The 72,089-nt window shown below is 34.1% G+C and overlaps 1 protein-coding gene and 1 pseudogene across 3 annotated transcripts; one reads left to right on the forward strand and one right to left on the reverse strand.

The window, feature by feature from the left end:
* Positions 1–22,890: 22,890 nt before the first annotated feature.
* LOC120215465 (RNA polymerase II C-terminal domain phosphatase-like 2) lies at positions 22,891–31,514 on the reverse strand. Of its 3 annotated transcripts, XM_039213149.1 has the most exons (17): positions 31,117–31,513; positions 30,568–31,038; positions 29,967–30,177; positions 29,638–29,795; positions 29,471–29,541; positions 29,275–29,380; positions 29,095–29,184; positions 28,413–28,545; positions 28,046–28,318; positions 27,915–27,967; positions 27,784–27,841; positions 27,223–27,353; positions 26,904–26,957; positions 26,562–26,658; positions 25,983–26,140; positions 23,566–23,642; positions 22,891–23,239 (listed from the first exon to the last, which is right to left on the reverse strand). In XM_039213149.1, exons 1-17 carry the CDS (start codon positions 31,384–31,386, stop codon positions 23,143–23,145), a joined length of 2,508 nt encoding a protein of 835 aa, XP_039069080.1. In that variant the 5' UTR covers positions 31,387–31,513; the 3' UTR covers positions 22,891–23,142. The 3 variants fall into 3 exon arrangements, with proteins under 3 accessions (XP_039069080.1, XP_039069079.1, XP_039069081.1); XM_039213148.1 differs by having other exon boundaries at positions 27,915–28,318; positions 31,117–31,514; XM_039213150.1 differs by lacking the exons at positions 22,891–23,239; positions 23,566–23,642 and adding an exon at positions 25,744–25,897 and having other exon boundaries at positions 27,915–28,318.
* Positions 31,515–44,610: 13,096 nt separating this feature from the next.
* On the forward strand, positions 44,611–54,259 carry LOC120215466 (annotated as a pseudogene).
* The last annotated feature ends 17,830 nt before the right edge of the window (positions 54,260–72,089 follow it).

Genomic DNA, 72,089 nt, shown 5'->3' on the forward strand with positions numbered 1-72,089 from the left:
ATTCCTAATGAATTAACTTACCGTGCATAATTGTTAATGTTTTCTTCTTTGGTATTTACATGAAAATTGTTCCCACCATTAACCAAAATTTTCCCCTTTGGTAATCACACGCTTATGTATTTATATTATGTATTTTTGACACTTTCTGATTATAATAATATACGCATAATCCGTTTTTATGGAGAATTATAATCATAAATATTATTTTATTGGGTGCTTCGACGATATCTGCTAAAGTTTTAACATTATGTTATTCACTGCTTGATGTAGTTAGTGTGGAAATTGTGTCCACAATTATGTTTCCTTATTTTTGAAAATTTTATTAATGGACATTGATCTCATATATTGGAACTTAGCATGATTATTCTGTTGAAGAAAATCTCATAGATGCGTATTTATTTTTAATTTTACGCTAATACTATGAGTTATGGATTTCTTATGTTATGTTTTAATTCAATGGATTGTATTCTGTTTTAATTTAATTAGATGAATTCATGGTTAAGAAATTCTTGAGGAATGATCAAAGATTTATGTTTTTGGTTTTCAATAATGTTTTCTAGACAATTTTATTATGAGTTACTTCGGAAATCATGACGTGATTAGAAATCTCAGTTTTGGTTTTTTACTGTTACGAATTATAGAATAATATTTGGCATTGATGTATTCGGTTCAGTTTGATTAAAAGAAATTATTTTTTCTAATCTTTGGAAAAGTTTTAATTCACTAGTATGTACATGAGATCGTTTAATTGAAATAATAAGCCATTAAAGTGACCTAAGTTATGAAAATTATTTTATTCTCAAATATAAAGGTTTATGTACATGTAACTTAGGATATGTAAGTATTTATCGGCCCAAATGAAGATTAATAGTTGACACAATCGCATGTACAACTTTGATTATAAACATGTGATAATTATTTGGTTTGATATGTAAGTAATAAATCAGTCCAAAAGAAGATTTTTGCTTGACATATTCTTATTATCAATGTTTGATTACCGCACAAGATATCAGTTAAGGTGAATATTTTATCTAAATATAAATATTAATGGAGCATTTGATATCTTGACATAAGGTTCAACTGTATTCAAATTTATCATTATTTTTTAGTTATCTTTTAATTTAATTAAAAGATAAATGAAGAGAAGTTGATTGGTTGATAATATTTCTATGGTTTTATTTATATTGTTAATGTAAGATGTAAATATTTAATTCAGTTTTTCAGTTTTGATTAATGGTTAATAAGATATATATATATGCTTAAATGCCACCATTGCCCCCTGAACAATATCATTTGTACCGAGTTACCCCTTAAAATATTTTTCGGGACGTTTTGCCCCCTCTTCTAAAACTTATTTTAGAAATTCTGACAGCCACCAACAAGCTTCTCGCCGCCGTTGTCCCTGCCTCGGCTTTCTCTTCCGCCTATCTCATCCGTCTCCTCCACCATAGTGCAACTCAGCTCCGCTCTTTCCTCCAAGCTTCTGACATACTAGGAAATTAAATAAGGTAAATTTTTGAAACCCTAAGCATAACTTGAAAATTGATTTTTACTTGATTTACGAGATAGATTTTGAGTTATATACTCTCTGCCTTGACATTATTCTGCTCTATTGCACATTTTTTTTCCGTTACACTGTTATTTGCGGCAACGATCCACTCCTATTGATGTGAAATTTGTTCACACTGCTACTGACGCCTTTTTCAATGATGGATGGTGCCACTACTGCGAAATAGCAGCTGTGCCACCATTACACATTGCTATCGGAACCCTACACTTAACTTGAACATTGATTTCTACTTAATTCCTTAGAGATTTTGAATTATCTACTTTCTGAATATGCATCATTCTGTTATATAAGAAGAAATCAGCAAATTCCTTTATTGTTAGCAAAAACCCTAAACCCCAAATTGTTAACAACATTAAAAAAATATTTAAACCAATCAGAACACACCAAGTCACCTCTTAATTATTATTTTATTTATCTAAATAAATAAAAATTAAATAATAAAATAAAATAGGTAAACTAACGAAACTACCCTTCTTTTCTATCTCCACCATCATCATCATCCTCCTTCCCCCACCCTTCTTCAGCTCCGAAATAACACCAGGCACAGTCATCGCCTACAGCAGTCGCTTATGTTCATTAGGTTGAACAAGGAAATTTCCCCATATTTTATAAACCCTAATCTCCAATTTTCCATGTCAAATTTCAACCCAATTTCAAAGTTTCATACTTTCTCTGGTTCGATTATCTCAAAGTTTCATACTTTCCCCTCAAATTTTTCATTTTTGGATCCAAAAGTTTCCATTAAAGGCATAAAATTGTGCTTTGAAAGGAAATGTTAGTTTCAAAGTTTCATATTTTATTGTTTGAAATTTGAATACTTGCTCCCATGGATTACAATAGCGTTCGCGGCCGCGTTTTCAACCGTGTTGTTTTTATCGCGATTGATGACATAACGGATGATATTGTGGTCACCGCGGGTGTCGCAATCATAAATTTTTTTAAATTTCACACAGCTTATTCTAAAACAGAATAATTTGACACAACTTTCTTTAAGACACAATTAAATATAATTAAAATAAAATGGTGAAATTTTAAAAAAAAATTAAAGAACACAAAATGACTAAATTAAATATAACTAAACAACTAAACATCAAAATTAGGGACTAAATTAGATATTTGGAAAACTAAAAGGCAAAATCTATAATTATCCCAATAATTATTATAACATCTTCTTATATTTCTTTTTATTCTCTTTCTCTCAAAACTCTCTTCATTCTCTAAAATATCTCATAAACCATTATTTCACCGCCAACCATCACAACAAGCACCATGTTGGACGTTTATTGTAACACCCCAATTTAGGGGATAAATTTAAGAAATTATAAAGTGGTGGATTTAATTTGGTATTTTGAAAGAAACAGTGTGTTAAATTGCAAAATTTTAAAGTTGGCAGACCGTTTTATGAAGTGCAGGAAGTTCAGTGGCTAAACTCTTGGTTTAGCCATTTTTAATTATGAGATGATATATACCCCCAATCTCCCGTATGTTTCTGGAAATTTTTCCAGTTTTCCCTCTCCCGTCAACCCTCCTTCCAACTCCGATCTACTCGTCGTCCGACCTCCGATCGACGAGTCGAAACCACCATCGTGTTCGTTGTCAACCGAGGAACCAAACCCCTCAAACATTTCGTCGTGAATCATCACCGTTCGTCGTGAATTTCATTCAGAAGTATTGTCGGTAATAACTCGGTTTTAGTTGGTTTTTCATCGATTCACGACGATCGGGTAATCCGTTTACGACACCTCCCGCACCATCGTGTTCCTTGAGCCGTTCCGAGTCCACCGGTGTCCTCCCTTTTCTCCGGCGGCGGCGGCGCGTGTGGAGGTGAAGCGGTCAAAGTTTTCGATTCGTTGAAATCGAGCTCTCCACCGTTCAAAAAATTGAACCGAGCTTTGTAAGTATCTCGAAATCGATTAAAATAATTTTTAGGAATTTTTCGGGAATTTTCGATATCAGTGCACTGTTCACGCGCCCCACGCGCCGCCACTACGTGGGGAAGGAAAAATGACCGGTTTGACCGGTTTTGTACCCATTTGATCGTTTGACCGGTCACAACCCGACCCGACCTGTTGACCGACCCGTTGACCCCACCCGTTGACCCGTTGACTGTTGACCGGCGTTGACAACTATTGACCAAAACTTTGGCTGGCTTTGACCGGGCATTAAACGACCTTTGACTTTGACCGAGTATACCTATCCTGACATTTTTCGACGTTCCAAATCCGATTCCGCAGTCTGTTTCTCGAAATTTGAACCCGAAAGCCTCGAAATTGCCGGTCAAACCCGTTGACTTTGATTTTGACCGAAGATTCCAAATTTTCGAAAAGCCATATTTTATGCTTTCGACGTCCTGAATCCGAATCCGAAGTCGGTTTTTCCAAATTCGAACCCGGTAAGCTATTTTTGGCTGATTTATCATCCGATTCGATCCGTTTTTCAGAATTAAGCTCCGTTTTTTATGTAATTTCTGTTTATATGGATCCAAGGAAATATTGAAGTTGAATTGAAGATCAAATGTGTTCGAATGGAATTTTTATGGTCGATCAGTATTGCACAGAAATCGAGGTAATACTTTACTACCTCTTTATGCTTTATGGAACATGTTTATATTGATAATGCATGAACAAGATAATGTTGGTCACTTTGGTGGAGTTGAATAATTTATACACTTGATATGATGTGGTAGAAATTCTGTAACTGATTACGGATCGAATGACTAATATAAGAGATTGAGAAATTGTTAGATTAAATTACAAGTTTGTGATTAGTGATAAAGAAATCAGCCCTGTATCTGCAACTTATAATTTATTTCATCAAAGGTTAAATGTTAAAGGTACTTGGATAAGAAATTATGAGAATACTCTGGTAGGGTAAAATTACAAAAATACCCTTATGTTATAAAAAGACAAGATTTGAATATGGAAGTTAGATAAGAGGATTTTACAGACATATTGATCTGATAAAATATTGATGTGCATAAGAAATGTTAGTTTTATTTGTAAATTATGGATAACCGGTTTTTAATCCTATGAGAGTTTGTGAAGAATACTAGAAGTTTGTTAAGAGAACCGTTTCAAGATCAGAGAGTATTCAAGAAAGCAATTAATCATAGGATCTCTAAATTATATTATTTTCGTTAAGAGCTAATATCGAAATTATCTGGTTAAGAAATTATGGAAATGCCCTTAAGAGGTAGAATAGTCTGAGTTGACTCTGAATGAGAAAATACTTAGGGGATTCATACTTAACTCGATTAAGTACGGATTTAATTGTTAAGATCCTGACTTAGTGCAGGAAATTCCTGATATTCCGTTTGTAAAATCTGAGAAGACACTTGACCCGTAAATATTCAAATAATGAGTAAATACTTGAAGAATAATTTATCGGGGGTATTCTGCTGTCAGAATTGTTCAAAAGGACTGAAGTAAATGATAAGATTGAATTAAATAATAAGACCGGATGGCAGAAAAAATTGAAATACAGTAGATCTGTAAAATGACCAAAATACCCCTATAATGGAAATGACCCAAGAATATCACCAAGCTCAGGAATGATTGGATATCCTCGAGCTCTGAAATAAATGGAATAAAACTAAACACCAAAATAACCTTATGACCTAAACTAAGTAAATACCTTGGATTAATTAAGGAATCCAAATAAGCATGGTATTGGACTACCTTTAAAAGTTATGGAACATACTTAAGTGAGCCGATCAACCTTAATAATATGTCAGTACCTGAACGACATAGATACTTGAATGCATATTCGTCTACTCAAGTTTAGCTCAATGATAATTTTGGAAGTATTCAGCTCAGCTCAACTCTAGATTGCATTTGGTACTAAGAATTGGATATTTGTTCGACAAATCAACCACGAAGACCAAACTGAACTGAACAGAAGTACAATATGTATCTGAAATTCAGAAACGTACGGAATTACTCTGGAAAATCCCGAAGTAACTGGAATAAACTTGAATGCTAAATGAACTAAGCAACCTCAAGCACTAAGGATTAAGTAATGTGTGAATGAGTCTGGAAATGTTAATGAACATACACAATGTACTGTTCTTCTAGATCATGAACTACAAATCAAGCACGTCAGTATTTCATGATATATTGGAAGCGTAAAAATAAAATAAAGACATTGGAAGATCTATTCAGTGATGATTCTGAAAATGATCTATGGACAAGAGTTTGTGGTATTAAAGAGTAAATACCCTGGAAGAACAATGAATTGATCAATCGACAAGCATTAATTTTGGGAGCTATTCATTTAAGAGTTGTTTGATAATCCGATCAATCGACATAGATTGTAAATGTCCTGAATCTTCATTTCTTCCTTACAGCTCAAGTCATATTCTGAATAATTGATGATTTTGTCAGTTATTGAACTCTTCCAATAGTGATTCTGAATTTCGATATTCTATCGGCATACTGAATAACTGTGTTTCTCTGCCTGATACAGTACCTCTAAATAATACCTGTAAACTCGGTGTGTTCCCTAATTATATAAATATTTTATCTGATTTCCGAATTGAATTCTGTTCTGATACGTTACCTGAATTCTGATCTGGATTCTGTTCTGATATCTGATATGAATTCTGTTTTGATTTCTGATATCTCCGTTTACCGACGGAGAAATGTTTTATCTGGAGGGTTTATTGTTGGAGGAAGATTATTGCAGGCTCCTCGGCTGTGTGTCAGGGCCTTACTGTTACTGGTTGTGCGGGTGTATGGTTCCGGGGAACCTACACAAACAGATTGAAAGGATGGGGTGTATATATATATATATCTTTTTACTGGTTTTATGGGAACACACTAGATAACCTATTCTGATCTCCTGAACTCATCCGAAATATTTCTGAACTGAAAGCTCATTGTCCGTTACCATCTGAAATATCAGTAGAATCTCTGCTCAAAATCTATAAATGTTCGGAAATAATAAGGATATGTATGTTTATCTGTATCTGCACGTTCTTCAACATTATCTGGTAGTTCTGTATTACTGAGCTTTTCAAAGCTCACTCTATTACTCACCTTTTCAGGTTAAAAGAATTGTACCAGTGCATCTATCGACTTCAGTATGGGAGTTTTTTGCGTTGTTACAAGTATGGTACATGTGATTAGGGGGCATGTAATTGTATTTTGATTTATATACGAGTCTGGAAATCTGTTTTATTTTTAAATAGTGACAACTGATTTTATTAGTTTACATGTAATTTAAAAAGTTTTAAATTTTCCACTATTTTTACAGTGGGTCACTCCGGTGGCCCAAATGTGACACCCCGGATCGGATCTGGTTACCCTTATCGGTCTGTGGGGGTTACATTTATTATCACCATACTAAATTTAAAATGCAAAAGCATATTCTCTTTGCCCTCCTAAGTACAAATACAGCCTTGGTATCAACAACAAACATCTCAAAATTTCCAAATCAATCACAAATCTTTTGGGATCTTCGTTCTTGCCCTCCGAGCTCCATCTTTCACCGTCGAATCGAGCCTCTTTTCACATATGTTAGTCTTTTCACCAAATGAAAACTCCCCACTATTGGGATAAGTTGTTCATTGCTTTAATCACCCAGAAATGGCAAGGACATAATGTAAGCATTTGGTTTTCTTCAATTTCTCTTTTTTCCACTATTTTTTATCTTTAATTTTGTTTTTGTCCGTGCTTCTTTTTCTTCTTGTTGCAAATTTGGTTTTAGGGTATGAGTGAAAATTAAGGTATCTTTTTATTCTTTAATTTTCTCTTCCTTATTTTAATTTTAGGATTTTGATTCTTAAAGGTTGCATGCTTTTTGTCATTCGTTTCTTCTCTTACTGATTTATTCTTTATTTAATTTTATTTTTTTGCTTCATTGTAGCGGTTGATAACAATAATAGTGTCCAGTTATCGACGCTATTCATCGTTATCCATTAAATTACAGGCGCAACAGGCCGTTATATGCGTGAATTTGCCACCCACCGCTAATTTCATCAATCTCAGGTTTCGACGGCGGTGCTCTCGCTAAATAACGCCCGCAATAGCATTTTCGGTCCGCTATTTGAATCTCTGCTTGCTCCCATTAATTTGAATTGATTTAGCTTCAGAAAGCTATTGTCCTTTTAGATTTGTTTTGATTGAATTATGATATAATATTCAATTGGGTTGTTCTATATTTTTTATAGAATTTATTCATGGGGGTTTTTTTTTGTGATTCCCTTTTAAAATGATGTTTTTTGTTGATAATATTCATAGGTTTTTGAGATCTTTGTGATTGATTCTTGTTGTGGATGATAACTTAAAATGTAACAGCCTCAATATCGGGTTAGTGACTAAATTGTAAAACTTCAGAGTTTGGTAATTGAATAGTATTGTAATTTGGTATGGGTTAAATTGCAAGGAAGATGAAATTGAAGGATAGAATGGTCATTTGCAAGGAAATAATTAAAAAATGGATATATATATATATATTAGCTACACGTGGAAAAGAATGAAGCAAAACACAAGGTTCCAGAGTTATCTTCTTCTCTTCTTTCTCCACACGTGAAGAGGTTAAAACAAAGGTGAGATTTCTTATGAGCTAATTGTTTGCTGAAATTTAAGCTTGGTTATACTCCTTAGATGTTAATTAAGCTTAAGGAAAGCTTAATTTGCTTTAAAGCAACAAGATGAAGGGTGTAGGAAGAATTAAAGATTAGGAGTTCTTGAATGGAATTTTGAAATAGAGTTCATATTTGAAATCAGAGGTTGAATTTGACTTGTCATCGACTTAATTAAGACATACGAAGTGTTAGAATTAGATTTAGAACATGTTGAAAATTGAGGGAGATTCTTGAAATCTATGTGGAGGATTGGATTTTTAAGTTTAAGAGGTATTGAATGGGTATTAATTAGTTTAAGTAGGTGTATGCAAGTTAAGGATATAAAAAGAGGGGAAATATAAAGTGTTAAGAAGATTATGAAGAGATTTTCGTGCTAAAATAACATTTATGGGCTATGTGCATCGATGCACATTCAATGTGTACCGATGCATCTAGGGTAAAATCCCAGAAATTGTTCAAGGTGTATCGATGCACATGAAGTGTATCGATGCACTCCTTTAAAATAAAAACATTGAATGCCATCAGTGTATCGATGCACAAGTAGTGCATCAATGCACTCGCTTAAAATATAAACATCGAATGGGATTTATGTACCGATGCATAGATAGTGCATCGATGCACCCGTCAAGGGATGCATCGATACATGGTGTAGAGCATCGATGCATACCTTCATTAAAAGATGTAAATAGCTTTCTTTTAGCCTAAGGAGTGATAGTTTAGAATATATCAATTAGTATATTGATATGTATCAATGTATTACTATGTAGATTTAGAACGTAATCTCGTTCCGGAACAATCAAAGGATTAGAATCGAGACAAAGCAAGGCTAAGGTGAGTGCATATCCTAGATGAAATATAATTGAGAAAAGACTTGTGATAAGTCTATCTCTTATCATTGAATTTATGATTCCATATTCATGTACATGCATACATATATATATGTGTGTTAACGTTATAGTGATTCCATGCATTTTTCATTCATGATTTAACATGATATTATATGAATGAATGTCATTATCAGAGAATCCTTCCAGGTATGTGAAATAATGGAAATGATCATATGAAGTGACTTATGTGTTTACATGGACAGTGATGAAAGAGATATTAAATGAGAAATATAATTATAATTAAACCCATGTTATTTAATATGAGAGATGTAGGTATAATTGGCATGCCAAGAGTCGAGGGATTATCAGTGGTCCTTCGGGACATAGTGGTCATTCGGGACAAATATTCAGTGCCCTAGTGGGATTTTATTCGAGCTGTGGTGATAACATTGTGCACAACCTCAGTGTACTCGCGTACCTTCTTTTCTCATTAATGTACATGGACAATCCAAAGATAAATTAAAGTGAAATTAGCATGAGAATGTATGTGTTATGTGTACATGTTATCATCATATATGTTATAGTGTAATATATACATGAAAGTTGAAATGTCCTGATCAATGATAAGAATGCAAGTTCATAAATTCATTGTTATACATATGTATACATATATTTATGTTATGCCTCACTAAGTCTATGACTTAGCGTATAAGTGATTTACACGTAGGTACCAAGAAATAAGAAGAGCAGTAATAGAAGTGGCAAGGACAGCATCCTACTAAAAGATCAGATCAGAAGGAATTGACAAAGTAGGTATTTTGGTTGTGTATAGAGTGTTGGCATGTAATAATTTGTTAATTACGAATGCTCTGATCAATTTTGTATTTTGTGGTCTCTTTTATGTAAATTAACGTATTTTGTTTTTATGAAAGTTTAAAATTTCCCTATTTTTCTTTTAGTGTCAAAGTTTTAAAAGTCAATGTGACACTTCAGACTCGTATCCGGGTATAGTACGGGTTGGGGGTGTTACATTTAATGGTATCAGAGCTATGGTTTAGTCGATTCTCGGTATAAACTAGAGTCTAAAGTGTCGTATAATGTATACATGCCAACAAAATAGTGAAAACTTCTGATCTGATAGAATAGTAAGTATGTTGGTTTGCTAATAAGAATGATATGGATATGTTTTTATAGATTTTTGGACATGGTAGCTCTAGGAGTGAAGCGGAAGACGATAGGCCCGCTGAAAGCAGTAATTCACTTGCCCGGGCTAGGAAAAGTGAAGATTAGTCACCCTCTGGAATGCCTGTAAGTGATCAAGATATCTTCTTTAGAACACTGGACGCGGTATTGGCGCGTTTCCAACCTTCTGTTACATCAACTCCGAGGATGAATGTTGTGAATGAGTTGAAGGGTTTAGGAGCACCAGAGTTTAGAGGTGAAGCTGAAGAAGGTCTTGTTGTTGCGGACCTTTGGCTTAATGACGTGAAAATCATGCTAGAGGGACTTCATTGTTCCGATGATGATAAGCTTGATGGAGTGGTTTCCTTGCTGAGAGAGCAAGCAAGGATTTGGTGGACCAACGTTACATTGAGAATGTCTGATGATCAAGTAACTTGGTCCTTGTTCTTAGAGGAGTTCAAACATAAATATATCATAGATCAGTTCATCCGACAAATGAAGCAAGTGTTTATGAACTTGAAGCAATGGAATCGTACATTGTATGAGTACGAATGTGAATTCAACAAGTTGATATGCTTCGCTGCTGAGTTAATTCCTACAGAGAATGATGCTTGCAAGTGGTTTGTAGAGGGATTACATCATCGTTTGAAAGAGATGCTTATTGTGTTGAACTTATCTTCATTTCAAGAAGTGGTGAATCGTGTTAAAGCTCTGGAAAGAGCTCATAATGAGAGGTTCAGAGATTCTCGAGCTCAGACTTCGAAAAGATTGGGCGCATTATCGAGTGTTGCACCATCAAAAAAGGGCAGAGATGTAAGTTCTCGACCCCAAGCGAGATCAGAGTCAGTTACATCTTCTGCAATGGAATCAAATCAGATGAGGGGTCGACAGACATAGTCAGTGGGATCTGGATTTGGGAGATCTAACCCGAGCCAAGTCAGACAATGTCCACAATGTGGAGGGAACCATTCGGGGATATGTAGAATGATTTCTGATTTCTGGAGCCTGTTTTAAATGTGGGGACACCTGGCATTTTGTTCAGGATTATCCTATGATAGCTGGTGAATCGGTACAGCCAGAGAGGCCTGCCTCGGTTATTCCGAGGGGAAGAGGTAGAGGTAAAGGAAGAAATCAGTCAGAGTCCTCGACTCCACAAGAGATACGCTCCACAGCTCGGGTGTATAATCTCAAGACTAGCGAGGATAGAGATGACCCAGAGATTATAGCAGGTACCTTTCAACTGTACAACAAGAATGTTTTTGTATTGATTGATTCAGGGTCTACTTATTCTTACATTTATAGTAAATTAGTGAGAGAATTAAATATTCAGTTAGAAGCTACTAGCAACGAGGTGATAGTGACTAATCCGTTAGGGCATAGTGCTTGGGTCAATATGGTATGTCGAGGGTGTCCCATACGGATTCAGGGAATTGAATTCCCTGCTAATCTGATGGAATTACCTTTTGATGAATTCGAGGTGAAACTGGGAATGGACTGGTTATATCATCATTATGCTAATGTTGACTGTAGACTGAAAAGAGTAACGTTGAGAAGTTCAGAAGGTATAGAAGTTATTGTATTTAGTGAATGATGAAACCATTGGCTAATGTAATATCAGTGATGGCGGCAAAGAAGTTATTGTTGCAGATATGTCAAGGGTTTATTGCTAGTGTGCTGGATATGAGAGCTAAAGAGAAGGGGATTGAAGAAATTCCTATAGCAGAGAGTTTCTTGACGTTTTTCCTGTAGAGTTACCGGGTTTGCCTCCAGACATAGAGGTAGAATTTCAGATTGAGGTAATGTCAGGAACTGCACCTATCGCCATGGCACCATACAGAATGGCCCCAAAAGAATTACAAGAATTAAAGATCTAATTACAAGAATTATTGGACAAAGGGTTTATCAGACCAAGTGTCTCACCGTGGGGAGCTCCAGTTTTGTTCGTCAAAAAGAAGGATGTATCCATACGTCTTTGCATTGATTATAGGAAACTCAATAAAGTGACCATCAAGAACAAGTATCCACTCTCCCGAATTAACGATTTATTTGATCAGTTAAAGGGAGCTTCAGTGTTTTCGAAAATTGATTTATGTTCTGATTATCATCAATTGAAGATTCAAGATAAAGATATTCCAAAGACAGCATTTAGAACGAGATATGGTCACTATGAGTTTATTGTAATGACGTTTGGAGTTAAAAATGTTCCAGCTGCTTTCATGGATTTAATGAACTGAATATTTCAACCTTATTTGGATCAATTTGTAGTGGTGTTTATCGATGACATTTTAGTGTATTCAAAGTCGGAAGAAGAGCATAGTTGGAATTTAAAAATTGTTTTACAGACTTTGAGAGAAAAGAATCTTTATGATAAACTCTCTAAATGTGAATTTTGGTTGAAGGAAGTGACGCTCCTTGGACATGTAATTTCTGCAGAAGGAATTCGAGTGGATCCTCAAAATATCAAAGCCATTTTAGAGTGGGAGGTTCCAAAGAATATGTCAGAAGTATGGAGTTTTCTAGGGTTAGCTGGTTATTACTGAAGGTTTGTTAAAAACTTTTCGATAATAGCATTACCCCTAACTAAATTATTGAAGAAAGGGGTAAAATTTGTGTGGACTCCGGAGTGCCAAGAGAGTTTTGAAAAGCTAAAGAGGATTTTAACAAACCAGTGTTGATTCAACTCGAATCTGGCAAGAACTATGTAGTGTACAGTGATGCGTCTCATAACGATTTGGGATGCGTGTTAATGCAAGAGGGAAAAGTGGTAGCGTATGCATCAAGACAATTAAAACCGCACGAAAAGAATTATCCAACGTATGATCTAAAGATGGTTGCAGTAGTGTTTGCACTTAAGATCTGACATCACTATTTGTATGGTGAAAAGTGCTACTTGTATACAGATCACAAGAGTTTAAAGTACTTGATGGCTCAGAAAGAGTTGAATTTAAGACAAAGGAGATGGGTGGAATTCTTAAAAGATTATGATGTAGTGATTGATTCCCATCCAGGAAAAGAAAATGTGGTAGCAGATGCCTTAAGTCGGAAGTCGTTTGCAGCCTTACGAGCTATGGAGGCCAAACTATCGTTAAGCGGAGACAGTGCAATATGTGCAAAGTTAACTCTCAAGCCATCATGGCTAGATCGAATTAAAGAATTGCAAGCTAGAGATGAAAAGTGTTCAAAGAAGCTACAACCGATAAGGAATGAAGAGGTTACGGATTATGAAATGAAAGCTGATGGGAACCTATATTATCAAGGGAGGCTAGTGATTCCAGATGATGATGAGTTAAAGAAAGACTTGTTAACGGAAGCTCATTGTAGTCTATTGATCATGCATCCTGGAGGAAACAAAATGTATATGGATCTCAAAAGTTGATATTGGTGGCCTAGAATGAAGAGAGATATTACGGAATTCGTATCCAAATGTTTAACGTGTCAGCAAGTTAAAGCTGAGCATCAAGTTCCGTCAGGATTATTGCAACCAATGTCTATTCCTCAGTGGAAATGGGAGAATGTAACAATGGATTTTGTAACGGGGTTACCTTTGACTCCGAATAAAAAGAGATTCCATCAGGGTGATTGTAGATAGATTGACTAAGTCAGCTCATTTTATTCCGGTATGAGTTGACTTTACAATGGACAAGTATGTCGAGTTGTATATCAGGGAGATTATACTTCTACATGGAGTACCTGTTTCTATTGTTTTGGAATCGAGATCCTAGATTTACTTCACGATTTTGGAAATCATTACATAAAGCATTGGGAACTTGGTTGAACTTTAGTACAACATTTCATCCTCAAACCGATGGGCAATCCGAGAGAACAATCCAATTTTTTGAGGATATGTTGAGAGCTTGTGTTATCGAGTTCAAATGATCATGGGAAAGGTATTTGCCTCTTGCTGAATTCGCGTACAACAATAGTTATCAATCAAGCATCAAAATGGCACCTTATGAAGCTCTTTATGGAAGAAGATGTCGTACGCCCCTAAATTGGTTCGAGCTTAAAGATAAAGAAATTCTTGGTCCTGAGTTGATACAGGAAGTGGAAGAAAAGGTCCAAGTAATTCAAAGTAATCTCAAAGCAATAACTGATAGACAGAAATCATACGCAGATTTAAAGAGAAAATAGATAGAATATCAAGTTGGAGATAAAGTGTTTCTTAAAGTGTCTCCATGAAAGAAAGTTTTGAGGTTTGGATGTAAGGGAAAACTTAGTTTTAGATTCATCGAACCGTATGAGATCGTAAAGAGAGTTGGACCAGTGGCATATCAGCTGGCGTTACCACTTGAAATGGAGAAAATTCACAATGTCTTTCATGTCTCAATGCTTCGGAAGTATCGATCTGATCCCTCCCACAGCGTGACTCTAGAAGAGGTTGAGGTTCAACCGGATTTGACTTATGAAGAGTAACCAGTTAAAATCTTAACTCACGAGATTAAGCAACTAAGAAACAATACTATTTCATTAGTTAAAGTATTATGGAGGAATCAAAAAATAGAGGAAGCAATATGGGAACGTGAAGAGGATATGAGGATTCAATACCCTCATCTCTTCATATAATGAAAATTCGAGGACGAATTTTCTTAAGGGGGAGATTTGTAACAGCCTCAATACCGGGTTAGGGACTAAATTGTAAAACTTCATAATTTGGTAATTAAAACAGAATAATTGAATAGTATTGTAATTTGGTATAGGTTAAATTGTAAGGAAGATGGAATTGAAGGATAGAATGATCATTTGCAAGGAAATAATTAAAGAATAGATATATATATTAGCTACACGTGGAAAAGAAGGAAGCAAAACACAAGGTTCCAGAGTTCTCTTCTTTTCTTCTTTCTCCACACGTGAAGAGGTCAAAACAAATGTGAGATTTCTTATGAGCTAATTGTTTGCTGAAATTTAAGTTTGGTTTTTCTCCTTAGATGCTAATTAAGCTTAAGGAAAGCTTAATTTACTTTAAAGCAACAAGATGAAGGGTGTAGGAAGAATTAAAGATTAGGAGTTCTTGAATGGATTATTGAAATAGAGTTTATATTTGAAATCGGAGGTTGAATTTGACTAGTTATCGACTTAATTAAGACATACGAAGTGTTAGAATTAGATTTAGAACATGTTGGAAATTGAGGGAGATTCTTGAAATCTATGTGGAGGATTGGATTTTTAAGTTTAAGAGGTATTCAATGGGTATTAATTAGTTTAAGTAGGTGTATGCAAGTTAAGGATATAAAAAGAGGGGAAATATAAAGTGTTGAGAAGATTATGAAGAGATTTTCGTGCTAAAATAACATTTTTGGGCTATGTGCATCGATGCACATTCAATGTGTACCGATGCATCAAGGGTAAAATCCCAGAAATTGTTCAAGTTGTATCGATGCACATGAAGTGTATCGATGCACTCCTTTAAATAAAAACATCGAATGCCATCAGTGTATCGATGCACAAGTAGTGCATCGATGCACCTGCTTAAATACAAACATCAAATGGGATTTATGTATGCACCCGTCAAGGGATGCATCGATACATGGTGTAGTGCATCGATGCATACCTTCATTAAAAGATAAAAATAGCTTTCTTTTAGCCTAAGGAGTGATAGTTTAGAATATATCAATTAGTATAATGATATGTATCAATGTATTACTATGTAGATTTATAACGTAATCTCATTTCGAACAATCGAAGGATTAGAATCGAGCCAAAGCAAGGCTAAGGTGAGTGCATATCCTAGATGAAATAGAATTGAGATAAGACTTGCGATAAGTCTATCTCTTATCATTGAATTTATGATTCCATATTCATGCACATGCATACATATTTATATGTGTTAACGTTATAGTAATTCCATGCATTTTCATTCATGATTTAACATGATATTATATGAATGAATGTCATTATCAGAGAATCCTTCCAGGTATGTGAAATAATGGAAATGATCATATGAAGTGACTCATGTGTTTACATGGACAGTGATGAAAGATATATGAAATGAGAAATGTAATTATAATTAAACCCATGTTATTTAATATAAGAGTTGTAGGTATAATTGGCATGCCAAGAGTCGAGGGATTATCAATGGTCCTTCAGGACATAGTGGTCCTTCTGGAAAAATATTCAGTGCCCCTAGTGGGATTTTATTCGAGCTGTGGTGACAGCATTGTGCACAACCTCAGTGTACTCGCGTACCTTCTGTTCTCAATAATGTACATGGACAATCCAAAGATAAATTAAAGTTAAATTAGCATGAGAATGTATGTGCTATATGTACATGTTATCATCATATATGTTATAGTGTAATAGATACATGAAAGTTGAAATGTCCTGATCAATGATAAGAATGCATGTTCATAAATTCATTGTTATACATGTGTATACATATATTTATGTTATGCCTCACTAAGTCTATGACTTAGAGTGTAAGTGATTTACACGTAGGTACCAAGAAACAAGAAGAGCAATAATAGAAGTGGCAAGGACAACATCACTACTAAAAGGTCATATCAGAAGTAATTGACAAAGTATGTATTTTGGTTGTGTATAGAGTGTTGGCATGTAATAATTTGTTAATTACAAATGCTCTGATCAATTTTGTATTTTGTGGTCTCTTTTATATAAATTAACGTATTTTGTTTTAATGAAAGTTTAAAATTTCCCTATTTTTCTTTAAGTGTCAAAATTTGAAAAGTCAATGTGACACTTCAGACTCGTATTCGGGTCAGGTACGGGTTGGGGTGTTACATAAAAGGAGGGTTAAAGATGATATCAAGATCATATACCAATCTCTTAGATCTAGCGTTTGGTAATTTCCTCGGTCAACCTAATGTACACAGACGCCTGCCACGGGTGATGAATATGGCCGGTGTTTTTGGAGCTGAAGAATGTAGGGGAAGGAGAAGATATAAAAGATGGGTAATTTTGGTAGTGTACTTATTTTATTTTATTATTTATTTTTATTTATTTAGATGATGATGATGATGATAATAATAATAATAATAATAATAATAATAATAATATATTAAGAGGTGATGTGGCGTGTTTTGATTGGTTCGAATATATTTTTAATGGTGTTAATGATTTGGGGCAAAAGGGATAACAATTTATAATTGAGGGGCAAAACGTCCTGAAAAACTTTAAGGGGTAACTCGATACAAATGATATAGTTTAGGGGGCAATGGGGCATTTAAGCCATATATATATATTAAACAAATTAATTCATATTTTGGCTAAGTCTGATATTTAATAGATTTGTTGAAACAAAATACCGCCAAAATGACCTCTTTTGTGTAGATCGATTTATTTGAAATATCAAGAATATTATATGTTTGTTGTGATTCATGTGTTTATTAATTGGCCAAAGGAAAGTTAAGATTTGGTCATAATTCTAGCGACACATGTGGTAATAATATGTGACAATTATAATGTACTTTATGTGAGCATTACATTAGTCCAAAGATTAGTCTATTTTTCGACATAACTAATTGTCAATGTTTGATTACTATAGAAAAATTACCATTTACTCTTAATATTATAGTCTAAAGACTTGATATTGATGTAGTATTTGGTATCTTGAGATCATAATTAGCCATTATTTTTGAATTTATTTGTTTACTTAAGATGTAAGCTTCAACTTATTTATGTTTTGTTCTATACTAAGCTAATTATTAATTTATTTCTATCACATTATCTGCTATTATACTTTTTCTACTCATGCTTAATAAAACGAGTCTTAGGATATGAGAAAATGCACTTACATACGGTGTTGGTTGTATGAACATACACTTTGTATTAAGGAAAGAACAATTTCTTACTCTCATGGGGGACAAAATCATTAATTGGTATAAGAGATTTTGAGAGATGAAATTTGATCAAATGGCATGAGTCTAGTACTCATGAAACACAACATTTTAGAAGTCTTTAGGGGCACATAATCTAAAAAGCTTACTAAGGCTAATGGTTTCCATGAATAAATTGAGAAATATTTTCCCAAAAATATTAAGGTTTAAATGACATCACTTTTGACTTCTTTGATGTCTATAAAGTATAAAGGTCGAGGAAATGTGATGGAGTATATTATGGATATGTTACATATTGCTTCAAGACTTAAGGCACTTAAGATCGAGTTTTTCTAAAGAATTACTTGTTCTTATTAATTCAGCGTCGCTTCTTATAGAGCTTAATTACTCAAAGGGAGAAATGAATTCTAAATGAGCTCATTTTTCATTGTGTACAAGAGGAAGAAAGGTTGAAGCATAATATGTTTTAAAGTACTCATTTGAAAATTGAATATAAAGATAAGGACAAAATAAAATCAGAATGTAGTTGTTAAGGGTCCAGCTTAAAAGAGTTAACAATATGTTAGAAATGGTTGTTCTCTCTTGAGATAAATTAGGACATATGAGGAGAAATTAAATTCTACAACAATTAGTAATTACTTTGGTTATTCTGAGCAATTTAGGGGTTATAAGTTTTATGATCTCATAATTAAGAATAATTTAGGGTGAGATCTATAACATTATTTTTGAGGATGTTGAGTTTGGAGGGAGAAATAAGGTTTAAGGAATTGATTTTGAGGAGGAATTAGATTATAACTCAATTCTTATCACCACTTCTGATACCTATGTGTTCATATATGCTGTTAATCAAGAAGTGAATTTAGAATCTCAATAAGATATTTTGAACAATTATCCATTAAGATGAGAAATTGTTACAAAAGAACAAATTCAACAACTTCAAACAACAAGTGTCATTAGGAAGATCCACGAGCTGAGAGAAATAATATTTTAGATTATTGTATTTCTCCAAGAAATAAGGATCACATTGGAATTGATGAAGGGTAATATAGTTAAATTTCGTCATGTTATAAAAGTTATGACTCTCATAAGTGGATTAATGTCATGAAATAAGAGTATAAGTTTTATATAAGATAATAAAGTTTAAGAACTTGTCTTATTACCTAAAGGTGTAAAACTAATTGGTTGCAAATGGATATTTAAAACCAAAATGGATGTAAATGGTGATGTTGATAGGTATAAGGCGTGTCTTGTATCTAAAGAATATACTCATAAAGAAGGCATTGATTTTGTAAAGATTTTCTCTTTGGTTTAATTGAAAGACTCTTTTAAGATAATCATGATACTTGCTGCTAAAATTTAATCTTGAGTTACATAAGTTGGATTTCAAATGGTAACATTGATGAGATGTTTTATAAGGTACAATTAGAAAATTGTGGCTGATGATACAAAATTAATGATATGCAAATTAGGGAAATCCATTTATGTGTTTAAGTATGACTCTTGTTAATTGTATAACAAATTTCACCAAGTGATTATCTCGTTTGATTTTGAGATGAATTTGGTTGAAAATTATATATACTATAAGTTCAATGGAAGTAAACTAATAATATCCCTTATTTCTAAAAGAAACAAGTTTAGTCTTGATCAGCGCCCTGAGAATGATTTTGAAACTAAGAAATTCAAAAGATTCCTTATGCTTCAAAATAAATAAAGGATTTAATGTATACTCAAGTTTATACGCATTCAGACATAGCGAATAATTTTAGGATATTAAGCAATTTATGCATGAATTGTTGGATAGCAGCCAAACATATCCGAGGTTTAGTAAGTAAAAGATCATCATGTTTATGGACTCCAATTTATTGGAATATAGATGTAAAATTTTATCAAATAAACTACTAATTATAGATTAATAAGAAAGATCACTTGAATTATTTTATAACAACTAAGTTGCACACTTTTATTTCATATATAATAGAAACACCTTAAGTCTAAGCACATAGACATTATGTCTATGTTTTTAAAGAAAATTTAGAGTGTTTATGTGTTTATAGAGCATATCGGTACAAACTCATAATTGCGCGCTTACTAAGGAATTGTCACCCAAGGTCTTTCATGAGCACGTTACTCATGTGGGTGTAATATCATTTAAGGATATTCGGTTTTAGCAGAAATCTATAATTTTAATGCTCTTTTTTTATAGACACAATTTTAGTTATTTCAGTTTAAGGATATTTATGTAAAGTTATTTTCTGCATAAATAAGTTTATTTAGGTTTATATACTCTGGTTTTGGTAAAATTTGATCTCACTAATAGTTAAAGATGACCAATTGGAAATATACATGTGTGATTCACATTGCATGTAATTTTCATGCTACACTCCATGATTGATTTTTCATTTGATTGTATTTGTATATATGATCATTGATAGATCTAGTCATGATTGATATGAAAAAGACCGCTTTGATCCAATATGGATATAGTTGATGGACGAGATTGTTATAGAATACATGTTGTAAGATAACAAATTTTATATATTTATCAGGAAACATATGTTACCTAAGTGGGAGATTGTTGGATTAAAATCCATAATTATAGGCACATATTTATAATGTATATTGTTATCATAAAATATGGCATAAATTAAGTGACCAATTATATTATAAAGTCATAAGATATTAGAAGTTTCATGGAAATATTAAAGTTCCAATAGCACTTTAAAACCTTCAAAATCATATCATATCATCATTTCCTGACCTATTTTACAAAAATTCTAACTTGAAACTTAATTTAAGAAAAATTACCATCTCACCCCTCATACTTAATCTAGGGTGATTACAAGTGGTAGTATTTGTTCTAGATGTAGGAAAATAGAAACTGCAAAATGAAATCGTTAGCATTGTCTGGAAATTAATAAAATAATTAAACAGTAAATTCGAACAACTGTGTCGTAGTATAAACCAACCTTAGAAACGAATTTCGCCTCGATGTGTGTAATCGCTACTATAGGCGGTCGTCCCCCGAGGATAGCACGACTCTCTAAAAAATTCGTACACCCGAATTTTCATAATGGAAAATGTGGAATTGCACTTCTCGTCAAAAAGATGTAGAAACCTTTTTGAGATGATTTTTTAAAAGAGAGAAGTATTTGTAACTTGTTGGATGATGAAAATGAGAGGAAAAGTTCTATATTTATAAGCTTAAACAAGGGTTAAAAACGTAAAAATAAATTTAATAAATCACTAATTTAATTTCAAAAATTAAATGATGTAAATATTTTGTAATAGCTGGCTGAATCTAACCTCAAAACTATTTAGGTTCATTCACAAAAATAGATGTTGAAACAACTTTTAAATCAATAGACAGACTGTTGAAATCAAGCCCTGAAACTTATATTTTTTCCTTGTCATAATGATTTAAACTTATCCCCAAAATCATCTAGGTTCAGTCTGTGAAATCAAAATCAGAATTAACAACTAACACAACTGTTAGAAGGACAACAAATTAATTTTCGAATTTCCAGCAATCAAACAAATAATGTCCAGCAATTAATTTGACTTGTTTGAATTTATTTATTTTTTGCTATGTCTAGGTTTTAAAAATTCTCATTTTAGTTTTAATTTCAAAAAAATGTATTTTCTTTAAAAAAACACAATCATGACCCAACCAAACAAAAACACACGAGGGAATATCATATCCACATTCAACTAGGAGAGAAGATAAGTCTCTTTAAATACCCTTCACAAGGGATGTTTCCTCCTAATGTAGGATAATGAATACTTAAATATCATACAGTCGTTAGTGCTCGAACCCATGACATTTAAGAATAACAATCATTCATTTTACCACCGAGGTAGCTTTATTAGTGAAAACACAATCTTTTAAAACTAAACCTATCGAAAATCACTACTAATACAATTTTGAGTATTATAGAGAATGATATTATTACAGTGATCTCAATAGTGATACGAGCAGAGAACTTACTAGGATTAGAAATAAAATGGATTAGAATGACAACGACACGTGCTGATAAGATGAGGTTGGAGAATAAATATTAGCATGTTAAAGATCAATATTGGAGAAAGAAAATTTGGTCTAGATAATCTTCTTATGCCCATGCCATAATTGTGACATGAAGATTGTTAATTTTTTTGTTGCATATCTCTCGAATATCTTAGAACTGTGCAGTAAAAGCTTAACGCTTCTACCAGTTCATGAATGAAAGGTTCATTTGTTTTGTTGTGTGTTTTTACCTTGAATTGATGAGCTTTACGTTCAATCAAAAGGAATCATCGTGTCCTGAAGATTGATTATCAATCTAACCGTCATTACCTAGATAGTTTCCTGATTACACCTTTTTATGAATCTTGTGTCCATCAAATTCGTGAATTTCATAAATCTAATATTTTAATTATAATTCGATCAATTCTTTATAGTTTAGTCCAACAATGAAAAGCTCTCGGTTCTTAAAGCCAAGGATGATCCTCTCTATGTTGTTCTTTCCAACCCAAGTTAAATAATTTGGTTATATTTTCTCTGTTGAAAATGGTCAAGATGAATCCCATAAATTTCATCACAAGTCCCTTTCCTGAAATTTGAACCCGTACCAGCTCGAGATCTCGACTCGATCAATGCTTTTGTAATCTATCTTGATTGGTAGGCTTTGAATTCCTCTTGATTTCATACGCGTGAGATTTTAAAATCAAATTGGTTTTGAACCAAGTTGCATTAGAATGTTGTTTTTCAGATGTTTGTGAAAGAGAAGGTTTCTGAAATCTTTTTTTAGCGTCATATCTTCCAGTTGGAATTTGAAGGTCGAGTTTTACTCCATCCTTTTTATTCATTTTCATCTATGGGTCAGTACCAGGCTAAGATTTTCACTTCTGCTCTCTGTTTGAAACTTCCATCTTAAGAAAAAAAATTGAACTCGTTGATCATTGAAACACTGATGTTAACATAAAGTCGACTATCAGACCTGAGAATAAGCTGAGCCTTATGATCATACACGACACCTTGCAGGAAATGACGGGGCAAAATGATGAGACGGAAAAAAAGATTGAACATCTCCTCCATATTTCCTGATGAGAGAGACAGGTCTATTCACCTCAGACGATATCAAAAAATCAAAGGTCGGTTGTAATCTCTCCACGCCTGTTATGCTAAATTCATGTCAACTCAAAACCTTCTCATGGTTCATTTTTCGGTTGCCGTGATGACGATAGACTTCCTAATCGACGCAGGACTCCTTCCTTTGATCGTTTGCTTGGCATTGATTCAGACAATCTGCACATTGAGATAGGAAGGTGAGGGGTTAAAACATTCACTCCTTTACGAATGAAAGCTCCAACACAAATTTTCATCCTCCAATGTTATGAAAAGACTGAACTTTCTAATTTCAAAACATTCCTTTCAAATGTGAATCCAAGTTGGAGATTGATAGGCGAGAAACAAAGAAACTTTTCACAATATTACCAAGTCACAGACTGCGATGCTATGTTGCTCGGACTCTTCATTTTGTCTGAAATATTCGTGTCTAACATTTGTCTCATATATGCATATGGGGATATGACCTCTGAAGATCCACCAAAAGCAAACTAAGGAAAACATACCTTGGTGAATTGGCACGCTTTTCAACTGGTTGAGTTGCTATACTTGACAAATTACTCCCAGGTTCCACATCGGCAGCCTGAGATTTAGTCATAAAAGAAAAAGTGGGTTAACCCATACCAGTTTCAATCACTAATTGCAATGATTCCAGATCTTTCATTCAGGAAAAAGTGGGTTAATCCCTATCGTTGGCGGGAAGGGTTGTTTTGGTGAAATCAGTTTTGTGCTCTCTCCCCATTTACTTCTCATCTATTTTTCGGATACCAATAAGTGTTTTCAACAAGCCAAACTCGATCATGGCAGCTTTTTTATGGGGAAACTCGGCAGGAAAAAATAACATTCATTGGTTGAATTGGAAGTTGGTGTGTAAGCCAAAGAAATTGGGAGGTTTAGGGATTCCGAATTTGCTGATTTTGAACAGGGCTTTATTGGGGAAATGGGTTTGGAAATTTGCTTCGGAGAAGAGAACATGGTGGAAGATAGTAATGTGCAGTGTGAATAATTTGAACCCGAATTCTACGATGATTGGGAACAATTGCTCAGCCAGAGCTTCTTGGATATGGAAAGGTGTGGTTAATAATTTCTTTTCTTCTGACGATTTTGGGGATTGCTTAAGGAATAACATGTGTTTAAGAGCTGGTAATGGGGAATCAGTGGAGTTTTGGAATGATATATGGCTGGGTACGGTTCCTCTGAAGGAGATGTTTTCGAGACTTTTTGCTTTATCAAAAAATAAAATGGGAAAGGTGGCAGAATTCAGGTTGCACAGTATATCCGGTTGGGTTTGGGATATACAATTGAGAAGGAATTTGGTGGATTGGGAGGTTGAGCAATGGTTGCAGCTTATTTCCTTGTTAAACACCTCATCTCCTTCATTACTCGAGGAAGATTGTTGGATATGGCTAGGTAATGGAGAGGGCTGTTTTTCAGCTAAATCCTGCATCACAAATTTTTTCGATAAGGAGGGCATTAATGGAGAAGAGGGTTTTTGGTACAGCCACTTTTGGACAGGGGTTGCACCTCCTCGTGTAGAAGCTTTTGTTTGGCAAGTTGCACATCAAAGAGTAGCAGTTAAAGAGGAGCTGTTGAAGAGAGGTGTCGTTGGGATTGATCATCCTTTATGTCCGATTTGTGGGAAGTGTGAGGAATCAATTTCACATCTGTTTCTGCATTGTGAGGTGATTTGGTTTCTGTGGTCCAGATTTTTGAGGGACTGGAACATTTCATTTGTGGTTCCTAAGAATATGACGGATTTTTTTATTTTGTGGGATGATTTAGTTCCGAGATCGAATATTTGGAAATTCATTCCTAAGGCGGTGCTGTGGTTAGTTTGGAAATGCAGAAATGAGATTGTTTTTCAAAAAAAAGGTGGATTCTGCTATGCTGTTCTTTCTTGCTAGATACAGAACTGCTACTTGGTTCGGGGTGAATTTTAAGGATGTTTATATTCCTTTCGATTCCCTAGTTGGGAATCTAAAATTGGCAGATTCGAATGGTAATCAGAAAAAAGGGTGTTCTACTCCTTCAAAGTGGGTACCTCCTCCACAAGGCTTCCTTAAACTCAATGTTGATGGAGCAATGGCTAAGGGTTGGGACAAAGGTGGAATAGGTGGTTTGATTAGAGATGACAGGGGTTTATTACTGGGTTCATTCTCAGAAAATATTGGAGGTGGTCCTCCAATTCTTGCAGAACTAATGGCGATCAAAAGAGGCTTGACTCTCATCGAAGAAGTAGGTTTCTCTCCAAGTCGGAGGATTATTTTGGAAGCGGACTCCACCACAGCTCTGAAGTGGATTAAAAATCCTGACCTCTGTACCCCACTATTTCAGAACTTGGTTAGAGGTTTAGCTTCTAAGGTGGAAGGACAGGGCATCATTTCAAGACATATTGAGAGCCGCCAATTGGGAAGCGGATGAGTTAGCAAAGGCTGGTATTGGTTGATCAAGTGGTATTCTGTTGAGGTTTCTGTGTTCTTCTGTTTGTCCAGTTTTTTAGGTTCTGGTCTTACTGCTGCAGGTTGTTTTATGTTTTTAAGTTTTATGTCAAGCTGTCTATGACTAGGAATTGGTTGTACGTTATGTTTCAGGGTAATAAAATTCAGAGGTGCTCTTGTCCTCCTTCCTATGTCCTTCATGTTACTGATATAACATGAAAGACTGACACCAAGCCCATACCTCTTTAAAGATAGCCAGTTAAGGCAACAGTGGCAGACATGAAGCCAGCCCACTCTACTTTCAGAGTTTCAGCTCTTACATATTGGTGCATTCCAAAGAGGAGTGGTTTCTCTCCAGATAACCACAACCTCATGTCTGGAAACTTTTTGCCCAGATACCCTTTATCCAAGGGTCACTTTATTTCTTTTTTTTTTTAAACAAAGAAATCAAATCAAGTAGTGAAAGCATTGTCAGGAATGCCCACCTCAGAAGTATTATCTTTAGGTAACCCGTCCTCTTTTATTGCTTCATTTGATGCAGGGCTCGTGTCCCATAGAAATCCATTTTCAGTTCCAAGAGTGAGACTATTGAAATCACTATCCACAGCTCCCGAACGAGGTGCTATAAATGCTACATATTTTTCTGAGATACCATGTATAAAAAAAACTCAGTTCCTTCCAGCACTTTTTCTTGAAGCATGGCTGAGAAAAACACAAAACTAAAGAAGACAATATTTATAATCCAAAAATGCACTCATATTATACCAATATCATATTGTTTACCAAGTATGATGCATGAAAATATGTCCGTGTAGCCCCTATAAGGCTCCAAAAAAGCACTAAAAAGTTTAAAATCCTTCCATTGCATCTAAAGAGAAGTCAAATATAATGGAGATATGATTCATGGGACCTTTGGAAAAGTTAAGAAATTATAGCCCCATGGCAATTATTCATGTCTGAATCAATCCTATCAAAACCAAGGTGCATGGTTCCAGTCTTGGAACAAATAAAATAACTCCTATAATAAGTACAGCAAGAAAAATAGCATATAATAATAAACTCACCAGCTAAATTATGCAAGGCAAGCTCAGCAGCTTGCTGCTGAGCATCCCTCCTTGTCTTGCCCATTCCAACACCAATCTTCTCGCCAGTGAATAAAACCTAAAAAAAATAAGCCAGAAAAGTGAGCAGCTTTCTGAAAAGTCAAAACCAAGGTGCAAACTACAATCATAGGGAAAGGGAAATGAGAGAACAAAGAGCATTAGTGAAGCTGGTTTCAAGGAGAAATACATGTCAAAACCCCAAAACAAAGCATTTTCGCAGTATTACGAGACAAACACAATTGAAAACTCAGATCTATCCATAATAAATCTGTTTATTAGCAAGGAAATATAGGTTTCACCGACCTCAACAGAAAACTGCAAATCCTTACTGGTGCTAACAACAGACCTGAACTCGACCTGTAGAGTACAAATATGGAAGACAAAAATTGATTAAGCAAGGCAGTCAAGCTTAAATATAAATATGCCATGTAAGGGAAGAGCTGGTTTCCCTTCTATTATTTTTTTGTCCATTACTTCATAATACACTTGTCAGCACCGTTCAAATGTTCAGGAGCCTTATGCATACCGTGACAATAATACTTATGAATGGTGATTAAATATAATTGGATATAGCAAGGTAGAAAAATAATGGACAGGATCCTAATCCTGAAAGTAGCGGTACCTTTGAACCACATCTTCGTCCAATTTCTTGTAGAACACTTATTGACAAATGGGAGGGTAGAAGATTCATTTTTCCTTCAGATTGCAATTCTCTATTAATAGAGGGCACAGGATTCTGAGTTCCACCTGTCTCTGCAAGAGAATTCAAACAATCATCCACTGAAATTATGATCAAGTCTTCTAAATGCATGAGCAATAGCATTAGAAACCTCAGAACCTTGTTCTTCTCCCACAATATCTAAATTAATGCAATTATCTTGAGAAGGCTATTCAACTCTTTCATTCAATGTTCAACTCTTCTACAGCATCTTCCCTTCCTATACAGTTCTTCCTTTCCCTTTTTACTCGTACGTCTATTTATCAAGTACACTTTAACAAGCACATTTACCTTCAATATTGATACTCTAAAACTTATCCACCACTCATAGCAGCTCTCATTATTCCATATTCAAACTATTCTACCATGTATAGACTTGCAAGACTACAAAGCCTTCTTTAAACAGCATATCAATACCATGCAACAACTGGCTGACACAAAGAGAAGAGTAATAGCTTTACAAACCTAATACATGAACAGTACGCAGAACATTCTGTTTTGGTGTATCAAGTCTGGTACGTGCCTGAAGTATAGAAGATAAAAATTAGGATGCACGCAGGTTATATAAGATAAATCAGAAGGAATTTTGACCAAACCTCTTCCACCTTCACTTGGGATGCATGTAATGGTAAACCAGTAGATACGGATCCTGGTGCAGTATGAGAAAATGGATTCTGATAAGCTCGCAATTTATTAGATTTCATTGCATCAGATTCTTGTGCATTACCTGACGGTTGATCATTTAGATGTGCTTCATTGCTGTCTTCGTCAGTCAACCAACCTCCCTGTGAGACAACTGATGATGATGTTTGTACTGGAACTTTCAGTAGGAGTGGAGGTTGGACTGAGCTCTGATTCCTCAAGTCCAAATTCTGTCTTGTGCCAAGGGCTCTTCTCTTCATGTCATAATCACTATCACTACTGTTGTTATCTCGTCTCACAGAAGCTCCAAGTGGCATAGGATTTGAAAGCAGAAAAGGAGCTCCAAGTAAACTAGGTTCTAAGGTGCAGATAAGAGCAAAAAATAAGCTCAAATACAATCCAATCCAGTAAATCATGCATTCAAAATAAAATAACATTAATAGAAATCCTACTCTGGGAAGGCAATGGTGCCATTGAGGATGCAGGGCTAACAACTTCTGTAACAGATGGCTGAGAGGTTTCCATTCTCAACTCGGCGTTATTTGTAACTGGCCGAGTGGAAGAGTCCATAATATGTTTCTCCTCCTGAATAAACTATAGATATTATAATTATGAAAAAAATAAGGGGATTGGGGGGGGCATTCACTGGAACTAGGGCTGTAAATGTTATAAGACAAATCGCGAGCTACTTGAGATCGACTTAGTCAACTCTCAAATCAAATGAACTCGATTCAAATTCTTAAAGAGTCAAATTGAGCTACTTGATACCCGACTCGAAAACTCGCGAGCAACTCAAAAAAATAATATATTGAAATTTTATTTTTGAATTAAATTATTGATGATATTAACATTTATATGTTATTTTTAAAAAAAATACAATATAAGACTTTCATGTACTTAAAGTTCATGTTCGAGCTCGAGTTTGAGCTTCAATCGAGCTAAGTCTGAGAATATTTTGAGTTCAAGTTTTTTCAAGCTCAAATCGAGCTTCAATTTTTGATTTTGAGTCGAGCTTGACAATTTTAAGCTCGTTAGTTTTTTAGTTGAGTCGAGCTCAGTTTTACACTTTTCAAGTTTTATCACATACCAATGACAAATTGATATCCATTTACCGTGTAACTAATCAAGACTTACCGATTGGTTCATTCTCCGTTCAACATCAACTCCATCCATTCCTTCACAGATAGGAGCACCATTGTTCCCATTTGGAGCCAAACTAGCTTCCTGCAAATCTCTGGTGAGTAAATGCCTCAAGTACATTTGGAAATTCGGAGTTTCTCTCAATTAATTATCATTTATTGTCAATTTGTGTACCTCTGACATCAAATAGCTGCTCACATCAGGGGCATTTGGCAGATTTAACACCTCATCTTCATAAAAAACTTCAGATAATTTCCGCAATACATTCTCATCAAACTCTCTGGACAAAAGCAAAATAAGAAAATAAAAAGCAAACATAAGAGGATTAGAATGATGAATAGCCATCTACCAGACAAAATTAATGGCTTACTTGAAAAACAAACCCCTGGCATTGCATGCAACATTTCTTGCCACACAGAGAACTGGAACTGCATTTGCTGTCTAAGAAAGAGGGAGAAGATTAACCAAAAATATCAGAAAAAGAAAACCATATCTCAAATTCTCATTAAGTTAGCTGCAAACAAGCACAGTATTCACCTCTGCCTGAGGAGCATAATATGGAGCAAACGGGGGAACTACATGAACTCGAGGTTGATCCTTATCCTCCCAGACCTTTGAACGATCATCAATTACCATTGCCATCTGAGGATGGCACTTTCCGTCTCGGAACACATTTAGCAAAGATTTCCTAGAACCTGTAAAAATCATTTAAAAGCCAAAAGGGCTTACAAAGTTGCTAAAGTAGTTGCAAGGTGGGAGTAACAGCAAGAAAGAGAGGCTACCTACTACAAAATGTTCATTTTTTAAATGATCTCAAGAAGTCCACAGTACAAAATAAGATATATAAAATTGTTATATAGACTTGCCAGATTTGACACAAACAACTCGTTCCCGTAGTTGTTTTGAACCTATCAGGTGTGACCCAGGATCAAGGAGCCTCCACATCTCTAATGCATAATCCCTTTCAGCCATCGTACAGACATATACTTCAAATCGCTTTCGCCCTTTTGCAGTCAAATAGCTTCTCAAATCCTCCCATGCAGGACGCAACCTCACAAGCACACTAGTATCACGTATCTGGACAAAGGAAACAATTCATAAATGAGAAAACATACACAACTTCATAGTCCAAACCAAACAGAGCCTAACCATTCGTCCGAAGTCAGTATAAACCTGTTACATTAAGCACTTATCATAAATTCATAATGTATGTATCATGGAATGATTATCAGTCCAGTAAATTCCACATGACACTCTTAAATCTTAAGTTCAACGTGTTATATCATTAAAAGTGTCACATAAGAGATGAGCTTCTTTGATCTAACTTCTAAAACAACCAATAGAATCCATACATGGACATTATGTTTCGATGAACAATCTTTGTAGATTTCAAATCCACCAATAATAACCAACTAGATCAACAAAATGCGTCATGCCAATCATTGTTTCTCTAGTTGTTTCTCTAACCTCAGGATTGATACGAGTAAGGACAAGATTTCTGTCTTGCAACCTAATCACAGGCCGAACAACTTTGTCATGGCCATCAGACGAAGGTGGAATCTCTTCCATCTGAGCTTTAAATGTTTTTCCATTATCAACGACACAATCACTGTCCGTGTACTGCTTCAACAGAAAGCGATCATCCATATACCTTCTTAATTCAGCCGACATCCCCGAGAGACGAATCGGATCACTCTCCCTTGCCATCCAACCCCTAAGAGCCTCGATCCTATCCTCAAACGACTTCATTGTGTTGGCAACAATCAGCGTTTCATCAAGATCGAAAACAATTGCGAGACACCTTAAATTCAGCATCCCTAAGCAGGAATTGTACAGTCCCGTAGGAACGGAAAAGCACCAAAAGCACGGAAACTTCTTTTGTTTACTCGGCATTGCCACTAAGTGAACCTCCTCATCTCCAACCAAAACCACGGCCGTCTAAAACAAGGAAAAAGATCATGATTAAAAAAACTTAGTAATCAAGTAAATAAAAAAAAGGTGGGAATTGAAAGAAACCTTGAATTCATAAAAGCAAGAGGCGTGAAGATGAATCAAATGCGGTTGTTCGACTGGAGAAGAGGATTCGAGCTTGCAACGAAGGGGGAATGAGGAAATGGTGTGGAGAACGGAAAGAGGAATGCATCGTTCGCTGGTAGGGGAGATGTGGTGGATTCGGATTTCGTTATTCGGGAATTGGAAATTGGAGGGGGGAACAGGAATAGTGTTGAGTTCTCCCAAACAGAAGTCACCATGATACACCAAGGATTTAAACCCTAATCGACTCATTAAAAAACAAAAGCGGATTCGATGATATTAAGGAAGGAAGCTTTTGAGATGCTAAAACAGCAAATGCCAAGGGATTTTAGGCTTTAACAAGAATCCCTGAAACTGAACTCTTTTACCCGCCCCCTATATATTTTCCTTTCTCCCTCTTTGATTTTTCGCTGGGTTTCAGTATTTTTATAGCAGTTCAGAACCCATGTGTTGGCTTTAATAGTCATGAGGTTTACGCGAAATTACCAAAGTACCTTGGTGTACGGTCCAGTTCTCTGTCGGCCCACCCCACCCAAGATGCTAATTGTCATCGTGCCTCATTTATTTATTTATTGGCTTAAACTAAAAATAATCCTTAAACTAGTAATGTTTGGCAAAACTGGCCCATTAGACCATGGGCTTTATTTAATTGGCCCATTAGGCCAACCAGAATTTTTTTAGGGATCTACAACAAATGTTACTATGTAGGGTAAATCTGTCCTGCCGACTGACGAATTTGCTCGAAAATTATTTTTAAATAGTCTCAGATAAGTGGAATTTGTGGGGTCTAATATTATAATATATTTCTCATAACTCGTCAAGTCGATATGACTAGTCTAATAATTTTTAAAAAAATCAGTAATTAATTTTAAATTTATAATAAATTAAAAAAATCGTGAATCTCGTCACATCAAGGTGACATGTTCCTTTGGATTTTAAAATCAACTAACTGATTATAATCGTTGGGCAATGGACAGAAGCAACAGTCATATTGGAACTCGTCATGTCGAGGTGACGAGTTCCATGTGATTTTTGAAAATTATAATAGTTTATAGTCGTTGGGTTTGGGGTTATAAATAGGGGTTTGGGAGTAGGATTTTTATTGGGTATTGTTAAGGAGAAAATTTTGTTTTTTTTAAGAATTCATGAAAATGTATATCCGAGATGAAATGTTACGCTTAATGTTGTCCATATTTCCTCACGTGAACTCACTCCGAAAGAAGAATAGGGCATCCGTCAGCAAGGAATGACACTTAAAGATCCACATGAGTAGATTATTATATATCTACAACAATTCGGGTTGTATCTAGTTACATTTCTTCGTGGTTTTAAGGTGAAACCAATATTAATTTTGGTGTTGATTGAATGTTGGATGCCCAAAAAGCATACTTTTCATTTTTTGAGTGGTGAAGCGACGATTACATTGGAAGACGTCACTTACCAACTCGGTGTTTCGATTAGTGGTACGTGTTGGGATTTTCGTAAGCTCGAATCGACAACCGGAATGGTTTGCAAATAGGGATCAGAACGGTTTTGTGTTTAGGGAGTAAGGAGATTGAAAGATAGAGAATTGCACAGTGATTTATAGTTGTTCGACTTTCTCAACCAAAGTCTACATCCACTACCTTAGCTCCTCACCAAGGATTTTCCAACAAATTCACTAATTTGTTCTTTCTTTTGAGGACAAAGAGATAACCTTATAACTCCCTAGTTTTTCCGGGCTAAACTATAACCTTTCCCCTTTACAAAATGATAATAAATGTAAACAAGAAAACCTCTCTAAGGTAGGTGTTTACAAGAATTAAGCTCACAAGAACAAAATATTTACAAGAGAAAGATGAAATAAGAATGAAAAACTCTTCTCTTGTGTTTGATTGCTTGGATAATTGTTCTCTTACTTCTTCAAGTGTCCTTAGCTTGTATTTATAGCTTGGAATGTGTTTGATGTCGTATATAACCGTTGGGGATGTTTTGGAGCTGTTTGGGGATGATTTTTCTACTAAAAAAGGTTGGCCATAACATGGTGCATCGGCGCACTATCAAGGTGCGTCAATACCCCTTCATTAAATTCAAATAAACTAGCCGTTGTAGCCTTGGTGCATAGATGCACAACAGGGTGCATTGATGCACTAATTGCATTCGAAATGGAGTGCATGGATGCTGTTGCGTATTGTGAGTACTATAAAATTATACGCAAATAATGTGCAAGTATACACAATCGCAAAAGTAATAAAATGATGAGTGAGTATCGTCTCCAAAGGGATTGGAAGGATATTGAGTGAAGTTTATGCACTATTCTATCTAAGTATAGTTAGTCTTGATATATATTAAATGTCACGGCAAATGAAAAATGTATGATGGTGGATATGAATAAATGGGCTGATGGTGTAGTAAATGGAAATGCAGTGGCAAGAACAGATGTTTAATGCTGAGTATGGTGAAATGTCAAGGCAATGAAAATGGTAAAAACAGTAAATAAATAAAAAAATGAAATGAAAAGTAGATAATCCTCACGTGACAAGCTTCCAATGGAATGAATGATAGGGATTGATTTAAGGATGCTAAACTTATTCCTCATGCATATTTAAGCTATCTAATCCTTACTTGCTCGACAGGGTTTCCTAAAATATTCTCAAAGGAACCTAATAGAATAGGATGCCAAGGCATCTGCTCTCACTCAACGATGTTGGCCAGCCTACCCTATTGATAAAGACACCCTTTTTAGTCGTTGAAATCATATCCTAGTCTCTCTCGAGATCTAAGGGATTAGGTTATAATATCCCTAGGCCGATTCAAAGGCCCTTGAAAATACTATAACCCATTGCTTATGAGGATCCTGTCTTGCGGTTCTCTCGAATACTTACAAGTATTTTTAGCTTAGGTTTCTCTCGAATACCTAAACTTCATCTAAGAAATGGACATTTCCATGCCTCTTACAAGCCTAGATGGTGAAGCATTCATAAGCAAAGAAAATAAAAAATCAAAATAAACTTAAATATACCATTAAAATAAAGTCTAAACATTCATTAAACCAACCACCACCAAATAAGTTAGTTCATTGTGGGGTTCGAAATATCCAAACACAAAGTCATGCAAATATTCGTTCCAACAATCCTACAAATAAATAGAAAAATAGTAGCAAAAAGGGAAGTGAGAAGTAGCCTTTGATGCACGCCACTGGAGGTCTCCTCGGCCACCACAAACCACCTTAGCTCACTAGATCCTTTTGGCACCTAGCTAGCCACTCCTTGAAGCTTTATCAATGGAGGAAAACCCAATGAATAAGAAAGGAAAAGGGAAAATAAAAATGAGATTTTTCTGCTCTACTCTATCCGTCTCCTTTCTTTCACACTCTCTCCCTCTTGTGAGGTGTAATATATAATAAAAATATCTAAGGGTAATGATGAGGTTGTTGGGTGCAAAATACCCCTCATACCCCTAGAATACACATTGTGTGTGAACCTTATCCTCCAGGTGGCAGTAGTCCCATAGCAGGCTATTACAACCATCATTTCACGTGCAGAGCCGGCTGTCCTCGTACAGCTGTATCTTTTTGTCGATTTTTACGCAAAAAATGCCAAGACATTTCAATCTGCTTCAGCAACGTGTGATGCCACAACATTACTTCCCAGTTCGCCTATTTTGCTTGTTATTTCATGCACATCACTAAAAACCATACCTTTCTCTTCATATACACCTTAATAAAATAAAGTAACACAACCACCAAAAATGCAATTATATGCAGCTACATACAAATAAAATGACCTATATGTACCCTTGAACAAACAATAAATTTAGTGAAAAGGCCTTAAAATGGTCTTTTTACGGAGTTATCAGATGCACTACATAGTGCATCGATGCACTAGTGGCAGGGGTGCATGGATGCAGTTTGACACCCTTTAGCATTTTTGCTCAAATCCGAATTTAATGGACTTTGAATTATTTTTAAAACCTTTTTAAAACTTTGAATAAATTCAATTCAAGTCCAAAAACATTTTGCCTTTAAATTTGTTATATTGAAACATAATTCAACAATCTCCCCCTTTTTGATATAACAAAACATTTGAAAAATTGTTTTTGGCAAAACTCCCCCTTAATAAAATGTTTAATGAAAAAGATACCAATTGTTAACAAAATGATATCAATTGTTACCAATTGTTTGAAAATATATGAAAATGTTAAGCTCCCCCTTTTTCATTAAGAAAATGAATTTTTCAAACCAAAATTCTCCCCCTTTTTGTTATATAAAAAATAATTCAATCTTTGAAGTTCAAAATAACTTTGGAGAGTAAGTAGTAAATTTGACATTTTAAAACTTATTAGAAAAATCAAAGCTCCCCCTCAATAAATGCTTTCCAAACAAAATTTAGCTTTAAGAACTTGACACTTAAACAAAATTAAATTTCAACAAAGAATAACAAACATGTTAGTAGTACATGAAATTCAATATATCCAAGTCTAAAATACTTTATGCAATATTAATTATTGAAATTAAGTGCATATGCATAAAGTTTTCCAAAAATGTTATGCATTTGAAAATTTTGATATAAATTGTTATAGAGATATCATTTTCATTTAAATCACATGCATAAACATTTAAATTTAGGTCAAAAATTTAAAATTTATAAAATCAAGGTTTTTGAAAAATTGATATCAATTGTTAAAGAGATATCATTTGCATTAAAACCAATTTTGACCAAAATTTTATTATGATGAACTAAAAATAAAAAAAAATCATTAAAAATTAAAAATGTTCATCATAACCATTTTTTAACATACATGAGATTAAAAACAATGCATAATCATTTAAAATCAAAACTCATGCATGCATAAATCCTATGAGCAACCAAATAACTAAAATTAAAACATTAAGCTTAGAGGTTACCCATTCCTTTTCATTTGTGGCTAGAACATCTTGAATATCATCATTTTCATCACCATTGCTCCCACACACCTACAAGAGACATTTAAGTAGATTTTGGTATCCAAATTGCTTTGGATCATTGAACGTTAGTTTCAATGCCCCTTGTTCCTTTCGGAACCCATACTTGTCTAATTTTAAAACGTTTTCCTTTCTTCAAAGGACAAGTATGTTCCATATGACCATGATAATGTCAATGTGAGCATTTTGCCATATTTAAACATAATAGGTTGTTTTTAGAAATTAACTCTTTTTCTTTTATTAAGCTTTCAAGCTTAACTACTAACTCAAAATTTTCTTTTTCTAAATCATTTATTTTGATTTTTGAAAGCTATAAATTATTTTTCAAAATTTCATTTTGATTTTCAAAATAAGCTTTTGATTTCAAAATCAAATTATCTTTAATTTTGAGTTTTGAAATTAATTTCGTATATTTGGAATTCATGGTCTCAAATCCCAAATACAACCTATTATAAGCATCTTGTAACTCATCAAAAGTAAATGAATTAAATTAATTTGAGTTAGAAGATACCTCGAATTCTTCTTGAGTGGTCATTAGGCATATGTTTACTACTTCATCTTCATCGTTGGAATCATCTTCATCACTCCAAGATGCAACAAATGCCTTCTTCCCCTTTTTATTTAGAAGAGGACATTCTTACTTGACATGCCCCTTTCTTTGACAATTGAACATACTGGGGGACTCTTATTCTTGGTTGATTCATGTTTCACTTCCTTAGAAATCATGAATCTCTTGAGTTCCTTCAAGAGCTTGGCCATCTTTTCTTCTTGTTCATCTTCGTCTTCATCCACCTGATCACTTGAATCTTGATAGGTTTCATTGGTGGATTTGAAGGCAATGCCTACCTTCTTCTTCTTATTCTTCTTATTTTTCTTTCTCTTCTCTTTCTTCATATTCCTTCACCATTATCTCATGAGTAAGAAGGGAACCAATTAGCTCGTCGAGAGTGAGAGACTTTAGGTTTCTTGTTTCGATAATGGACGACTTCTTTGATTGTCACTCCTTTGGAAGAGAGTAGATCATATTCCTCACAAGCTTCTCATTTGAGATTACTTCTCCATATCCCTTGAGACCGTTGACAATCACGGAAAATCTATCCGTCATAGCTTTGATGTCTTCATCAGGTTTCATCTTGAAGTTCGCATAGCTATGGTTGAGAAGACTTTTCTTTGATTCCATCACTTCATCGGTTCCTTCATGAGTGACTTGGAGATTATCCCAAATCTCTTTGGCACTGGAACAAGATGAGATTATTCCATATTCATTTGGGCCTAAAGCACATAATAGAATATGTACAGCCTTAGAATTAAGCTGAAAAGTTTTTTGCTATTCTCTACTCTAATCGTTGTACTTACCGGGTGGAGAGGAGTAACCGTCCATGATTGAGTTCCAAGCTCCTAGATTGTAGGATTGAATAAAATACATGATCTTATTCTTCCAATGTGCATAATTTGCTCCATTGAAGAATGGTGGCTTGTTGACCGGTTGTGAATCCATAATAGGATATTCTTCAAGATAATAAGCACCGGAGGAAAAAGTCATTTCTTTTTCGGTTGCGTTGGAAATTGGTAGAGCTTCTTCGAGAATCGTCTCAAGGTGGTTAAACCTTCTTAACGAGTTAGGCTCTGATGCCAATTGTTGGGATTTTCGTAAGCTCAAATCGACAACCGGAACGGTTTGTAAAGAGGGGTCGGAATAGTTTTATGTTTAGGGAGTAAGGAGATTGAAAGATAGAGAATTGTACAACGATTTATAATGGTTCGACTTTCTTAACCAAAGTCTACGTCCACTATCTTAGCTCCTCACCAAGGATTTTCCAACAAATTCACTAATTTGTTCTTTCTTTTGAGGACAAAGAGATAACCTTACAACTCCCTAGTTTTCCGGGCTAAACTATAACCTTTCCCCTTTACAAAAGGATAAGAAATGTAAACAAGAAAACTTTTCTAAAGTAGGTGTTTACAAGAATTAAGCTCACAAGAACAAAATATTTACAAGAGAAAGATGAAATAAGAATGAAAAACTCTTCTCTTATGTTTGATTGCTTGGGTAGTTGTTCTCTTACTTTTTCAAGTGTCCTTAGCTTGTATTTATAGCTTGGAATGTGTTTGATGTCGTATATAACCGTTGGAGATGTTTTGGAGCCGTTTGGGGATGATTTTTATACTCAAAAAGGTTGCCCATAACATGGTGCATCGGTGCACTATCAAGGTGCATCGATACCCCTTCATTAAATTCAAATAAACTAGTCGTTGCAGCCTTGGTGCATGGATGCACAACAGGGTGCATCGATGCAGTAATTGCATTCGAAATAGAGTGCATGGATGCACTACATGGTGCATCGATGCACTAGTGGCATGTGCATGGATGCACTTTGACACCCTTTAGCATTTTTGCTCAAATCCGAATTTAATGGACTTTGAATTTGTAACACCCCAACCCATACCCGACCCGGATATGAGTCAGAGATACTACATTGACTTTGAAACACAACTCTTAACAAAAAAAAATAGCAAAATATTTCGACTTATATTAAGAAAATACGATAATATACATATTGTAATATAAATTTATCAAAATATTCAGAGCATACACAACTTAACCCTTTAATTACATGCCAACTGCCATTTACATAACAAAATGACCTACTGATTAAGTTGCTTCTGATCTGGTGGTTGCAGGAGTAATGCTGTCAAGCTGCTTCACCTGTCTCGTCTATTTCCTCGGATCCTACGTGTGAAACACTCACACGCTAAGTCATCGACTTAGTGAGGCAATAATAATAACAAGGCAATGTAATGTAATGAAAATGTCATGATCATATGAGATGAGATGCAAACATGTACTTAATCAATGTAGTATACATCATCAATATCCATACCTGTAAGCGTATGACTGTAACATTCATGAATCTGTATTAATAAGTTTATTGGCCCATGATAGCATATTGAGAACCTAAGGTATCGGAGTAATGTGAGGTTGTGCACTATGCTGTCACCACAGCTCGTATAAATGCACCGAAGTGCCCCGTAGAATTGCACCGTAGTGCCATATAATGATGTCCATAAGGACCACATAGAATTCCTTAAGAATCATATACATATACTATGGATCAAGTATGTGTCTTTCAAGACTTCACACATGTTCCAAAGAATATACATATGTCCCAAAGAACTGCGTAGAATTGCACCGTAGTGCCATATAATAATGTCCATAAGGACCACATAGAATTCCTTAAGAATCATATACATATACTAGGGATCAAGTATGTGTCTTTCAAGACTTCACACATGTTCCAAAGAATATACATATGTCCCAAAGAACCGCGTAGACCCTCTACCATTGGCATGCCAACTATACCTATAGTTCTCATCTACATAACATGGGCTTTTACATTTCACGTAGTCTATATCGCGTAGACATGTAATTTCTTACCTTTTCACATAGCTCATAATTTTTCCCACATATTCATGTCATATAATGCATTTTATATGAACTCATGTCATGTCTCATAATACAAAATATGCTCATGTATCAAGATATAAAATCTAGACTTATCACAAGTCTAGAATGCAGGATATTTCTATAATCATGCTATGCATATGCACTCACCTATACTTCTTTGCCTTTTCCTCGATCGATCCTACTTGTAGATTGTTCCCGAACTCGAGTAGGCTCGGTATCTACATAAACATAATTTTCAAGATGATCATCAGATGTCTATGTCTTGAAATTAAGCTTTAATAGCTTACTAATTTAAGGAATTTATAGCTTAGTCTTTCTTTCTTTTCTTTCTCTTTTTTTTTCTCATGGGGGAATTGGTTCCCCCCCTGGGGGTATCGATTCCCCCCTAGCATTCTGGAATTTCATATTCGTTGAGGGGGTATCGGTTCCCCCCTGGGGGTATCGATTCCCCTCTAGCATTCTGGAAATTCATATTCGTTGAGGGGGTATCGGTTCCCCTTGAATGGGTACCGATTCCCCTAACCCAGAAATCCTATTTTGAGCTCGAAATCATCTCATTTCAGCTCAAACATACATATTTCAATCCCTTTAATACTCTTAGCTCTCATACACTTACTTAAACTAATTATTATCCATTCAATACCTCTAAAACTAAGAAAACTACTCATCCATATAGAATTCAAGAATCTTACTCCAATTCCAACTTGTTCTAATTTCAATTCTATTACTTCATACTTCTTAATTAGCTTATTGACAAGTCAAAAATCTTATTCAAACATCAAAAACTCATCCATATCAAAATTTCATCTAAAAACTCATTTTCCAAATCTATCTCTAAAACACTTATCTTGTAGTTTTAATGTCATATAAGCTTTCCTTTAGCTTATATAACATCCAAACTTTCATTTTCAATCTTAAAAATCAAAGAAACTACCAAGGTTCAGCTTCTTACCTTTACTTGCAAGCTCCACGTTTGGAGAAGGAAGAGAAGAAGATAAGAAAGAAGGAAGAAGAAATGAGAGGATTCTGGAAACCTAATACCCACGTGGGTTCTAATATAATCCCCAAGGAATATTTAATTATTTCATTTACTCAATTACTCTTTTACCCTCTTAATTCCCCTTCTTTATAATTAAATCCTACACCAAATAACTCAAATAGATCATTACACTCTTCCATCATTTTACTTAAATCACCAAATGTTGAAATTTTGCAAATTAATCACTAACCCGGCATGGAGGATGTTACAGAATTATTTTTGAAACCTTTTTAAAACTTTGAATAAATTCAATTCAAGTCCAAATACATTTTGCCTTTAAATTTGTTATATCGAAACATAATTCAACAGTGCGACACTAGTGAGGCACAACAATTACAATATATTCGAAATTGTTGATGAAGTTTTGGGAAAGAGGTCACCAGCAGAAGTTTAGAAGGGATGCATATACGAATAACTTGGTTGAACTCCAAATTTCAAGTCAATGAAGACTCTACTAAGGAGTTAATGAAGACTCTACTAAGGATGAGGTCAAATATATAGCCCGATCGTATCTTCTTCAATTGATTGTAGGGATATTGTTACCGGATAAATTCGGGAATTTGGCGCACACTAAGTATTTTTCGATATTGAATAATTTCACTGAGTGTCGTAACACTACTTGGGGTTAAGCTATTTTGGCATTTTTATTAAGGGTGAGCATTTGATCGAGTCAAGTCAAAAAATTCCGAGTTATTCAAATTGGTGAGTTGCATTTTACAACTTGAACTTAACTTGATTTTTTTTAGTCAAGTTTAAGAAATTCAAGTTAAGTTATTCGAGTTTCTATACTAATTTATGACTTTTTCAACTTTTTATAGTAATTATTCATAATATTATGGCAAGGATTTCTTCCAATTTTCCGACTTTCTCTGCCATATAAGATATATATATATATATTATATTTTTCACATTATAATGTTATTTAATATAACGAATACAATCTAAAATTATAAAATATATTCATAATATTATATTTTAAAGAAAGTGTTTTGAGGGTAAAATATTGATGAGAGTACAAAGGAGTCAAGGAATTGACGAAAATAAATAATTTGCAAACAATTGTAGTCAAAAGACCAAATTAAGTAAAATGCAAAGTTAAGAGACCAAATAAAAAAGAGATAGTACATCTTTAGTAAAAAAGTAAGAATTAAAGTTACAGAGGTATTATATTATGATGTATGAGCATGTGATTCAAATTTGGTAAAAAAAACTCAAAATAAGAAGAAATAAAGAAATAATGAAAAATTGAGGAACTAAATTGAAAATAAAAAATATGTTATCAAAAAGACGAAATGAAAGTACATGTGTATTCTACGATGGTTTACGAGCACATGGTTCAAATTTGGTAAAAATAGACTTAAAATGAATGAGAAATTGAAGGAATAATGAAATCATGGATCAAATCATAAAACTATCAAAATATTTAGTTAAATTTTTTATTTTTCGAGTAACTCGAAATTTCAAAATTCATCTTGACTCAAACTCAAAAATTGAATTGATAATTCGAGTTGAGTCGAATAACTCAACTTGAATAACTCAAAATTAGGGGGAAAAACAAATTTTCGAGTCGAGTTTTGCTCACCCCTAACTTTTATACCGAGAACTTTGTAAGTGGGAATTTGAAGTAAATGGGAAACCATATTTAACAACATCAGAAGATAGGGCCGAATGAGAAGAAACGAAGGTCAAATATGCAATGGGTAAGAAATCATCAACAACAACATCTTCGACTTCAGGTTATGCTTCTGCAGAATATTGTGCATCTCAAACTAGTTATGGTTTATCCTCCATATCATACTTCAATGAAGAGTCGGTCAAATTAGGTTGGAGATTAATGGGATGCAATGCAAGGCACTCAACCATCTTAACAGAACTTATGGGTGAATGGGATCATATTATATATGGTCAACAAGGTATTAATTTCGATGGACAATTCGAGCCAATGACATCAATAACGACATCAAATACCTTAAATACTCCATCATCGTATTTCGAAGGTGAAACTCAAAGTGAAGTGATGTTCAGTACACCTCTTGTTGAAGAAGAAGCAAATGAATATGAATACAATCAAGACAGACGACCACGACGAAAATGATGAGCCCCACGCCATTATCATTCGACCACTCTTCGACGTAATAAAAAATTACGGAAATAAGTAAATATTTTTTAGTCGTTGTATTAGTTTAAAGAACTTTTATTATTATTTTGTAATAAATTAGTTTGTAATAAATTATTTTAAAAAATATTTTAAAAATAAATTTAACTACTCACATCGATGTGACGAGTTTCAATGTCTATATTATTTTAAAATTTTTTGTCAACGACTATAATAACTAGTTGATTTTAAAACCAAAAGGAATTTGTCACCTTGACATGACGATATCTACATATTTTTTAATTTATTATGATTATAAAAGTAATTATTTAAATTTTAAAAATATTATTAGACTCATCACGTCGATGTAATGAGTTATGAGAAATATATTATAATATTAGACCCTACGAGAGCCACTTACTTGAGACCATTTAAAAATATTTTTTTGGATATTTATCGTAAATCCCTAAATAAAATTTTAGTTGGTCTAATATAAGCCATAATATTTTGTTTAAGCCCATATTTTTTTGTCAAAATAAATATTTAAATTATAAAATATAATTATTTTAAATATTTATATTATTTGTTTGTCAAAATAAATCTCTAAACTATATATATATATATATATATATATATATATATTGCTTAGTTTATCTTAGGATATTTGAATGTTTATTGTTATCCTATATTAGATTAATTTAAAAACAATAATTTAGGGGCTTAAAACAATATATATAATTTAGGCATTTTTAATTTTGAGCCTTGTTTTTTATGTTCTTGAAACCTTAAAGAAGGGATGACCTTGTACACGTGGCTTTGAATATCGGTTTCTGATTTTAAACTTTGATATTATACGGCTGGATCTCTATGATCCAATTAATCATTCAAAATCAAAGCCTAAAGTATAATCTCTTTCGCGGAATCTCAAACCGTTGTCGATAGTGAAATAGAGGTGAACAAATTTTAATTTACTTTGAAAATTAATTTTTTATTTAATTTAATATTATCAAATTTAATTTAATTTAAAAATTTATATAAAATTTAAATTATAAAATAAAACTACAATAGATCGAAACTTTTAATAATGAATTGATTAATTTTTAAATTCAAATGTGTTGTACCACATAAGCAAATGTGCTTTCTTGAGTAAAAGGAACATTTTGAAAAGCATTGTCATGTATGTGTGACAGTCCCGTGTCAAAATGAGTTTTTCTAAAAAAACAAAATTTTTTAAGTTTTATTTTAATAATTAAATATTTTTTTAGTATTATGTTAATAATTTTGTGTATTTTAGATAGAGATAGGCACGATACTCAAATTCGATGGTTTCTACCCGATTTGATCTCATCGGGTAATTTTATTTTAAATTTGTGTTCAGATCGGGTTGTTTTTAGAAAATATATTCGAGTCGGGTTAAGTTCAAATTTAGGGTGAAAAATATCCGATCAGACCTGATCTAGAAAATAATATAAATTTATCTTATATACTTAAGAGTAATTATAATAATAATCCTTTATATATAATTATTTTCAATAAGATTCATATTCTTATTATATAAAAATAATATTCTTTTTATAAATATATTTATTTCTGATTATGTCAAATTGAATTTGGATTTTATCTAAAAAAAAAATGAGAGGAGCTCGAATCACATGAAGTCACCTAAAAAAAGGTGAGTTAGATTTTAAATAGAAAATATTTATTTTCGAGGCAGATAAAATTGACCGACGTTTTGACTCGACCCGACATCCCTGATCTTGGGGTCTACAAGACTATATTGATTTCTCAATTATATTTTAAATAATAATAATTTTCATAAATTTACCTTATTTGATACTTAAAACAGAAAAAAAATTGAGTGATATTTTAGATTTAGAGGAGAAAATAAAAAAATACTGTTAGAAATAAATTACAAGAAGAAAAGTACATGAACTGAACCCTAAACGCCTAAACTACACTTCTCCGATCCCCATTCCTTCCAAGAAACAGAAATTGGAAGCGGGGAAACCGTTGTTGAAATAAAAGAAAAGAGTTTACGGTTTTTCTGATTTACTATGCAATGGTAGGGATCATGAATCCAGCTTCGAGAGAAAAGCTCGAGAGTTTATCCAACTCAGTGAATTTTGCTGGTGACTTAGGTCCAAAACTAGAGTTTTGTCGTCAATTGAAGCATGATTTGTTGGAGGAAGACGCTGCTGCTTTGACCGAGCTCCTTCCTCGTATCTTCGACCTTTACTCGGACCCATCCGGTCCGGTCCGCAAACTTGCTACCCAGTACGCCTCCTTTGAAATCCCTACTTCAATCGGCTACGTCTTATCTGTTTTTTATTGCTTATAATATATATATATATATATAAATTAAATGTAGGATTATTGGTGAAATTGGAGGGAAGTACCTCGAATTTGTACCTGAAATTGCACCCTTTCTGATAACTGTTTTGGAAGATGCTACACCTGCTGTTGCCCGACAGTCTATTTCTTGCAGCATTGATTTGTTTCGTCATAATCTCGAAAAGATTACAATTCAGGTTTGTTTCCATAATCTTATTTTGTAGAATATTAATTTGTGAATACTAGCTTTTCATGGAATCAATTATTGACAAGGAAAAGCGTTTAGTTTTGTCTTCACTTACTGTTGCATTGTATTTTATGTCAGTGTCTAGAAGGTGATTGATGATTTGACATCATTTAAGCTTTACATTAGGCAGTAGTCTATTTGCAGCTTGCTAACTTTAAGTTGCACCTTCTACAAATTCACATGGTGTTTGTGTTTGTTTCAGGGATTTCAGTCCAGTGAATTGGCCAGTGATCTTTAATCATCATGGTCGTGGTTGTTAAAGTTAAAGGAGAAGATATATTCTATAGCTTTCCAGGTAGCTTCTGATTCTTTCTGTTTCACGATGATTCAAAATTTATTCATTACTTGATTCATTTTAAAATTTAATCAGCCAGGAAGTGGTGGGATAAGATTGTTGGCACTGAAGTTTGTTGAAGCAGTAATTCTTCTTTATACTCCTAATCCTAATGGCTCTGCAGAGCCCCCTCCTGATGAAGGTAATTTGCTTTAGATAGTTGTCCCATCAAGGTTAGAGTGCTTGAAGAAAAAGATTTTCATATTGTCATTTTAGTACGTTATTGACTAGCACTTAAGAAATTTTGTTTGTCCTAAATTTACTTTGTAGGAACCCCCATAGAGTTTAACATAACTTGGCTTCATGGGCGCCATCCTTTTCTCAATGTTGGGGATTTGTCAGTTGAAGCTAGCCAACGTTTGGTTTTGTTGCTTGATCTGCTTAGATTTCCAACAGTAAAGTCTCTAACAACATCTGTGATTGTTGTGCTTATTAACAGGTATGGTTTCCATTCAGCTTATTGCAACTGACTTTTTTTTTGGCATTCTGTTCTTCATGATACATGAAATCTCTATCTTTAACACTGATATGAATTGTGAATAACCAGGAAATGATATCTATGTAAAATAGTTCTAATTTTCAATTCTGGTATAAAGGTGAGAACTGAAAATTGTAGTTTATATCAAAATTTTCCACCAGAAGTCCTGAGAGGAAAATTTATTACTGGCGTGCTATTATCCTTGAATATGAACCTTTAAATGTCCACTTTCTCATTCCGTGCTTAATTTAAGTAATTGAAGAAAGTGCAAATTTTGGTTCACTTTTGATTATATTTCAGTTTTTAATTTATTGGGTTTCCATTGTTTTGTCTTTGATATCAGTCTTTCAGCAATTGCAAATAAGCGGCCAGCATATTATGGACGCATTCTACCAGTTTTACTCAGTTTGGATCCCCCAAGCTTTGTAATCAAAGGGGTTCATGTCTATGGAGCACATCATACTTTGAAAAATGCCTTGCTATCATGCTTGAAATGTACTCATCCTAGTGCTGCACCGGTATCCATTTTATACTGAATTTTTTTTTTCAGACTGTTATCAATTACTAAGGTTGCATCTCTCTTCTACTTCGGTATTTTGTTTACATTTTACTTGTGCACACCCAAGTGCCACACTGGTATTTGTTTTATACTAAACATTCTCTTTTAGACTCTTATCCATTAATAAAGTTGAATCTCCCTTTCTACTTTGGTGTTTCTTTTACATTTTACTTCATGCGTGAAGATACTTGTTTTTTATGTACTTTCAAATAAGTTGCTTACTACTTTTGGTAACCATGAGAGATGAATGGCTGGTCTTTTATACTGCTTTTTACCACTCAGGTGTGTTTTCTAATATGGCACCATTACTTATTTTTACTGGTTTATTTACCAGTATCTATAGTACCATTATAACTGTACTTTCATTACTTGGCATCCATCAAGCATCAAAGTTGAGTACCTTACCCACTTTTTTTATGTACTTTTTGTTTGGTTTATACAGTGGCGGGATCGTTTACTCGGTGCCTTGAAAGAGATGAAAGCTGGAGGACTGGCGGAGCTAGCTCTCAACCAAGTTCATAAAATTAATGGAACTGTGGAAGATAGTAAAGATTATTCTTCAGTTATTATGGTATCTACAATGTTGTTTCATGTATTTTATGATTTGCATGGGGTGCTGGCATGTGCATCTTTTGTATGCACTTGGAAGTATGTATATTGAACTTTTAACTATGTTTAAGAACTTACAGGAAGAAAAACCCATGACCAAAGCGTGTGATGCTGTTGTTAGCAATGTGGGGAGGAAAAGATCTGGAACTGAGGACAGTAATGATTTGGCTGAAAATGATGGTGTGTCTGGAAAACGTGTCAAGTCCTCACCTAGTGTATCTGAAGAATCAACAAAAGAGTTAAGCAGGAACACCTCTGTGTCTCAGGGCGATATTTCTTCAATTCAATCTACCAAAAGAAAAGTTGACGTTGATACTGGACCTGTCCAGCAACTTGTTGCCATGTTTGGTGCCTTGGTTGCTCAAGGAGAAAAAGCTGTGGGATCTTTGGGGATTCTTATTTCAAGCATATCTGCTGATTTGCTGGCTGAGGTAGTGATGGCTAACATGCGTAACCTTCCTCCCACTCATCTTCACACTGTCGCGGACGATGAATTGCTGGAGGACATGTGCATAGTTGGAAGTGACACTCAAGCCAAGTATCCACAATCATTTTTAGTTGATGTTGTTTCACTATCGAGTACTTTCCCGCCACTAGCCTCACTGCTAAACTCCCAGCAACCAGTTCCCAATGAAATAGTGGTATGATTTTTTTCCTCCAGCAGTTGTTTTGCACGTGAAGCAATTAATGCATACAACTTATGTCACAAAAACATTTTATAATGCTCCAACTAGGTGTTCAGTTAATGCCTGTTTACTTTTGATGGATTTGGAGGCTTACACTTTTTTGACCATATCAAAGATGGGCCAATAAACAAATGCTTGACTAAATTTTTGTGGGGCCAGTGATTTGATTGGGACATTTTTTTCCTCTTTAATTTGACTTTATCATGTTTGCATTGTTGTTTGGTTTTGATCCAACATGTCTATTTTGTTGAAGATACAGAAAACAGAAGCGGATGAAGATGACGCTATGGCTGGCCCTAATAGTTCTGTTGCATATGCTGGCATGGCTCATGAAGCTGAAAATGCTCTTTTTCCTGGAATGGAGAAGATTGATGTACTTACTCCACCTGACATCCATGATGTGGGTAATCTTGAAAGTGACTTACCGGGTTTGGATTCTTCTTTCCACGATGATGGATTATCAGATGCCCAAGTGGCTACCTCATTGGTCTCTACTGATCTAGAAGACGCTAGTCAAGAACAAGGTAGAAGTTTTGGTGGAAAGTCACCTCTGCATGTGCTTCCATCAATTTCAGTAGAGGGGTCTGAGGAGCTTAGTCCAAAAACTACTATTAATGATTCCAGCAGTGTCGTTTCCTCAACAGAAACTTCTGTTGTTTCTTCACGTTCTGTTGTCTTGCCCAAGATATCAGCACCTGTTGTCAATCTTTCTGATGATCAGAAGGACGATGCGCAAAAGTTGGCTTATATACGCATTATTGAGGCATATAAGCAAATATCAGTAGCTGGAGGTTCACAAGTTCATTCTTCTCTGCTTGCTTACCTGGGAGTCGAGGTAGTAATTCTGATTTCTCAAGAATGTCTTTATCTTTCTACTGAGAGCATCTATTTGTGATATATTTATTATTAGTGAATGCCTTGTTTTGGCATTCTGTACTAAACATGTTTTTGATTTTTCTTTTCTCAGTTACCATCCGAGTTAGACCTACAGGGACTTCTAAGAGAACACATCTTGTTAGATTATATCAATCACGAGGTAACTGGATTTCCATTTTCTTTTCACATTTAGATGTGCTTCAAGTTGCTGACTTGACATAAACTACATTTTTATATATTCTAATGTCAGCTCTGCCTTTTACTTGCTTTTTTTTGTTGTCACTGATTTTTCAAACAACTGCTATATTGTTCATTAAAATCATCTAAACTTCAAGCTAGCTAACGATAGTTATTGGATGGCTTCAGGGGCATGAGTTGACATTGCGTGTCCTCTACAGGTTATTTGGAGAGGCAGAAGCGGAAAGCGATTTCTTCTCATGTACAACTGCGGCTTCTGCATATGAAACATTCCTTCTGGCTGTTGTATGTACTTTTTTCTTGTTATTCCTATCTTTTTCTTCCTGTCATATCCCATCTTTTTGAGGAAATCTCTTCAATGCAGGCTGAAATTCTTAGGGACTCTTTTCCACCTTCAGACAAATCTTTAAGTAAACTACTTGGTGAAGCTCCTCAGCTGCCAAAGTCGGTTTTGAATTTATTAGAGTGTTTGTGTTCACCTGGGATTTCAGAGAAAGCTGAAGAGTCACAAAGTGGAGATAGAGTTACTCAAGGCCTCAGCACAGTATGGAGCCTAATTCTATTGAGACCTCCAAGTCGAGATGTGTGCTTGAAAATTGCTTTGCAGGTTTTGATTTATCTTGGATATACCTCTGAATTGAAGTTCTCTTTTCCATTTCGTTTGTTTGACTTTTATTTTCTTGTTACCTTTCAAAGAGTGCAGTTCATCACTTGGAGGAAGTCCGAAGGAAAGCAATACGCCTGGTAAGTGTTCATGATGCTATTGAAGAAATTAGATGGCTACCTGCACTAATCTATCTTATTTTGGAGGATTGTTTCATTTGCAGGTAGCAAATAAGCTTTACCCTCTACCATATATTTCTCAACAAATAGAAGATTTTGCAAAGGAGATGCTGCTCTCTGCAGTAAATGTTGATGCTGCAGAAAGAACAGATGCTGAAGGATTAATCACTGAATCACATAAGGTAACCATCACTTCCAAAACTTCTATATCTGGTTCAATTTAGAATAGCTAGATATATTCTTTTAATCACTTTCTGCCGGATAGAGTATCAAATAAGCATATGTTCATTGAGATGAACATATATGCATATGACTGCTCGTACATATATACATGCCTGCATCTACACATTTACAGGTGTTCTTGTATGGTGTGTGTAGTATGAAACAATTACCAGGTACAAAAAAAGCCTTCAGCTATTAGTTGTCTTTGAATTTCCTCAGTTAATGTGTGCATATTGTACTCTCTTTTTCTTTACCTTCTTTTTTGGTGGGTTTGGGACACAGCAAGCTAGGTGAGGTGAATTTTGTTCAGTACATGAAACATTAACTATCTTCTTTGACCATTTTATTTTCTTGAAAAAGATGGCGGGTGGGGTTATGTCAAACCAGGGTATACATAATTTATTTCTTCTGTTTCCTTCATTGAAACAAATGCTTAAATACTTGACAGGTTGGCAAAGAAATTATTCAAAATTAACCGGAAATTGTGTAATTTAATATGAAACTTTTGTTACCTGTTGATGGCTATGTAGTGACTTTAGTTATACGTAGTGTTAGATCTATTTGTTGCATTCCTTAATTAAATTAGGAATGTCATTTTTAACAGGTTTCTGAGTTGGAAAAGCCATTGAAGGAGCATCAGTCGACGAGTACCACTGGTAAAGACATCTCTGCTGATGTTCACCGGTCAGAAACATCTCAGAGTGGCTCATTCCCTTCTGTCTCTGAGGCACAGCGGTGCATGTCTCTGTATTTTGCTCTTTGTACAAAGGTGCTACTTCTATTTTGATTGCTTGGTTCTTAAGAATAAATTTTGAGTACTTGTTTCTTCATAGTCCTCAGAAGGGATTAATACTTTGCTGTTATATTCGTTTGACAGAAGCACTCTCTTTTTGGCCAAATATTTATTATCTATGTTAGTGCATCAAAGGCAGTTAAGCAGGTATGATTAATCCCTATTGGAATCTTATTTTAGAAATTATCAAATTTCTAGGTTTTTTTTGCTTTTTCCTCTTATTAGTTGCACAATGCAGGCAATCCATCATCAAATTCCAATACTGGTTCGTACTATAGGCTTGTCATTTGATCTTCTTGAAATTATTTCAGATCCTCCTAGTGAAAGCGAGAATCTTCTGGTGCAGGTTGGGATAGTTTAAACTCAATAATTTCCCCAATCCCCTAGCTAATATTTTCAAGTTTTCTAACCAATTTGCCCTTTTCTTTTGTCCACCCGGCCTCAATGCCAGGTTTTGCAGACATTGACAGAAGGGAAGGTACCTTCTGCAGAATTGATATTTACCATCAAAAAGTTATTTGATTCAAAACTAAAGGTATGAGTAGGTTTGCTCCTTCTCTTTGAGCCAGATTGCTTTGAGAATATCAGTTAAGGTGTGTTTGGTTTGGATCGGTAACAGGATATTGAAATTCTAGTTCCAGTATTGCCATTCCTACCAGGAGATGAGGTTTTTCTCCATTCTCTGAATAATTTCCTTTTCTTTTGTATCTACCATGACTATTTTGCACTTAAGAATGTTTTCAATTGGCTTGTGTAATTGGAATGCTTTCAATTGGCTTGTGTAATTGGATTATATCTGTCAGAACTCAGGAATGTGATTCATGTCTAGACAAGACTGGATAATGCCCTAGAAGTTTCAAGTCCTTCATGAAAGGATATCCTGTCATTCGTGTGTTTGTGGACCATTGGTTATGTTTGATTGGAAGACGAAGAAGCATTTAATTATTCAAGAAAGTTTGGGATCACAATGTGATTCTTATTTTTACTAAAATGAAAGGCTGAGCGGTATTACTAAACAAAGATTGAAGTATGGGCTTAAGGGATGTCCTTTCTAGAAGAATTCATGTCAAGAAGTTACCTCACAGATTATTGATATAATGAACAATTCTTAACCTTCATTTTGGTTGTCATTTACCTGTTTCCTTTCATTAAATTCAGAATCATCTTCAAAGATGTGATTTAGTATTTGATGCAAGATATCTATGAGAAATTGGCAGGTCAGGTTAATATCATCAATGTGGCAAGTAGCAGTTGTTAGTGGAATTAGCAACATTGATTCTGTCATGTCTGTTCAATATATGTGATTAAAAGCTTCAGTTACATTTCTATCAAAAAAAAAAAAAAAGCTTCAGTTACATTGTCTTATATGTTTGACATTGGGTAAAGAGGCAAACACTTGTTGATGCTATTTTGTATCCATCACTCTAGGCTTTGCTGATTTTTCCCTATCTTGTAAATCTACCTTTGGATAAGTTCCAAGTTGCACTTACCCGTTTGCTACAGGTACACTTCTTCCCCTTTCCCTCCAACCCAAAAGTTAAATTTCTTTATTGTTTCTAGAGATCATAAGTTATGGTTGCTTGCCTACTACAGCTTCGCTTTTCTTTTGTTGCCTTTTGAAGTCACTAACGTGTAAAATTTCACATGGAACATATTAATAATTTATATTTTATGGCCATTTTCAGTATTATATTTTAATTGAAAATATTTCTTTGGGTAACAACCTGCTTTCAATTTTAGCTGCCATTTTCTGCTTCATTGCTAATCGGACTCTGTACCTAGGGGTCATCTCATTCTGGTCCTGTGCTCTCTCCAGCTGAAGTGTTAATCGCTATCCATGGCATTGATCCTGAAAGAGATGGAATTCCCTTGAAGAAGGTTTCTTTGTGGTTCCTTAATCTAGAATCTCTCCCCGACTGTTGTCTGTCTCTTTTTTCTAAACATATTAAAACATGGGAATTCATAATTCACTGTTATTTCATGCTTCAATCAGGTCATTGATGCATGTAATGCTTGTTTTGAGCAACGGAATATATTCACCCAGCAGGTTCTTGCAAAGGTCTTAAATCAATTGGTATGTACTATACCACTTTTTTTTTTGTTCACCAAATTTGGTACTGTCTGGCAGAATACTGATGATGAATATTCTTTCCCATAGGTTGAGCAGATACCTCTTCCTTTGTTGTTTATGCGAACGGTGTTACAAGCCATTGGTGCTTTTCCTGCACTGGTAAGAAATTATACTTTAGCTTTCTTTCTTCAGTGATATTATATATTGTTGTAGTTCTTTTTTTGCTGAAAAAGAATAAGGCTCTCTAAGTAATTTATGTTTTTTTTGCTAGCATAGCAATCGTGAAAATGGTCATGATTTATAGTTCATTTCTTTTTATTTCTGCTTTCTTATCGAAAGGGTGTCTTCCAGTGGCTGGACTTTATCTTAAATAATTTAACATAATTAGAAAAAATATTCATGACTTGTTGATGAATTGATTCACCTTAATTTTGTAGGTGGAATTTATAATGGAGAGTCTTTCTCGACTTGTAAGCAAGCAGGTGAGTATATTTATCACATTAAATTGACACTCGTTTCTCTCTCTTCATGATTTTTAAATCGTTGTTTTGTTGTAGATATGGAAAAATCCAAAGTTGGTGGGATTTTTGAAATGTGCCCTCTTGACACAACCTCATTCTTTCAGCGTGCTGCTTCAGGTGCACGTTTCTTTTGTCAATTGATTTTGAGAACCCAATTTTGATCTCCCAATACGAGCAAAACATGTTCTTGATGTTTTTAGCTCAATTAGTTTATTATTATAATTGTCTTTCAGCTACCCCCTCCACAGCTTGAAAATGCACTGAATAGGACAGCAGCACTCAAAGCTCCTTTGGTTGCTCATGCTAGCCAACCGAATATCTGAACATCACTTCCTAGGTTCACATGAAGAATTATTATTATTTCTTTTGATTGGACGGAGAAAACTTTCAACATATACTCCATGAATGCCCCATTGTTTCCTTATTACGACCACTTTTCTCTGGATTTGCCTTTTCTAGGTCCCTCCAGTCAGGCTCACACTGGAGATGCAAGCAACTCAGAGAAGGATGCAGTGGCAGAGAAATCTAAAGAATCATCTGGTGCTAGCTGAAGTTTATGAAACTGATGCTTAAAGGATTATAATGTTACAACGGTGCCTGCCATGTTTATGCGAGGGGATGGAAATATGGAAGGCAGTCGGTAGTTATTATCATGTCATGCGGTATAATATATAGAATTAAATGCCGTTGATAGAGAGAGAGTGGCTGCAGATGCTTGAAATTATTGAGTTGTAAAACATTTCAATGAGTTGAAAATAGGAGGATTGATTGCAATTTTGGTAAGATGAATGCACATAAGGATTGCATGGATCTACATCTCAAGGGTATATGCTTTTGGTCCTCTTTATAGCAAGCATTTCATGGCATCAGTTGTAGAATTCAGACTTGGCACTCCTTTATCTTTTAATATGGATTTATGAATATATGTTTATAATATTTTGATTTATATTTTTATAAAATAATTATAATTAATTTAAATCACAGTAACTAGATATTATTGTTTTCGATTTTGTAACAAGTATTTAACTTGGTGTAGCGGTTAAGTATCAGATCATGAGGCCTTAGGTTGAATCTTTTTACCCATCATAATATTTATTTGCTTTCATTTTAATTACCAATAAGATGACAAGGGATTGTCTTTTTATTGGATAACTTAGTTTATTAAAAAGTAAAACATGCTAATATCGACATGGGAAATTGAAAATATCACAACATCATCATTAATTTTTTAACAATAAATAATAAAAATACAAAAATTAATAAAACCAAAATAAAAAAAGATACCGTTACTGATTTTTTTTCAAAAATAAATTAGAGACCAAATTAGAAAAATAATAATAATTTGGTGAATAATATAGTACAATTTACTAAAATAATAACGATAGGAATATTAAATTACACCAAATTAAAATGTAAAAAGTATTGCCGTAATTTGGCGTTGGGTTTTCCTATGGGCTGTTGGCTTAAGCAGGTATCGCGTAGCATTTGATGTGAAATTAGTTTTTTGGGCCAAATAGGGCTTTTAGATGAAAATTTTAGTGTTTTACCCATCCTCAAATTTAATTAGGGATCTACGATATTTGCTACAGTATTAGGCAGACTCATCACCTTGAGGTGACGAGTTCATTGAAATATTATTTTTTAATGGACCCGAATGAGTGGGCCTCACGTGGGCCATTAATTTATTGTTTTTAAGAAGACTCGTCACGTGATGAGTCCATTAAAAAATATTTTTTATTATTTAAAAAAATAAAAATAAAATTAAATAAAAAGAGGGTAACTCATCACCTCGAGATGATGAGTTCCTTCAAATTAAAAAAACTAGCCATTAGTCAACGAGGAATTGTGCAATGGTCACTTGAGGTGATGAGTTCAACCGGATTTTTGCATTATAGCCGTTGGAATTGGGGATATAAATAGGAGTTTGGACCTTTAATTTTTAATCAAACCCTAAATAAAAAAAGCAAAAAATCCAACTTTCTATGAAAATCCCAGAAAATTACTTCCCAGGCAGATATGTTGCGCCTCGACAACATCCATATTTCGTCGATAGAACTCCGACCGGAAGAAGAACGGAGTAATCGTTAGTGCGGGATGACTTCGAGAGATACGCATCCGCGGATGTTGATATATCTTCAGCAATCTGATCTTTTTACAGCCATATTTTTACGTGGCTTCAAGGTGTACACGACATTGATTGAGGCTCTAATTGAACGTTGGCGGCCCGAGATGCACATTTTCCATTTCTCGAGTGGTGAAGCGACAATTACTTTGGAAGACGTTGCTTCCCAACTCGATGTTCCTGTGAATAGAGCCCCTGTGGAGAGGCATAACAATTACAACCTTAGGACGTTAGTCTACGAAGTTTTGGGATAGGTGCCACTGTTCGAGTTACGATGGATATCGGGTACGGATGGCATGGTTAGTGTCTGAATTCTAAGTAACATCCTACTCTACCGAGGATGAGGTTATTTTTTCATCCCGAACATATATTCTCCAATTGATCGGAATGGTATTATTATTGGATAAATATGGTAATTTGGCAAACACTTAGAATCTTCAAATATTAAATGATTTTGTTGAGTGTCGCAATACCATTTTGGACTCGACAATTTTAACCTTTCTGTACTGGGAGCTTTGTAAGACTGTAATTGTGGAGCGGGATCGAAAAGCGATGTAGCAAGCTGTCTAATATTGCTACAATCGTGGGCTTGGTATCGATTCTCATTTTTGACGCCTATTACTACAGCCTTGGTCGAGTTTCCTCTTGCTGAAAGGTAATTTTTTAACTTTGTTTTTAAATTTGATTAACTTAATTAATTTTTTTTTATCTATTTTTAATCTTTTTCTAATATAAATATGTTAGATGGCGCTATAAAATAATCGACACGAAGTTGTCGGGTTACCACTGCAAAGATATACGGATGAGGATCAACATCGCTGATCGATATATGGTATACATTTGTTCTTTTATTATTATTTTTAAATTTTTTAAACTTTATATATATTAACTTTGATATTTAATATTTACAGGTTTTTTGGCTTTCGTATGGTGACGAGATCTACCGATTATTACCACCGTAATTTTTTAAAGGGCCCGATTTATGGTATGTCGTGATGTCGTTATTACATTTTGTGATTGTTAAGTGGCAAACCGCTGATAGAGTACTACGATAGTATGTGTCGCGTCAACTAATTCCTACGTAAATCGTTGAGATGAACGCGCTCCATAGAATTGATAAGCATGAGAAACATACCAAAAATTGGTTGGTGAAACATGCTTACTTCATCGAGCTATGAAATCAGTGACACCTATGCCCCCCCCGCGTGATGAGAGATTATACCGCTGGACCTAGATTTCAACCATTCTCTTTATCTCTGAAATTTCGAAGAAAATGGGAAACCATATCTCACGACACTACAACAGAGGGGAGAATAGGAAAAACATCCGGTCAGATTCCTAAAGTCCAAGAAGAAATCATCGGCGTCTTCTTATTTTGCTTCAACATTTGCAGCTGAATATTACTATTATGTATCTCAGGCTAGTTTCGGTTTCTATCCTTCATATAATACTTCAAACGAGACTCAACCAACTTGGGTTGGAGGTTCATGTGATGCAATGCAACACAATCAAACATCTTCGACAGAACATACGGGTGAAGGTGAATGGGATCATAATATATATGGTCAACAACATAGCTGCCAAGTCGATTCTGTAATGGCAATGATGGCGTCAAATACCATAAGCCCATCACTGTATTTTGAAGGTGGATCTTAGAGTGTGTTAAGTACACCTCCTTGGCAAGATGAAGACGACGACGACGACAATGACAACGACCCTGACATACTCGATAAACCCCTGCCATTATCATTCGACCACTCCTCGCTATTGTCAAGATCTTAGAAAATATAAATAAATATTATTAGTTTGTAAGCAATGTTGTTTTAATAAAATTATTATTTTTTAATTAATTATTTTTTTAATTTAACTCGGGCGAACTCGTCACCTCGACGTCACGAGTTCTATTGTAACCATTTCGCAACTGCCCGTTGGCCAATGACTACAAAACGACTAGTTTTTTGAATTCGAAGGAACTCATCACTAGTTCACCTCTTTTTTTTCATTTTTAATTTTAAAAATTTTCAATAAAGAATAATTTTTAATGGACTTGTCACCTCAACGTGTCGAGTCCGCTTAAAAATAATAAACTAATAGCCCATGTGTGACCCACTCATTCAGGTCCATTCGAAAATAATATTTCAAGGAACTCATTACTTAGAGATGACGAGTCAGCTCGACACTGTAACAAATACCGTAGATCACTAATTAAAATTTGAGGATGAATAAAACCCTAAGGGTACGTTTGGTTCACAGAATGTAAGATTACAAGTGGGAATGTAAGATTATCAGGGAATAAGATTATTGGGAATGTTGTATTTTGTGTTTGGTTGGCTTAGCAGGTTATATAATTTTTTACAAAATTAAAATATAAAAAAAGTTTAATGAAAGGGTAAATTTTTATTTTAATCCCTGAACTTCATATAAAATTTTAATTATAGATTTTTTTAAAATCTAAAATAATTTAAGGATAAATTTGTAATTTAACCTTCGTAGAATTTTTATCATTCAATGACAAAAGAAGAATATTTTTTTAAAAAATTAAGGGCATTTTAATCCAAAACGTCGGTAATCCAACAATACCTAAGGAAATGGAGGTAATGACATTCCCGGTAATATACCCCAAAACATCCACTATTGGTAATCTTTCATTACCGGAAATGGGATTCCCGACCTAACCAAACGGGGTAATGTGAATTCCATTCCCATGGGAATCACACATTCCCCTCCAAACACCCCCTAAATTTTTAATCTAAAAGCCCTATTGGGCCAAAAAAATGCCTGTGAAATTACGTCTTCTTTCATCCTCTCGGTATTTTTCCTATATAAATACTATCCTTGGGTTTTAATTTCTTCAAATGGTCACAGCCACATTTACCTGATAGCATACTCCATTGGGCTTTGGACGATAAGTTATTTAAGGGCTCTGGTCCAATGCATGCTGATAGTCAAAAGTTTGAGGCTAAGTAGCAATGTGGAACACATTGGCGTGTATAAACCCATGTGTAAAGTATTCATTCGATATAAGTTATAAGTGTACGAATCAAACGACCTCATTAGTTAAGAGATGTTTGTTATTTTTGAAGATTTCAAGTTCGAGCATGGCCTTTATAATGGGTATTTAAGAATTCATTGTCAAATAATTATGAATTTTTTAAATAAATACTATTTTATAACCACCCAAGCTAATAAAAATAATTTTTTAATATATAAAATAATATCTATCAATGAGATTGGGGAGTGGGACTAGTAGTGATGAGCGAGAGATTTGATGGTGAACTGTCAACCCCACCTTTTTTCCCCAATAATACTGAAATCAATTTTGGTCCTTCTATTCAACCACTTTATATTTTAATTTATAGTAATTAGACTTGTATAATATTATATTAATAATAGAATAAAATTAACAATTTTATGTAAACTTTATATTTAAATAAGCTTTGATAAATTATAAAATAATCATAAATGTTGGTTAAACAAGCCTGTTATCCATGACTTGTAAATAACCTTTAATAAATTATAAGATAATCATAAAGGCTTTAAAAAAACGTGCTCAAGTCGCGACATGGAAATGGAGGCAAGTCAAAAAAGCCAAAACTTAAAACAATTGCATTACGGAAATGTCATCATGAATATAATCACATGTGAAATTATGCAAAAGGACTAAATTTGTTTATTTTTTAGGGTCAATTATATCATTTCTCACTTAACTTTTAAATTTTTCTAATTTACTCACTGAACTTTCGAATTACTCATTTTGATCACTCTATATTATTTTATTATTATTTTGGTATGAAGTGACATTTTTTTATTATGATTTAGTATAAAAATAATTTAAAATAAATATTAAAATAATAATAAAAATATCATGTCATACCAAAAATAATAAAAAATAATATAAAGTGATCAAAACAAGAGTAATTCAAAAAGTTAACAGTAAATGAAATGGGAGAAAGAGTAAAGTTTATCAAGGAATAATGTATTTTACCCAATTTTTTATAATGTTAAAATTATCTTTTGGAATTTTTGTTAAATTGCAATGTAATCACAATTCACAAAGAAAATTATGCAAAGGAAAAGTAGCGTGATTCACACCTGTTCTAAAAGTGTAGGTTATTTTTTATATTGATAAATTTTACTTATAATATAATATTTTTGATATATTTAGTGTATATGAAACAAATTGAAAAATGTTGATGTACGATGTTACCATTAAGTATGATACACAATTAAACGATTAGTTATATTAAATATGTCATAAGTATTAAAGTGTCAAGGAAATAAAAGTGTAGATAATGTAAGTTGTATTTATAATCTAATGGGAGTGATAATTATAAATACTTGTAATCTAATTTAATATTCAATTTATATATATAGAAAGTGGTTGTTAAGAACTAAGTTAATTTGTATTATTCTTATCTTTATCAGAAAGTTTAAACATATCTTCTTGAAAGATCACACCCACTTTCTAGGCAATCGCCATCAATGAATTTAGATACGTTTTCGTAAATCTAATATTATATTTTATTCTTAATAATTTGACATAATAGATATTGGCAAGGACGAATCTACATGGGAGGTGGGAGGGGTAATTCTCCCTCGAATTTGATGGTTTTAGATCACTAATATTTTTAAAATTATTATAATTAAGTTATTGTCTCTCTTAAAATTTACCGACTTAATTATATTTTAGATCCCGTTAAATTTTAAAATAAATTTTGGATTTTTAATTTTTATGGTTTAATACTCTTCAAGACCCTTCAGTTTTAAAATTAGTGAAATTAAATCATAATTTCTTTAAATTTATTATTTATTTCAAAGCTAAACAACTTGGCCCACTTATAATTCAATCTTGGCTATGTCCGTGAATATTGAGTTTAGATTTTATTAAAAAGAAAGGTTGTTATCCCTATTTATTCCAAAGCTAGTGAAATTATATTAGTGAAACTAAATCATAACTTCTTTAAATTTATAATTTATTTGAGTTTATATTTCATTAAAAAGAAAGGTTGTAATCCCTAGAAGTCTTAGGTTCGAGTAACTGTGTCTACATGATGTATATACGTTGTCAATAAATAAAAAAAGTTGGTACTAACTTATAATCGCTCGTACTATTAAAAATGTTATAAGACTAAATGATATATGTATGCATTGATGGAATCCTTGATGTTTTGGATATTGGTACTTTACAAGGTTAATTGTGGTAGCCAGTAATTAGAAGTTGAAGATTGGCATAGATTTTTGGACCTTGTATTAAAAGATAAAGAGGGATTTTATTACTAATGTTGTGTGATTTAATTGCTTCGCAATTGATGCAAGTGTACACGTCGTAAGATATAATATGGAAAAGATATCGTCTCCACATGGATTGGTGAAACTTTGTATTCTAACTTTTGCGCTATAAAAAGAAATCAATTGGTAATATTAGGAGTGTGAATAAATAAAATAAATGAGAAAGTAAATAAAAGTAGAGAAATATCAAGTGAGAAAGTAGGTCGGGTTATCGTGATTAGTGGTGTGACAGTTTTCTGGAAAGTCTGAGTAGTTGGTTGCCAAGGCAACTTGATTGCCTTGGCAAATGAAAAAAATTCAGTTACCGACGCAACTAGGTTTCTTCATTCAAAGCTTGGCAGAGCGTTCTTCATGCCTTCTTGTTATTCTTAACTTCAAAGGACTGGTCAATTGTGCATGCCTTGATGATACATCCATGCGTTAACTATGGGGTGAACAACAACCAATCTTGAGCTCCTTTTAGCCGTTGAAATCCAAATCTTATCCCTAAGATGGAATAACCTTCCCCAACGTTCATTCAAATGAAGATCATGTTCATTCGTTTCATGAATCTAACTCTTCCGATATTAGATAAATTAATAAACTCTCGAGATCCTCTCCCAATTCACTCGAAGTCAATTAAAGAACCAAGAATGAACAAAGTTTGAATTAAAAAGTCAATCAAGAACTTAAACAAATCAAAAAGTTTCACAATAAAAAAATCCAAGTAACCCAAGCTAAATTAATTCAGTTCATGGCTGGGTGCAAAAAGATTACAAGATAAAGATTTCCCAATCCCATGAAAAGAAAAATAAAGAAGAAATAAAGAAGAATATCGTGCTCCCTTTTTTCTCTCTAGCTGCCTCCCCCTTTTTGTGTGTATTCTCTTCTCTTTTATAGGAGATGCGTGCTTTCCTTTTCTTCTTGCAGGAGAGTTTTTATTCTAATAAAAGAGCTATTAAATCTCTTTTAATAAAATAAATAAATCTCTTTTATCTTTTTCCTTAAATCCCTTGTAATTAACACTTCTTTCCTTTTTAACATTTGCGTGAATATCAAACTTTATAGGAATTATCTCATTGTGCCGTGATTATCTTTAATGAGGCGAACCCCTCCAAAAATCAACTTCAATTGCAATTCCTAATCTACACAAATTTACACACACCAACAATATCTTTTCCACAAAATCAACCAAAATGTAATATCAAACTTAAAGATGAAGGAAACTATAAAATTTTACATGAATGACTAATAATGAAACTAGACCAAACCTAAATATAGCAATAATTATGGGTAAAATGGTAGAAAATATAGTACTTTAATGCACTTAACACACCCCCAAACTCAAACTATTGCTTGCCCTCAAGCAATGCATGACATCAATTTTTTTATAGCAAATAAATAACATCACTCTTACCTTTGCTTTGTACCTGTTACCTTAGCAATTTTCTTCCAATTACCTTTAAACCTTAAAACAACAAGTAATTAACTCAATTCAACCTATGATGCTCTTGTAAATTTGTGCTCTTAGTCGAGAAGGTTCACCACCATGGGTATTTACAGTGTAATATAATTTTCAAATTAATCAATAAGGCAAACAATGTCACAACAATTAATTAGCTTAACTAGAGCTTCAGCTTATCACAACTATCTGCAAGTACTTGAGTAGTAAGATGCTGTCAACAACGAACCCCTAGCCTTTTAGGTAGAGTCATCCCATGAAGATTTTCATTCACTCATGCTATTCACGATTATCTTTCCTACTTAGTTTTCACTAAGCATATTGAATTTGCTTTACCAGTGGAGTGTTCTAGAGCTAAAAATTTATTGTGGCAATTTATTCGGCTAGAGTCAGTTGTGCACCTCTTGCAATTCACATAGAACTTAAACAACAATGCATGATAATTAAGTATTCGCCAAAATACCCACAAGTCAACCAAACACGACATTCGATATAAACATTTATAACATCACAAGAATCATTAATTTAATCTCAAATTATCTCAAAGTCCTAAGATTCTCAGTATTAAAATGCTATCGACAATTATCTCATCATATGTAAGTACAAAGACTCGACAATTGTTTATCTGTATAAATGTCATGAAAAGTAAATGTCATGGAAAACTTGACTAAACAACACAAACAATGCAAGACGACAAAGTATGACATAACACATACAATATGACAAAACTAATAACATCCCCCCAAACTTGAGATGCAACTAAATTAGATGACTAAATGAATGCTGCTAGTTATAAAACAAACCCCCAAACTTGAGAGGAGCATTGTCTTCAAAGTGAATGGGTTAGTCAGAAAGGTCGTCACCTTGAATGATGATTGTCCTTTGAGCCTTTTGTTTGATTTTGTTTACTGAATGCAGTGGTTGGGAGCGTGTTATAGGTGGTGCGCTTGGAATCCTCAATTCTTAACCTTATTGCTCGGGTGAATCATGCTTTTAGATTTCGTGGTCAATGGTTCTTCTATCCTAAAATTAAAGCAAAATAAAAAGACAAATATTAAATAAAGAGAAACACAAAATGAAACAGTAAATGCTAAAATAAAGGAATAAAATAAAAATAAAGGAAAAAAATTCAACAATAAAAATACTGAAGGAGAACATATATATGCTTGTTCAAGAGTAATCACTTCCTTGTCGCGCTCAACATGGGTTATATCATAATACTTTAATCCATGTCCATTAACTTTAAATTCATGGCTGACAGTGATGGACTTGATTACGACAACACCATGGGAAAATGGTTTTACTACTTTGAATGGTTTGGACCATCTCGATTTCAGTTTTCCTGGAAAAACTTTAACCGAGAGTTAAAAATGAGTACTTGTTGAATTATATTTTGATATAACAATTTAAGGAAAAATGTTTTTGGACTTGAATTGAATTTATTCAAAGTTTTCAAAAATAATTCAAAGTCCTTAAAAGTTTGGAATTAAGCACAAAATAATTTTCTGTACAATTAGTACCGATACTGTTCCTACAATATCTATATTTTGATATAACAATTTAAGGAAAAATGTTTTTGGACTTGAATTGAATTTATTCAAAGTTTTCAAAAATAATTCAAAGTCCTTAAAAGTTTGGAATTAAGCACAAAATAATTTTCTGTACAAGTAGTACCGATACTGTTCCTACAATATCGATACCAATTGAACAAGTATCGATACTGTTCATATGATATCGATATCAAAGGTAAGGGAAGTATCGATACTAATTGAACAAGTACCGATACTGTTCATATGATATCGATATCAAAGGTAAGGGAAGTATCAATACTCACTAGGTAATACCGATACTACCAGCTTTGCTCAAATTCCAGAATGAAAAAATGGTATCGATACCCAAAGGGGTACCGATACTACTTTGTATAGTAGTATCGATACCAAAGGCATATTATCGATACCATAAGGCCCCAACGGCTAGTAATGGCTTGATTTAAATATAACAAAGGTAATACCGATACTCCCTTTAGGAATACCGATACCCTTGGTCTGGGCAACTTTATTTTGCATGAAAATTGATCCCCAACGGCTCCAAACAACCTCCAACGGCTAGAAACGGCCACAACAACATTCCAACACATAAATACAAGTTCAAGACACTTGAAGAAGGGTTAGAACACCTATCCAAGCAATCAAACACAAGAGAAGAGTTTTTCATTCTTATTTTCAATTCTCTTGTAAATATTTATGTTTTTATGAGGTTTCAATTTGTAAACACCTTCCTTTTTAAAGGTACTATTTGTTTACAATATTTTTCCTTGTAAAGGGTTTTTGGTTCTATCTTAGCCATTGAAACGATAGGGAGTTGTAAAGGTTATCTCTTTGTCCTTGAAAAAGAAAGAACAAATTAGTGAATTTGTTAGAAAATTCTTAGTGAACAGCTAAGGTAGTGGATGTAGACTTGGTTGATAAGTCGAACCACTTTAAATCCTTGTGCCAAATTGTCTTATCTTTTTGTTCTTCTTACTCCCTAAATTCAATTATATCAAATAAACCCCTTTGCATTTTTTGGTTATCCATTGAGCCTCTTCAATAATCCTAACAGTATTACTTGCCCTGGCAAGAATTTCTACGGCAAAGTCTTCTTGTCATGCTAACGCTCTGTTTTCTCCTTGTAGATCCTAGTATTTTCGTAGGCTAAGTCATGAAATTCAGCTATCTCATTGAGATCTAATAAATGCTTTTTCCCTGCACTCTCTCAGTCCATATTCACAGTTTTTATGGCCCAAAATGCTTTATGCTCAATTTCTACCGGAATGTGGCAAGCCTTACTATAGACAAATCTATAGGAAGACATGCCTAAGAGTGTCTTGTATGTTGTTCGATATGCCCAAAGTGCATCATCAAGCCTTAGAGGCCAATCCTTTAGAGATGGATTGACAACCTTCTCAAGGATAATATTCAATTCTCGGTTGTAAATTTCAGCCTGCCCATTTGTCTGTGGGTGATATGCCGTGGCAATTTTGTGTGTCACTCCAAAGCGTTGTAACATCTTGGCAATCAATTTGTTATCAAAATGCTTACCTTCATCATTTGATAATTGCCCTTGGAATTCCAAACTGTCTAAATATGTTTTTTGTAAGAATCTCTGCACGATATGAGAATCATTTCTAGGCACTGCAGCTGCCTCAACCCATTTAGACATGTAGTCAACGGCGAGCAAGATGTACAGATTTTTGCATGAGGATGAGAAGGATCCCATGAAATCTATACCACACGCATCAAATAACTCATCTTTAAGAATGTTCTGCAGCGGAATCTCATGCCTTCTTGAAATATTGCCCGTGCCTTGACAACGATCACATTGCTTGTAGAATTCTTGGGCATCTTTATAAAGAGTAGGCCAATAAAGACTGGATTTAAAGACTTTAGCTGCGGTGCGTGTTCCTCCAAAAAGGGACTCAATAAGGTTAGGAATGCATTGTTAAAGCACACTTTGCTCCTCCTTCTCTGGGACATAGCGTCTTATGATCTGATCTGCACATTGTTTAAACAAAAAAGGCTCGTCCTAATAATAATGCTAAACATTATGCTAGAAATGTTTCTTTCCTTGATAGGTGAGTTCATGAGGTAAAATGCCACAAACAAGAAAATTGACTAAATCAACATACCACGGGATTACTACGGCAACTAATACCTGCTCATCTGGGAATGCGTCATGGATTTCTTGTGAGTCTTCATCTCCATTGTTTACTTCAGACTTAGATAAATGGTTCACAACTTGTTTTTTTATTTCTTTCATGTCCTTAATCTCAATGTCAAATTCTTGCAAGAGTAATATCCAAAGAATTAATCGAGGTTTGAAATATTTCTTGGAAAATAAGTATTTAATATATGAGTGGTCAGAATGGACAATTACCTTTTTGCCAATTAGATAGGAGTAGAACTTGTTTAAAATGAAAACTACTGCTAGTAATTCATTTTGAGGGGTAGTGTAATGTAATTGAGTGTCATTGAGGGTTTACTAGAATAGTATATCACATGAAATATTTTACCTTTTCGTTGACCTGAAACTGCTCCTATCGCAAAATGGCTAGCATCGCACATGAGTTCAAATGGCAGTGACCAATCAGGTGGGACGAAAATGAGTGTTGTGGAAAGTTGTTTCTTCAACGTATTGAAAACTGAAAAACATGAGTCACGAAAACAAAGGCTTTATCCTGTTCAAGCAAATTACATAAAGGTTTAGAAATTTCTGAAAAATTAAAAATAAACCTTATGTAGAAACCTGCATGCCCGAGAAAAACTTCAGATCCCTTTGACAGAAGTAGGTGGTGGTAATATCTCAATCACCTCCACTTTGGCTCTATCCACTTCGATTCCCTTAGATGATATTTTGTGTCCGATCACGATTCCCTCATCTACCATGAAATAACACTTTTCCCAGTTTAAGACTAGATCAGATTCTTCACATCTTACTAACACTTTCTCCAGATTGCTAAGGCAATTGTTAAAACTGTCTCCAAAAACTGAAAAGTCGTCCATGAAAATTTCAAGACATTCTTCCACCATGTCGGAAAAAATTGCTATTATGCATCCTTGGAAGGTTGTCAGGGCATTACATAGTCCAAACGACATCATTCAAAATGCATATGTTCCATAAAGGCAAGTGAAATTAGTCTTCTCTTGATCTTCTGGTGCTATGACAATTTGATTATAACCTGAGTAACCATCAAGAAAATAATAAAAGGGTTTACCTGCAAGTGGATCAAATATTTGGTCAATAAAGGGTAAATGATAATGATCCTTCTTGGTAGCTTTGTTTAACTTACATTAATCCATACAGACTCTTCAACTAGTAACAATCATAGTTGGGATAAGTTCATTGTTTTCATTACTTACCACTGTTATAAATCCATTTTTCATTACACATTGCACCAGACTTACGCATGTGTTGTCGGATATAAGATATATAATACCAACATCAAGCCACTTGATGATTTCTTTCATTACAACCTCTCTCATAGTTGGGTTTAGTCTCCTTTGTGCCTCAATGGAAGCTTTAACATCATCCTTCAATAAAATTTTATGCATATACACTGCTGGACTAATTCATTTTAGGTCAAAAATTGTCCATCCTATGGCCTTTTTGTACCGCTCTAATGCATCAATCAACCACTTCTCCTGTTCTAGTTGCAACTTAGAAGAAATAATAATAGGCAATTTGTTATCGTTTGCCAAATAAGCATATTTTAGTTGCATTGGCAATAATTTCAACTATAAATTGGGAGGTTGCTCAATAGAAAGTTTCATGAGTTTACCTTCTTTACCTGACTAGTCAATGGTTCAAAATATTTACCCGGTCGATTTACCACACAATTTTATTCTTATTGCTCTTCATTGTTTGGTTCTTCAATTTCCTTATGTTCAGTATTCGAATTATCAAGGCAGTTCTTTTCTTCTTCATAATCGAATTCGGTGGTGGCGTGAATGACTTGACATTCTTATGAATCGTCAGTATGTGTTAAGCTTGGAAAAAAATTCAGTTTAACTTGCTGGTCATTCACTCTCATAGTAAGTTATCCCTTTTCGACATCAATTAAGGTCATTTATATTGCTAGGAATGGTCTTCCAAGGATAATAGGTGTGAACTCATCTGCTTCACAATCCAGAACAATGAAGTCAGCGTGAAAAATAAATTTATCAACTTTTACCAGTGTATCTTCAATTTTCCATCTGGTTGCATATAGGATTTGTCTGCAAGTTGTAACATAACTGTTGTAGGTTTTGCCTTCTTGATACCCAACTTTTGGAAAACCGATTTAGGTATAATATTTATGCTTGCTCCAAGATCACATAGTACTTTACCAATATAGTGGTCACCAATTGCATAGGGTATGGTGAAACTACCCGGATCCTTCAATTTGGGTGGCATTCGATTGTGCAACATGGCCATGTATTGCTCTATCACAACAACTATTTCAAACTCTTCTAGCATTTTTCTTTTAGAGACGATGTCTTTTTAGGAACTTGACATAATTTTACATCTGCTCAATTACCTCAACCAAAGGCAAGTTGATGTGGATTTGTTTCAAGATATCTAAGAATTTCTTGAACTGGTACTCTGTTTATCTTTTTAGCCTTTGAGGAATTAGAGGTGGAATTTTAAACTCCTCTTCTTTCTTGTTCGATTGGAATTTGGCCGATAGTCCTGCCATACTATCTAAAGTTTTCGAGGTGTGTGGACATGCCTGGGTAATCGTTGGTTCATTAATGCCAATTGGGGCATTCTTGCTGGATGGATCCTTTTGAGCTTGGGTTTGTTCCGCTTGTTGATTTTTCCCAGTGGGTTGTGTGATGGTCTCAGGTAACTCAAAACCACTCCGAGTGGTGATTGCCTTATACTGTTCACAACCTAATCCTTTTACGACTTCAGTATCACTAGGAAAACCCCCTTGTGGTCTTCTGCTCAAAATTTATGCAAATGTTCCCACATATGTTTCCAAATATTTTAATGATGCATCTTGATTTTGCAATCTCATCTCAGTCTTATTAATAAAAGCATAAATTCTTTTCATGAAATTACTATTCTCAACCATGTAATATTCAGTCTTTAAAATAAAAGTTTTGAGAGTATTTTTCAAAGAACTAGATGATGTTGATTGCTGTTGCGGATATGTTGCTTTGGCATATTCTGCTGGAATCCCGATGCTTGTGAATTTTTATTATTCTGATTGAGGGTATTGTTTGGGTTGCTCCATGAGAAATTATTAGAGTGTTCCCTTTAGGTTGGTGTGTATGTGTTGGACATCACATTGTTGTTTCGGTTGTAATTTCTAATGTAGAAGCTAAATTATGGGTTATGTGGACACTCAAAAGAACCATGATTACCGTTACATAACTCACAAAAGGAATTTACTACCTCGATTGCATGTGAATTGCTAGGTCGCTGCATATTCTTAACCAAGTTGGTTAAGGTAGCCAACTATGTGGAGATAGTGTCCGTTGAATTAAGCTCATTTATCATGGCGTTACATCGGACTCCTCTTCTTATAGTAGTTGGGAACTGATAGTCGTTATTGGCAAGACAGTTCATGATCTCTATTACTTCTTCCGGTGATTTGTCAAGGAGTATGTATTTGTCGAGACATCTAGCATCATTCTAGTTTGTGTGTTTACCGAATTGTAAGACATCGTCACTTGAGTCCATACCGAGAATCCATGCATGAGACATTTACGCTAAAACTCCCTATAGCATTTCCAAGCTTCGTACATGGATTCATCATATGCATGTGGAAAAGAAGTAATATCATTACGCAATTTATCAGTCATAGTTGTAGAACTAAATCTAGCAAGAAAATCACGACATAAATCTTCCCAAGATTCTAGAGATCCAAATGGGATACTATTCCACCACGATTTTGCCTATCCCATAGTGAATAGGGGAATAATCCCAAGAAATGTCTTTTTCAATTTCCCCTTGAAGTGCATCGATGCATTCTACAGTGCATCGATGCATTCTTTAACATGTGCATCGATGCACTACTCATGCATCGATACACAAATTACCTTCGATGTTTTCATTTTAAAGGGATGCATCGATGCACTCCTTATGCATCGATGCACCAATTGCATTCGATGTTTCTTCATTAAAGAGTGCATCGATGCACATTTAATATGCATCGATACACCTTGCCCAGAATTTGCATTTTAAGCCCAAAAATCCATTTAATTCAACTCAAATACTTTATATTTCATCCCTTTTCATATTCCTAACTTACATATACATATTTGCACTCATTTCTACTCAATAATCACTTCTTTAACCTCCATATCCTATTCTCCTTAAGAAATTCAAGAATCATACTCAAATTTCAACATGTTCTAAATTCATTTCTAACAATTATAAACTTCTTATTCACATCGAGAACAAGTCAAATTTCATCTCAAAGTTGATTTATTAACTCTATTTCAGAAATTCACTTTGAAACTCATTTTCTTTAATCTTTTATAACTTCTTCATCTTTTGATTTTAAGATAACTTAAGCTTTCCCCAAGCTTAAGTATCACCTAATGATTAAAACCCCAATTAAATTTTAGATAATAATCAACAACTAAGAAATCTTACCTTTGCCATGGAGCTTACGGGAGAAGAAGAGAAGAAGAAGAAGGAAATAAGCTTCTAGATACTCTCCACCCATAAGCTTATCTCTTTTAATAAGAGATAAATATCTTTTCCATAAAAAGACAATTATATCCCTTCCATAATTCCATAATTCTCATTAATCCAATAATGAAATATTCATACTTAAACCATTGAACTTTTTAATAATTTATACTTTTATCACCAAATTTTTGAAAATTACAATTTGGTCACTAACCCATAATTTGGGATGTTACAAATCTCCCCTCCTTTTAAGAAAATTCGTCCTCGAATTTCCATTGCACACTTTGACAAAAACATATCATTTAATATTCTTAAGTTGTTTTCACATTTTTATCCATTCGACATTTATAATCAATGATTTGCCTTCAATTTTCCAAAGAATCCAATCAATTTCCGTCTTTTCTTTCCTTCAATCTGCATCTTCCTTCCTCAAAGCTCCCTTTAAACTTGTAAATACTCTTCTCTTTGCCTTCATCATATTTATATAGGACCAAATACATAATCATATTCAATATTCTTATCATACTTAATTAACTCACTTCATCTTTTCTTCCAATCTTATAACTCTATCACCTTTACTATTACAATTAGCAAATATCAATGGTTCAATCTAAGGCAGAAGCCCTAATTAACCAATCATATATCTCCGACCCTTATAAATCCATATACTGTTACTCATCATATGTACAGAAAATCCAATCCTTACTTTTCGATATCATAACTCAGTTAATTTCTTTTCTTCTCATCTAATTGCTTTGCAACATAAACCTAACCTTTCCTCAGTTCCTAATCATTGTCTGCACTACAATACACATGATCCTTTCATATTACTTTATACACTTTTCTTATTTCTTTATCAAACTTATAATTTATACTTCTTGTATATCCCTTGTCATATCTGATTCTATAAACCTTATCATTTCCTTATTTCATTACTTTCCATAAATCAAAATATCCTTACAACATTTGTTATATCTTTTCTTTTATACTTCCTCACTCTTTTCATATTACTTTACTCTTCTCTATCAATCCTTAACTTCCCTTAAAAACACGAATCTTTATCTCCTTCTTTACATCACATTCATATGATCAACGCATTTTTTATTGTGTAACCTTGTTAGCCAACGCTAACTCTTTCTTCTAGAGTACAAACCCTTATTATTTCCACACTCTTGCTTATACACAGTACTACCCCTTGGTTTCATATCCATAACTCTGATTTCATTCATCTTATAAACGTATCACTGATGCACTTATTCTTGAATCCTTTTTTTTCCCCAAATTCTAACCACATCACTTGATCTTTTAACGTTCTTATGGTGACATTTGTTCACCATATTCTATATTATCCACGTAATAACAAACTTCTCAATTTAATATCTCCACTTTGGAGAAATGAACACCTTCTAACACTATCTTAATATCATTTATTCAAAGGTCTGTAACAACAGAACCTTCCTCAAATTCACCCTTGAGCTCGGGTGCTCATTACTCTCTTAACTATTTCGATTCATTCATTCTATGAGTTAACGATGTATATAATTGAAAACACATTGGAACATCTTTCAACATCATGATTCATTCTCTAATCATATACAAGTATTCCCTGAGGTTTTTCGCTATTCTCCCTGCCTGGCCAGGGCAGGTGAATGCTATTACCTTCAGGTCTATCACCTTGTGCTTCACTTTG

Source organism: Hibiscus syriacus, unplaced genomic scaffold (assembly GCF_006381635.1).
Source record: "Hibiscus syriacus cultivar Baekdansim isolate YM2019G1 unplaced genomic scaffold, ASM638163v2 tig00110120_pilon, whole genome shotgun sequence".
Lineage (NCBI taxonomy): Eukaryota > Viridiplantae > Streptophyta > Magnoliopsida > Malvales > Malvaceae > Hibiscus > Hibiscus syriacus.

What these genes read in the sequence shown, in the direction of transcription:
- LOC120215465 (XM_039213148.1), bottom strand. Translation starts at nt 31,386, where the DNA reads ATGAGTCGATTAGGGTTTAAATCCTTGGTGTATCATGGTGACTTCTGT. An exon ending in TTACTCGTATCAATCCTGAG is followed by an intron (nt 30,178 to 30,567) that starts GTTAGAGAAACA and finishes TCCTTTGTCCAG; the next exon opens with ATACGTGATACTAGTGTGCT. An exon ending in CTAAAGATAATACTTCTGAG is followed by an intron (nt 23,643 to 25,982) that starts GTGGGCATTCCT and finishes ACTAAATCTCAG; the next exon opens with GCTGCCGATGTGGAACCTGG.